We start from the raw sequence: 72,089 nt of genomic DNA on the forward strand, positions 1-72,089 counted from the left end.
GAAATAACATACTGTCATCATATGTTATCCTATACGTGGAATAAAAAATGATAGTACAGCACTTGAAAAACCCATATGGTTTAAAGCCCTTTGTACCATCGAAAGACCTGGCCTCAGTGTATGAAATAAAAATTCTAAGGAGACTACTGATTTTTATTTTCTTGACTTGCTTAAAAAGAATCAAAATATATTAAAGAGATAATTAGTTTAGCTAGGAGGATTATAGGATGAGTACCTGGTGAGCTACTACTGTAGCAGCTCTTGGGTAGAGACCTTGCTACATGAAGGCACTAAGCCACAGACACCAACCAATCCAAATGGATTCTAGATGTAAGTAAAATTACAGAAGTTCAGACCTTAGTAAGATAAAGTAAGTTTAAATTTTGAACTGTTCACATACTTCTTGGAAAAAAAATGAAGTATGTATGTTTGAAATTCCATGTAAGTAAGTTAAAAAATGACACCATGTAAAATATTTTGAAAATTCATCTGGTAAACTTTTGAATCTGTGTTAATATCTGTTAAAAATTCTTCTAAGTGAGATAGACATCAGAAATTTGGCAAAGTGATCTCAGTAGACATTTCAAGAACAGCAGAGGGAAACCCTGCTGTTAGGGAATGTAGGCACAATAATGAATTCTACTTAGTTTAATACATTGCAAATCTACTGGGAAAACCAATTTTAGATTTTTTTAAAAGAATGACCAAGCACAAAAGCTTCTGTATAATCAGTTAAAAATCATACAAGTAATATGCTTATTTTGAAGGGAGGAAAGGAAATATTTAGATAAATTAACCAAACTACTGTGTAGAAAACCAAACAAAAACTGAATAGATGCAAATCTCTAAAAATCTCTTCAATTTCCAAGAAACTGGCAACAGAGATAATGTCATAAATCATGGTGCTGAAACCAAACCAAAGGCTATATTTTCCTATAGCTGAGGAGTGGTCAGCTTTCACCAATTAACTAAGATTTGAGTACATCAGGTCATTATCTACTTTTTCTATTTGGTAGAAAGTAAATTTTGGGAAAATAGGAAAACATGCCCTACAATACAAAGTTGTAGTTCTCTATTGAGATATGGTGTAAAAACCATCCTCATTCTTCACAGGTTTCAAGGGAATCCACTTGCTTGGTCTGTTTATGGGGTGAGCCCTCGTGCTCATAAAATATTAGAGAGATTACATGAAATTCTTTTTGGATATGGTTTTCAGAAAGTAGATTATCCTGTCAATTTTGTGTACCTGAGTGACATTTTTTCAAAAGTGCTACAAAGGTCAAAATTGCCTTAGACAAGTATGAAAGTGCCTTTCTTCTTTGGAGTTTGGTAATCTTGCATTTGCAGGCTGTTCTTGTGATTAACCAATTGTAATACAAATGGAAGTTCTAGTCAAGGTGAGATTTGTAAAACGTGAAGTGACAACAGCATGGGAGGAGCATGCTGAATTAAAGAGTTCAACGAAGTGATTTGCTGAGAGGGACAAGCTTCCATTCCCGATGCCTGCTGAATCAAGACTATCTGGTAGGTCTTAGGCAAGATTTGGTTTCAACTAAAGGAAAGGCTCCAAGTCAATAAGATAAAATACATGTCATATTAAGCTGTTAGTACTGAGCTGTGTTTTCAAGGCCCAACCCTGTCAGTACCAGGACTGTTAGGCTACATGCATTATGCGCATCACACAACCATTTGGACTGTATCTGATGCACTTCCATAAAGCCTGCAGTTTATTCCACTGTAGCACACAATCATATTCCCATTCGGGGACCCTCATGCACTAGGTACTGCTCAAGACCTACAGCCTAGCTGCTTTTTGGTATTCAGGAGTGAGAGAGTAGCTGTGGCACTAGATACAACTGGGACGTGCATGGGATGGAATGCTGATGAGAAAGGAGCCTTTTAGGCAGTGTTTTTTGTAACAGAAATCCTACCAGACAAATTTGCCTCTTTGTGTTCCCCTGAACATATTTCTCTGGAAGAGCCTCCTGCACTGGTCACGAGAAAGGCAAGAGTTGCAGTCAGTGATTACAGCTGAAAATCAACTGCTATATCTTTTAAGTGGTGTTTTATTTTAACATGTTTCTTCCTGATTTGAGATGCTGACTTGATCTGGCAATTCATGGTGAGACCCATGAAAGCAAAAAGTAACATAGGATCCTTTATGCTGTGTGAAAGGGCAGTTGCTGAGACAATAACTTTGGGAAACCACTAGCTGGCCAAGAACATCTGCATTCAGCTTAATATGGTTTGTGTTAATACACAAGCTCTATAAAACAAAGGAAGCATTTTAATAAGTTGCATTTTTTACTTTGGACTTTGCTTTTACAGTTCATTTTGTTACTGTAATCCTGAATAAAAATGCTACCTTATATGGTATTGCTGGATTCCACTTACTGAAGAGGGAGTTACTTTGTTGACATTGGATTGAATTATGGGTATTTTCTAATTAAATTTCAAATCATAATGGTCTGAGACTTGACATTTGGAATTGTCATAATACTACTTAACAGATGCAGAAATATGCTCTTAAGATCACTTCAGCAAGATTCATTATTTTTAATGTACCACTATACACTGATTTACTATACCATTACATTTATTTTTCAATACTGGTATTGACAAGCTAGGAATGAAACAGCCCTCAATATGTCCATGCTGTTCTGTAATGCAGTAACATGTATATTTGAGAAACTGAGCACTCTGTTGCATCCTCCTGTAAGAGGAATGTAATCTTAGCCATGTGGAGCAAACTAATAACATATCCAAATCTTCCCTAACATCATCTGCAATCAGTGGAAAGACTCCTATTCATTTTCACATGCTTGTATTCCAAAGCCCCTGGGAACGCCTCTGTCCTTGATATTTCTTTGGCAGGTTTTGTTGAGGCTGAAAAATCAGGAGAGAGGAAATGTATCTATGACTTAATCTACCTCTTTTCATATCTTTGGGATGTTACTGCATGTATTCTCTCAGTTACTTCCCATTATGTGCTGTGTGTGCAGGATGTGCATGTAAACATGGTGTTTGTTTGCTGTAGTGGCACAAAAATTTGTAACTTTGTACTGCTCAAAAGATGAGAAACAATTTTAGTACAGATCTTCAAAGGATGCCTTATAATGGGGCTGCAAAGCAATGTGCTCATTTACATTTATATTAGGAAACTACTGGTTCGACTTTGCTTTCAGCATCAAAAGTCTGTTGAAGCAGATGAGACACACAACTTTATAAGGTTGTTTACTTTGTTTCAAATTCTTTCACAGTTTATTATTTCTTTGACTGGCTCTCCAGCTTCATGTTCCAGCCTAGCTGCATATTTAACATTCAGATCCTTCTGTTTGTGCTCAGGACAATATGTATCTTTAAATGGTTGCATCTGGATGTAGGAAAGGTTTCAGAACCATGGATTATTTTCCATCTTTTATTTGTGCCTCAGTACCAGAGCAATGCTGAGTAATACAAGACAGTGACTTTTACTCTCCCTCTGTGCTCTGCAGAAAAGGGCTGCCAGTGAACTCATGTAAATGGATTGGGAAGTTAAAAAAAAAAAAAGCTTATATCTGATTATTTCCTTCCTATGCAGTTGTGAGCAGCCATACCATCAGAGTGGTTCTAGAGGTCTCTAAAGCCTGTTGTGGCGCACATCTTGCAAATTTTAGAGGTAGAAAAGAAAGTCCTAGCTCTCATTTCAGAAATAGCCTCAGTTAAATTTGGTCCCTGCCAAGCTGGCTTGTGATAAACTGGAGCAGAACTTTGAAAGCAACTCAGTACCTTGTACACCATATGGCAAATAGCCACAAAAGTTATTGCTTTTGCAGGAAACGAATCTTCCACTGCTTTTGCAGAACAATGAGCAGGCATTTAAAAAAACAGTAGCAGCTAGAGTAGGCCGGTAGGTTGTAGGATGGGTGGGGTTTGAAAATGGGTCTCCTAGCCAAGATTCAAGAGCAATTCCCCTTAATTCTGATGGCTTTCAGTTGGAAATACTGATTTTGCCTCCTGTATTGTTTGTTGCAGCTGTTTCTGAAAAGATTGTGAAATAAAATTATGGGAGAAATAAACTGGGTTTGGGGGAGGTCTGAATTCTTCCTTCAAAAGATTTCCTAGGAAAAAGTAGATCTGTCCCAGGGGCTCAATTATCTGTGCACTTCACTGTTTTGTTGGTTTCTGTGAGTTCGTTTGCTTTGGTTTTGCACAGTAGTTCAGCGAGAAAGAAAACATCAGCTCCACGCTAATTGTACTTCCTTTGATACCAGCAATGTGAATTTTTTTTCCAGCATCTCCCTGGAATCTTATCAGGTCATGCCTGAATGAAATCAAATTAGTTGAATTCTTTTGCTATAGCTTTCTCTTTAGCTATATCACTGTTAAGATTCAAAGGCCCCACTTTTTATTTATTTCAAGGGCCATTTACACCTCTTTGGCAAAGAAATTGCAGTGTAATAAAAATGTCTCTTCCATCACAGTGTAAATGTGAATGGGAATCAGCCCCACAGAATCTTAATGAACTAATAAAATAAAATTTCAGATATAAAAAAACTTTCTGGACATAATACTACGGTATTTGTATATTTATGTAAATAACATTGCATAGTCTCTGAAGATTTCCACAATATAACACACTATAATACAAGATATCAACTTACAAACAACTCTTTTACTTTCTTGCAAAATATCCCAGTATTGCATGGGTTAAATTGCCTTCCTTTTGTTTATCTCAACAATTTGCTTATTGGCTTTCTGATTCCTTTTTTCTTTTTCAACTGGATTTAATTTAAGTGAAAAGATTAGTTAAAAAGTGAAAGGAATATTTTAGATCTAAGTGAAAAGATCAGTTAAAATAATTGTCCCTTATTAAATACATATTTATTCAGCAAAAAAACTTAAACAGAAGAACAGCTTCAGTGAAATCCAAATTCTTAAATTATGCTTAAAGCTAAACAGACTTGTGGCTTTTTTGCAGAACTGGTCTGAACACAAGTACATTTTAAAGCACTTTCGTGAATTACTGTCTTAAATACATGCCTAAATCCCATTTACTTCACTGAGATTCAGGCACGTTGCTTTCTGTGTGCACCTTACCAGAATTCTTCTCTGAAGTTTGACACCACTTAGGAAGGTGTCAGGAACTGGCATGATGAACATCCTATTTTATGACAGATTTATACAGAATTTGGCCTTAAGCATGGCCATCATCTAGTCCAGCAATAGTTCTTTTCTAGGGACAAAAGAAAATTCCCTCCTAAGCATCCCTCCTATTCAGTAGAACTGAAGAAAGAAATCCTTTTTATTTAAAAGCCTATTTTTTTTTAACATTCAATAAATGACAGTGATGGATAGATTCATGCTGACCTCAGTCATTACTAGCTTAATACCATAAGCCTACTGAAGAGTCAGTAGTCAAATATTCCCACATTTTTATATCCAGGAGCACCGACATGGGACTGCTAGTAACCTCTGGGTATTTTGGTCAATTAAATAGAATTTTCTGACCAATATAATATTGCAAAGATCAAAATTTGCATAGTTCTTGTTTCCTTGAAATACTACTGTCAAAAATTTTACAGATACGTTTGCTCGTATATGTGTGTGTGCAATAGAGAGATATGTTTATACAGGATACACAGACTTTCAGGTTCCATTTTTGTGTCACAGAATTATTTCTAAGCATCTTGGATGGATATAGTAGACCTCAAGGAATAGAAGGATTCAATATTTCAAGTTTTGTTCAAATGCTGCTTACAGGAAATCTGAATTGAAATACAGTTTTAAAATGTTCTTAATGCTAGACTCTTATAAGGACTTTTCTCAAGGCTCTGATGCTACATGTTCTGTATGAGTTTCTACCACAAAATAGCTAAATAGATAAAATGGTATATTGAGCTTCAGAATGTACCAGTCAAGATCAGAAAATGAACAAAATGGCACCTTAGTCTAATGTAATTGCTCCCTGTAAATATTCAGAGAGCAAAATCTGATTTAGTGGCAAGTAGCTTGAAGAAAGACTTTTATGGCTTGATATGCCAAACGCCAAGAGTTTAAGAGGTTAGAATAATAACTAATAATATTTGATACTAATGGAAATAGTAGTGTGTGTAAGCTCTGCAATTCTCCAGCCCGCGGTTGGGATCAAACTGTACAGCACAGAGGAATTTCCAGGCAGATGGATCTGCTACTTAGAGATCAGACAGAATCCTCAATGCACAACTTTTAACTAACTCTATTCTGCCAGTACCAGAGGCAGACCCTTTAGAGTTCTTCACTCATTTTCCATCATCCACAACAAAAAAGTAGTAATATTAATCTTTGTATATATGTTCATATGTTTTAAAGCATTTCTGCTCACTTGAAGATTCCCCTGGCAAGTTTAAAGTGAGCATATCATAGGCCATTCCATAACATGTCATACCTCACATTGCATCCTTGAATAAGGATCATAGCTTTAAGCTCGTGTGCTTCTGTTCCATTTTGTGCAGTCTAACTGGAATTTCCTTTCTAAGCAAACATTCCAAATCATATTTTATTACACTTCTGTTAAAACATTTCAAATTTAAATGACAAAAATAAGAAAACATTTATTGCTGTAATACATAATAAGTGGATATTTTTATTTTTAAGTATTTTAAAAACCCTAAGAACTAAAATAGTTTGATGATTACAGACTTTAGTAAGTGATTATACAGTGTTTTAATCTATATTAATTTTATACACAAAATAAAGTTCATGAAACAGTAAGCGGCAACTCTGCTATGCATGTTTATTAGCTACAATTAGCAGCCTGATCCAGAAAATGCTGAGCACCCTCATAATTTGACTCCAGTCAGTATGAGAAGATGGTCAGCAACTTCTAGGATGGGGCCCAAATGATGCACTGGGAGGAGTATGTGATAGCAATGACACAATTTTAATGGACATTTTCTTATGGAATCTCTAAGAAAATACATTTTAATAGTCATTGATAAGCACCAGCTCACAACACTGCATGTGACTGCATCACTTGCACATTACATTTCCTGACAAACTGCATATACGATACATCTAGAATTCTCAGTACAGAGAGAACTGAGTTATTACGGAGCACTAACAAATTACCACAGAGAAAATACAATTTATAGTAGCATTTCCAACTGTGAAGCTGCAACATTACTTTAGTGACTATGTTCCTTATGCAAAGGAAAAATAAAAAGTAGTCAGTGACATACTTCCTGAAATTTTAATACTGGCTTTCAGGTGTTAACAATCTAAAGTGCTTGCATGTTTCATATAGTTTTAAAAATTTTCAATTTATACAAAAAAAAATCCAAATATTTATAAATTTATTCTATACATTTCTGAATGTACAATTTAGTCTATTCCTGTTTCCTCACCCAAAAAATTGGCATTGCCATCTCCCAAATCTCTCTTTTGAAACCAAGTCTGTGAGTTTGTTCCTTGAATATAAGCATCCAGAAAATAGCAAATTCCAGGGATATCACTGGGAAAATTTGGTGGAAGCTCTTCTCTTGAGCGAGGTGTGAACACAAATCCTGGATATTCCTTTAACAACCTAGAGCAAAAATGAAACATCTTGATTAAAAATGAATCAGTCACTATTAAGTGCAGACATTAAATAATTCTTTATATATGGCAGGGCAGAATCCAAATTAATCTTTATATGTTATTTACTGAAAATATAAGAAGATACTGGTTTTTTGGTAACCTATTAACTTGTGCATCAGTGCAAGTAGAAGTATCACCTCTTTTTTTGTCTTGTCAATGTTTTGTATGTAGAAGTTATGTTTATCGTAAATATTTTCAAAGATGGCTTAGTGCTGAAAGCTAGCTCACATCTGCACATCAAATGCACCATAATTAATGTTTCAAAGAATGAAATACTGTAAAACTTAATAATTAAACTATTCAGATCCTTCTACTAATTCTAATATTTTTGCTTTTTCACAGGTTGAGACAGAGATTGCTAATCTGTAGGATAAATATTGATAACTGGTATCTGAGCTTTTAAAAAATTACTGCAATATACCGGAGTTGTTCAAGATGCCATAATGTTATCAATATGTGTTTAGAATTGGTGAATGAATCAAAAGAAAAAAACACCAAATAAAAAGAACATCTTCATCACTCAGGACAAAAAAGAAACACAACTATAATAACAACAGTTTACCTGTTAATCAAATTGCCTACTTTCTAGGCACTCAGAGATTTATATTTTTTTCAACAGTATACTAATTCCAAATATTCTCTGGAGATGAATACACAGGCATGCAGAAACCTACTTATACCACCAGTTATAGGCAAGTCTTGTGTGGACAAAGTGTCTAATGGTTTTAAAAAAAGACTGTAGTCAGTACTATTTAAAATGATTTTACATACAGAGATGGAAAAACAGTCACTGTGGGCCAGCACTGTTCTTCTGACATACATAAGCACTGGCAATGCTAATGCTATCTCTGTGTTTTTAGAGCGCATAATCAAAAAGGTTACTTTCTGTGTGCTCTAATACCTGTGTTACTTTTTCTAAATCACCTATACAAGATAATCTAAAGCTTGGCACCCTGTATGTCACACAGCACATGCTGCAGGGGATGTCAGGATCCTGTGCCAAATTCTCTGTCTGACGTTGGACACAGAATCTTGCCACAAGGCATTATCAGATACATGGCAGTGACTACAAGCTGTGTAGAAACAACAGATTACAGCCCAGGCTACACTGAGGGTAGCTGAGCTTCCTTAAAATGTAGAAAATAATTTATAATATTTCTGGTTACTTTACCCAGCCAGCCATATCACTTTGTGTTTGTAGATTCACTCTCTGCAATACATTCTTATAAAACTTTTGGCCACTCTGGAAGAAACAATAATCTCTGTCAGAGCAGTGGCATAAAATTCAGATCTGGATCTGGAGTTCAGATGTTGGCTGTTGTTACCATCACATTCAAAACAGTTTCCTATTGTCTTGCCTGGCATCTATAAGACATTATTATTTGACCATGAACATGTTGCAAGGTGATTTTGAAGTAGAATTAAACAGATAATACAAAGAGAGTGTTAGGTTTAAAGGACAAAGGAAAGATGCTGTATTTCCCATGGGAGAGTCTGCTAGCTGTCTGCATAACCACAGTTCACATTACTAAAAATATCTGAGTGGATAAATGGTACAGCCTTAAGTTCCATACTAAAGGTGTTAAACTGAATTAGTGATCAAGACCTTTATAAACTAAACACTGGCGTGGTTGACTCATTGCAACCTAATAATTCATCTTTCCTAACCAAAAGAGAATGACAATGTGTAGAGTGATGTTTAACAGTTCTTCAGTAAGGTTGTTACTTTCAAGGGCATCTGCAGCCAGTTTGGCATCCAGTTCACAGTGAAAGCTCAAAGAAGAGCAAACTATATGAGAGAAGAAGGAAAAAAAGCAACACATATACAGCTGCGGGGTAAAAAGCAAAATTGGTCCAGACAGTCCATTTATTTTAAATGTAACATCTGAAAAATAAGTATCAGCTGTTCTGTTTCACATTTTTTCTTGCTATTGCTGGTTGAATTCTGCCTACTAATAACCGCAGTGCATTCATGAGCAGTCAGATAAAAAGAGAAAAAGGAAAATAAATAGCAATGCTTCAGGGAAATAAAAAAGAAAAAGAAGATAACGGACTACTACAGCAACTAGGTGGACATTTTACATATATCAAGCACTGTACCTGTAAGTTGTTGGGCTGACATTTATTTTTCTAGGTATACTGCAAGATTCAAACTTATTGGCAAGGGTTACATTATTTCCAAAAAGGCAGTAACGAGGCATTTTTACCCCAACAACTCCAGCAAAGACAGATCCAGAATGAAGGCCAATACGCATCTTTAATAAAAGACAAAAAACAGCATTATTAGGTAAAACAGGATGGGTAAGATCAGTTTTATAAATTCTTCCTCTATTAAAAAAACAATATAATGAGCTACTAATATACATTGATTTAGCACAGTCTCCTTAAAATATCTGTATTCTGGTCATCACTGCTCATGGAGAGGGAACTAGCTGAAGTTTATCTTGCATTGCATTTTTAGTAAGTAATCCTTCCATATCAAAATATGACTGTGAACTGCTGGTCTCTGTGGCAGTAAATTGATCTAGAAGCATCAGCAGGATGGCACTTGGATACTTTCTGGGAGGAATTACATGACACAGTGTAAGACTGCTGACAGTTCATAAAGAGTACTTGCTTTGCTGTTCAGGTCAGAAGACAAGTCTTAGGGAATAGAAAGACAGTATATCCTGCAGTTCCAACTGAACTCTGTTGACAAGGTCACACATAGATTAAATCCCAGTCCCAGATTACTGAATTTTCATAATTCAGTTAAAGAATCATTTAGGTTAGAAAAGACCTCAAAGATCATAAAGTCCAACCAGTAACTGAGCACTGCCAAGTCCACTAAACCATGTCTCTAAGGACCACATCTACATATCCTTTAAATGTGTAGATGGCGACTCCAAGGATGGTGACTCCACCACTTCCCTGGGCAGTCTGTTCCAATGCAACCCTCTTCATTAAGAATGTTTTCCTAATATCCAATCTCAAAACATTCTCTGGCAAAACTTGAGGCCAATTCCTGTTGTTCTGTTACCTGGGAGAAGAGACTGACCCCCAACTCATTCCAGCCTCCTTTTGGGTAGTTGTGGAGAGCAATAAGGTCACCCCTGAGCCTCCTTTTCTCCAGGCTAAACACTCCCAGCTTCCTCAGCTGCTCCTCATAAGACTTGTGCTCCAGAACCTTCACCAGCTCCATTACCCTTCTCTGGACACGCTCCAGCACCTCAATGTCTTTCCTGCAGTGAGGGGCCCTAAACTGAACACAGGATTCAAGGTGCGGCCCAACCAGTGCTGAGTACAGGGGGACAATCACTGCCCTGGTCCTGCTGGCCACACTATTGCTGATACAGGCCAGGATGACATTGGCCTTCTTGGCCACGAGGGCACACTGCTGGCTCATGTTCACCTGCCTGTCAATCCAGCGATCAACACTCCTGCCCAACTTGGTGTTGCCTGTGAAGTGACTGAAGGATGCACTTGATCTCTTCATCCAGGTCACTGATAAAGATATTAAATAGAGCTGGCCCCAAAACAGTCCTGGGGAACCAACAGCAGCTGAAATAGTTTGATATCTCTTCTTTTTAACTCATACTCAGATTTTTGACTTTTACTTAGCTGGTGCTGCTTTCTATGAGGTTTTTGGTGGGTTTTTTTGGAGGTGTGTTCTTTTTCTCATGTGCATTATACATATGTAGACCTGTTTTCTTCACAATAGCATTCTGACACAATAATGGCATGATGTCAACAAGCTTGCATGTCTACTATGTGTGCTACTCTTTTCATATCAGGAGAATATCATATCATTATGAAGAAGTTGCAATTTCTAATTTTGAGTGTTAAAGCAGAAAAACCTGCAACAAAAGCAAAATCCACCCACAGAGCAAAGATGGCTGAATTCCTCATTGAAAGGAAGCCATAAATATAACTACCATTGAATCTAACAGTTCCTTTGACAGCATTAACACCATTATCTTATGGTAGTGGTTCAGTATCTGACTGTAAAACAAGAACAGCAATGGAATCATTTAAGATGTCTGGATTACTACAATCAGAACGTCTTTAGTCATTCATATTCATAGATGCTACGTCAAAAGACATAGATGTCTAATTTTGAGAAAGGATTAGTAATTTCTTTAGAAAACAGACTATTCCATGCCACTGACAAATTTATTGCTACTGAGACAAAAACTGTAGCATGTCAGATTGTACATACTGGCTTCACTGCATTAAAGTCTTTTGGGTTGATTTTCAGATCTCTATTTCACCTTTACCTCACCACAAAACTCTCATTCACAGAATTAAAAAAGTAATTTGATTCCCCAAATTGTCTGAGTTGATGCAATGACGTGAAATTTCCTTGAGTCAAAACCCCAAAAAGCAACTAAACAAACAAAAATGCCCACTTTAACCATATAAAATACAATAAAATATATGACCTTGATAGGCTCTCCGTGGGGAGACACCACCTCATCTGACAGTTCCATCATCTTCAGGGCCATCAGTGCTATTTGAACAGCATGTGTTTCACTTTCTTTGTGTAAGCCTCCAGCAACACAGTAGGCATCTCCAATAGTCTCAACCTAAAAGAGGCATATTTGTACCTTACTGTTAGACTGTGTGATACATATAAAAGAATAGTCTGACTTCAGTAAGAATTGTAGCTACGTATTGACCAAGTTTAATTTTCATGCAAACTTATCCTGGACAAATCCTTCAGTATCATGCAAAAGGAAAAACTGCACAACTTATATTTATTGCTGGGCATAATTCTGAAATATTTTTCCTTGTTCATCTACTGTCAGGCACCCATAGCTATATTAAACACCTATTTATTCCAGATTCACAGCAGTGTCATTGAAATTAAATTTTAAAATTAACTCTAAAGTTTTGATGGGTTTCTCTCTTGGCTGCATGAACAGCTGTTTATATTGATTTTTATTTTTTTTTGTGATTTATCTGTCATTTAAAAATGGTTTATGGCAAAATGATTATTGGACCTCTATTATCCTCTGTCCTACTTAGTCTTAATTTCCTTTCCTGCCCCAGAATCCCACAGAAAAGCAATGAATTGTGTACCTTGTAGACATCTAGCTCTCCACATTGGTAATCAAAGCGAGTATAAAGCTCATTAAGCATGGTGATAACCTGCATAGGTGAGCATTGGGAACAGATGGCAGTGAATCCAACTATGTCAGAAAAAAGCATTGTGACATTATTAAATTTCTTGGCTTGTACAACTTGTCCCTGCCACAGCTGCTGAGCAACCTCTCCAGGAAAAATTGAAAACAGAAGATCTACAGTCTTCTTCTTCTCTTCTTCAAGTGCTTGATGGGCCTGCTCAAGGGTTGCTTTTAGCTTTCCTAACCTCTTCTTCAGTCCATCCTGGGCTCTGGCCTGCTCTCCTATCAGAACGACATCTCTCAATGCATTGTGAATGGGAATATCTGAGAGGTACAATCCACGTCCTGTAAAATCTTCTAGTCTATCCACACAAGGAGATCCCAAGAATAGAATGGCACTGGATTCAAAAATATAGATCATTTGGCCTTTAAGATCCATTACCTGAAACAGTTAAAGAAACAAGAATTCATGCAAAACATGCATGGCAATGGTCTAGAAACAAGAAGTTTTAGAGGAAATACGTTTTGCTGAAATGTAAGAAAATCAAGACTGGTCCATAGTCCTTATATTTGCATGCATTTGCTTAAGAGAGAACATGGGGTGCTGAATCATAGAGCCATCACTTTTATTGAGTCTTCTGGTACAAAAGTTAGACCCCAACTTAAGGATAAACACCTAATTATGTTTGAGTATCAGTATCAGTTTTAGCTTAGGAGAAAAAGAAAAATGAAAATAATGAAATTTTGTGCATTTTCATCTTTTCATAAAATGTTACTGATTAGAGTGGCCTATGAATTTCTACTAATAACTCTAGTTCATGCACTTTCCTCTGTAAGATAAAGTGAGAAAATCTGCTTCAGTTTTATCATAGGATATTCAGTACTCAGTGCAATTCAAAATTAAAGTCAGAAATGGAAGAAATGTCCCATTTTAATGATCTAAAAAAGAAATATATTTTGTATAAAGTGGTTTTATGTTCCTTCGGTAACCAGTTGTGTAATATGCAAGGTGCTGCAGAGCTTAGCTTAACACTGCTTTGAAAGACCACTATTCTAGTAACACCTTTTCCTTGCTAATAGTCATTTGCATATGCAATTACATGCAAAAGCCAAGCTAAGTCTACTACCCCTTGAAATTTTCTAGTGCAGAAATGGATCTGAGATGAAGTAGATACATTTTTTAAAAGTAGCTACGTTAATAAATGAGTGAAACTTTTTTCTCTTCTTCCCTTAAAGTCGTGGAATGTTGAGTCCGAACTGGTAATTCATCTTGGAATGCCTCAGGTGTATATATACTGGAATTCAGCTGGGACCAGGAATGAATAAAAACAGTCATTGAATACTCAATGTTTTTTACTGTCCCAGGTCATTTGTCACAGACCCAACTTCAGCAAAGATAGCAAGTAATCCCATCAGCTCAAACTAAGGGGAACCTTTGGTGGTTGCGTCTGATGAATACGTCAGAATATAAAAGATATCAAAATGCCAAAGATACCAAAGGCTGAATGATCAAAGGAAACATCTACTTCTATTCCCCAAATCCTAGAGCTGTTGTTTCCAAATGATTCAGGGGCACTTTGTTAAAGCTTTCCCTGACACTCTCTTTGTATTGGAGATGCCCTTATTCTCAGAAGCATGGCATATCACTGGCTTTATCTCAATATTTCAAATTATTTCAAAAAATTCAAGTTAGCATTCAGATTTTACTTGGTAAAAGTCCTAAAGCAGAGTTTTGACTGAAGTTGGCTTCAGAATCTGAATAACATTTGAGTACCCTAAATAAATTATTATTATGCAGTTATATTAGATATTTGGAGGTAGAAAATGCAAAATGCACCATGTTTTTTGGATATTTTAAATCCATCTGAAGAAAACAAATTCCTCATAGAAGTAATAGCAGTAAAGAGCTCTTACCATGGATGGTTTCATATCAGTATTGTCCCATCTTCTAACTCGTACAGTAAACTGCATATTTAGCATTGTCATTATTCCACTAAAAGTGCAGCTTACTTTGGGGGTAAGAATTTCAAAATATTCTTCAAAATTGGGCTTAGCTTGAAATTCTCTCCTGGTCAAAAGTCTTCTTATCCCATTTCCAATTTGAAGAACTGACATATCCTTGTCAAACATAAAATGAAATGGGAAAGTCTTACAGAACACAGAGGCAGGAATCACAAGTGAAGACTGTGGTTTACAGGGAGATAAGGAAGGCTTTGCACTTTTGACTTGTATAGAGTACAGCAAATAAGGCTGATTAGCAAATTCAGTGCAGTCATTATGGAAACAAGGAGGCATGAGCATCACTTCCACCTCAGTTTCATACAAAATATGAGCTGCTGCTTTAATGATACCAGACAGAATAAGACTTGTGATTTTCTTAGGAAAGAAATAATACACATTTAAGAAGTCCTGATCTTTCTCCAGGCATAATATGGAGGCATCTTCAAGTTTGTCCTTTTTTCCTGCTTCTTGGCTGTGGCCACTCTGCTTCAGCAGGGTAGTGAAACTGTTCAAAAAGTCCTTAAGGGTCCCTCCAATAACCCCTAATATGTGTTCATCCTCTTCATAGCATATTTTAAATAGCTCTTCACCGAGAGATTCCCGTAGAGACTCCACAGAAACACCTGCATAGAACACATTTTAGTCAGAAATGCATTCATCATTCTGAATCAAAGGCTAACCTACACTTTTTTTTATCCTAGGCCAAAACAAATTAGCAATATGCTTCCCTGATCCATCATTGACACCTGAGGGGATTCTTATTTAGGAGTCCTGGAAACAGGGAGACAATTGGTTGTAGTTTAAAAACATCCAGGATCAGGTGTTCTTTGAAGAGATGTAGACAAAATGAATACATGCTTTGGCACAAGATTTAACTCAACACCCTTAGATTCATATAAAGGAGTAAAATAAGAATTTTAAAAATTAACACAAGAATAAAATAGGATATGCAGATATAAGTACTATGCCTAATACAGTACATTAAATGACTAGGAATATTCCAGAGCACTAAGGCCAATTGGCACAGAATGGCTCACATCTTTGCTAGTAAATTGTTTTTAACAGGATAACTGGATGCAAAGTGACTGTTGGGAATGTTCCAATTCCCCAGCTGTTACTGGGAATCATTTGGAAAAGTGTTGTCTGTCACAGAACAACTGTGTATGGAAGACCATATTTCAGTTCCTGGAAATGTTAATTTACTATTACAGATGTAGCCAGAGTTACGTATTTAAAATTACAGCAGTTCTCTTCTGACACACTACAGTCCTTCAGAAGATGAAAAGGATCAAACAGTTTTTCATTAGTATAAAACTGTAACTTCTTATTAATGCATAATTCCTTCCAGATGTTGGATCTTAGGGGTGGATGATTCTATGACAGCTCAGACTCAAGAAACTTGTCTTTTTAGCCCAAATTTTGATAGTAATTGCAGAGATCAGAGTTTCACACAGCTCACAGAGATCACAGATGCTGCCTCTGTTTTGGCAGCATCACCACAACCCTTACATGGAAGAAATTATTTCTTAGTAACAAGACTAATTTATATAGAATACATTATCTTATATATAGGGCATATATAATCTATTTCTCTGCTATTAAACAAGTTTACATTACCTGCTGCATTAGCATGATCACTGATGATTTTTTCAAAATCTTCACTATCCCCAGGTATTCTGTAAAGATCATAAAAATACAAATAAAATCCCTAAAAATGTAAGATTAGCATAGTAAAAATAGTAAGTGCAGAAGTTACCTACCTTGTGTTTAATGTGTACAGACCAAGTTTTGCTCATCAAATAGGAAGTTTTTAATTAATTAAAAATGGGGTCCTGATAGGATCTTAGATTATCCTTTGCATTTCTGGTGAATTAAAGTTTTGGTGGTCTGAGCTCAGATTATGGATTGAGGCCACATTCTCTTGCCTGTCATTGCAACAGTCCTGTTTTTTATTTGGTTTGTGTTTTTTCTTGAAGCTATAACTATATTTCATAATGTGTTGTATAATACAATTGGAATTTATATTCAAGCATTTTTTTTGAATTACATTGCATTACATTAAAAAGAGGTGAGAAAGTATTTCTGCTTTGAGAGGAAATGCTAATAACAACTATGAATTTCAAAATTATTTTTTCACCAATAGTAATCCAGATTTTTGACACAAAATTGCAGCCCTCTGAGTTCTCTGAGGATAATAAACGTCAACCTGTTTGTTGAATGTCTGACTCAAAATTATGAGAAGGACATGTAGCTTAGATTAACCTCCATATAACAATAAATTCCCGATACAAGCTTTCTGAATTTCTTCACTTGAAATACAATAGATATGCAAAAGCAATACAGACTTTTAGATTTGTTTTACATTTGCATTATTACTTCATTAAGAATATCAGTAATTTTTTGTTTTAAAGTAATACTTCAGGAAGAAACACATAATTAGAGATAGGGCAAACATTCTTAGCAATAAGCCAGTCAGCAATTGCAATGCACATCTGACCAGCTGTCTTTGGTTCAGTCAATGTATGTAAAGTGCTTTAAAAATATCAAGTATAATTTAAAAAAGATACATTGCAATTATCTATTCTTATCATGGTGAGCAACAGTGTAGTTTCCAACTTCAATTTTTTTCTTCACTTGGAAAGGAGATTTAACTGGAGGGGCTTATTTTTTCACATGCATTCAATAAATTGAATCCTCAGTGTATCATGAGATGCTAATAAATTCTCACTCCCTACAAGGCTCAAATGATTAATATTGGATTAGTACTAAGGAGTGCTTAAAATCAAACTGAGTTCCTCAGAAACAGAAACCAGAAGCCAAGTGAGCTTAGGAAAATGCATGTCAGTATCTGGAGCATATGATTGTTCACTGTATCAGAAGCCAAATCCTTTTGTATAATACTAATTGTTTGTATTTAAAACTCTTTCCTTGGGATCTTAGAAACACTGAGCTAGACCCATACACAACATATCTATCTTTCCATCTGTGCCCAAGCAGTGTCTGAATTCCTCCAAAACACTTGCTCATTTTAAACAAAGTCCTTGCCTGTTTCCCTGTACAAATGGCTAAACTTGCCCATTAAGTCAACTTTGTGAGTGATATAAATATTTATGAATATTTTAAAATAAAATAAATCATTACTAACTTACATTATATGAAATGTTACACAACAATTTGACAAGATAATTGAAAACAGATTCCAGAAGTCCTGATTCCCAGTCACCATGCCAGTCCTTATGAACTGTTTGAAAAATGTTTTTGCAGTGAAGTTAGTAACAAGCTCATCACACATACATACCTGGTGTCTTTTATTCTGTGTTTTGCAAGTGTTCTCTGAAGTGCAAGATTTAGCCTTTCAAACTGGGGAAAAAAATATGTACGTTGATTGAAATGTCATTGCTGAAAATTTAATCATAAGAATAACATCTTTATACAGAGAAGAATTACTTTGCTGTCCTTGGGACGAACATCTTTTTTTAAGATGGTATTGCTATTAGAAACAGCATGTCATTTCTGTGTTTGGGGTTTCCTTTATGTTGATGTCTTCAGCTCCAGCACCTCTATAATTAAGCCCCTAAACTCATGTGCACCAGTGGTTGTGTATTTAAATACAGTGATGTTCTTTACCTCCAGGTTTTCAGGTGGCAATAAAGACAGTGCTGCTAAGAAATAACTATACCTAACACAACTTTCTAATATTACACATCCCCCCAAAAAACCCCACAGTACCATGGATTCAAAATGTAGAAAACAAGCAAAAACCATTTATGGAAAACTGAGATTAGGAAGATGCTTAGGTCTTGACCCTAAATCAGCATGAGAGCAGACTACTATACTTGGACAAAGTTCCAATGAATATGACTTGATCATAGTATCTCTGACTTTGCCAAGCTTTTGTCACAGCTATGAATCAATCATGAACTAGCCTATCATGATTATATAATAGTCAGCTGCATACACTTATACCACTCTTTAAAGAGAAAAAATATCAGTTACTTCGTTAAAAATCCCACCAACTATATACTAGAAAAGCAAAACAGCTATCATGACACCACAGAAATGGTGCTTTGCCAGTTTATTCATTCTTGGATTAAAAGTATTCTCCTTTATAAATTTAAAGATCAGTTCACAGGTTGAAAGGGATGGACTTCAGCTGTGTAAATGCAGCAGAGATAAAAATGGATTTATCAAAAATTGATTATCTAGAGGCTTAGTGAATGGGTAATAGATAAAGAGCTGCATAACCAGATCTGCAAACAGACTTAAGAAAACTCCAGCACTTTAAATAAGGTACATTGAATGTCCATAACACAATTGTAATTAAATGAGTGTACAGAATTGTCCATTTGCCATTTGTAGTCCCAATATATATCAGTCAGTTCCTTCAAACCTTCCACAGAATTTGAGGCAAGGCCAAGTGTTGAATGTTATGGAGCTGCATTTTTCATGTTCTTTTTACAGAGATAAACCATGGTATTCATTTCCACTCAAGCAAGCCTGCACTGTACCTGTTTTCATTTAAGTTGAGCAGAGACATAAGAATATCTTTGTGGTAAACACAAATGATAATGTTTTTAAAAATAGTATGGCAGGAGGTTAGCATCATAGCAGATGGAAACAGCTATTTTAATTTTTTTTGTGATAATGACTAATGCACTTAGCAGTATGGATTCAGTTAGGTGAATTGATGACATGACCCCATAATTTACATAATTAGGTAACAAGACAGAGTTTCTATAATTGTATCTCTATGTAAAAAAAATGCTACAGATATAGACAGATTTAAAAGGAACAATTAAAAAGATTAGTGGAAGATTGCAAATATAAGGCAAAAATATAGAGAAATACAGTGGAAGGAATGGTGTGCACAAAAGAGATTGTGGCAAAATTATATCCAAAAGGAATGGAAGCAGATGAAATGAGGATTTAGACTGTGAAGAACTACATGAGAACACAAGCTTTGAAATGAAAACAACTTTCTAAAGGCTTACAGATAAAGGCAGGCATAGAATGCTTTTTTAACACTTATAATTAAATGCTATTAAAGTTTTATTATTATGCAGTATCTATTTACCTCAGGAAAGATTAGTTTGCAGATGCTTTCAGTTAGTGTGTGCAGGTACACTCTACTTCGGCTTGTTTTCCTTTGTGGAAGGTTTGCTTGACCATCTTTTTCATGGACTTCTTTGCAGATGGGCAGTGCTGCTCTAGAACTGTTTTCTGTGCAGTCCTTGTCATGTTCCTCAGTAATGTGACCTTGAGTCAGTAAGGAGAAAGGACATTCCCCTGTGATCTTCAAGTCTTTCAGTTTTGTACAGAACATACTGTACGAAGTCTCTCTCTTGAGATTAAGAGTACTTGGCTTTGCACTTAAATAGTTCTCTTTTGTTTACTAGCAAGACCAGAAGATGCCAGAACAGTAAGCTGATAAGGCAACCACTGTGGAAGGTTATTGGTAGCTATAAATCATCACAGGAAAAAATGTGTGCCCCTACAAAACAAAAAAAAAAGAAAAAAATTAAAAACATTTATTTTCTCTTCTAAATTCCCATGACATGCCAGTTTTATCGTAAGTACATTAAAATAATGGCTTTTTGAGGACCTTGTTCAGGAAAGCACTTAATCTCATGTGCCCTTTCAAGCATGTAACCCCTACTGACTTCAATGCTTCAGGTAACTAAAGTTGCGTGCACAGTTAAGTTCTTGGATGAATGGGGACTGGAGTGATTATGGCAGAGGACTTGTTTTATCTGATATATTTTTGGTCACAAAGATGGATGAGGTTTCTGAAAGAGCAGAATTCTAATGAGAAAATCTTTTTAATTCTTCATAGGCAGCTATTAAAAACTACCTGATACAGTGCAATGAAACTCATTTGTTATGGATACTTAAATCTCAATTTACTTGATGCTTGTAATCATTTTTGTCCTTTTTGTCCTTTGAGACACATATGACTAAAGTTAGTATGTGCACTTCAACAGTAAACCATCCAAAGCCAAAGGTTAGCATCTTGTGTAAGAACAACTGACTGGTGACAACTAACATCATGGGAATTTGACCGCATAACTGAAGTTCCTCAGAAACATCAAAGGATTTTTATGGTTTTTAAGGTGATAACTTTTGAACACCATATTTAAAAAAAAGGCTTCACTTTTCATTTTAATAATGAAAAGTGTTTGTTACAAGGCCAAAGCCCAGCTGGAACTTACTCTGGGTACTGCTGTAAAAGACAATAAAAATATTTTTACAAATATATCAGCAACAAAAGGAGGGCTAAGGAGAATCTCCATCCTTTATTGGATGCAGGAGGAAACATAGTGACAAAGGATGAGAAAAAGGCTGAGGTATTTAGTGCTTTCTTTGCTTCAGTCTTTAATAGCAAGAGCAGTTGTCCTCAGGGTACCAAGGCCCCGTGGTGGAAGACAGAGACAGAGAGCAGAATGATGCCCCCATAATCCAGGAGAAAATGATCAGTGACCTGCTACATGACTTAGACACACACAAGTCCATGGGGCCTGATGGGATGCACCCAAGGGTACTAAGAGAACCGGCAGAAGAGCTCACCGAGCCATTTTCCATCATTTACCAGCAGCCAGGCTAACTTTACCGGGCTAACTGGGGAGGTCCCAGTTGACGGGACATTAGCTAAGGTAATGTCCATCCACGAGAAGAGTCAGGAGGAGGATGCGGCCTGTCAGCCTGACCTCAGTGCCAGGGAAGGTCATGGAGAAGGTCATCCTGAGTGCCATCACACAGCACATGCAGGACAAACAGGGGAGCAGGCCAGCGTGGGTTTATGAAAGGCAAGACCTGCCTGAAAAACCTGATCTCATTCTATGACAAGGTGACCCACTTGATGCATGAGGGAAAGGATGAAGTCTACCCTACTCAAATAAAGACTTTGACACCATTTCCCACAACATTCTCCTGGAGAAACTGGCTGCTCATGGCTTGGGCAAGCACACTCTTTCCCAGGCAAAAAACTGGTTGGATGTCTGGGCCCAGAGTGGTGGTGAATGGAGTTAAATCCAGTTGGCAGGTCAGTAGTGGGGTTCCCCAGGGCTCAGGATTGAGGACAGTCCTGTTTAATGTCTTTATCAATGTCCTGGATGAGGGGATTGACTGCACCCTCAGTCAGTTTGTAGGCAGCATCAAGTTGGGCAGGAGTGTTGATGTGCTGGAGGACAGGAAGGCTCTGCAGGGGGATTTGGACAGGCTGGATCTGTGTGATGAGGGCAGTGGTATGAGGTTCAACAAAGCCAAGTGCTGGGTCCTGCCCTTGGGTCACAACAGCCCCATGCAGCACTACAGGCTGGGGGCAGAGTAGCTGGAAAATTGCACAGTGGAAAATGACCTGGGGGTGCTGGTTGACATCAGCTGAACATGAGCCAGCAGCGTGCCCAGGTGGCGTGAAGGCCAATGGATCCTGGCCTGTATCAGCAGCAGTGTGGCCAGCAGGACCAGGGCAGTGATTGTTCCCCTGCACTCAGCTCAAGTCCTGTGTCCAATTTTGAGCCCTTTAGTTCAAGAAAGACATTGAGGTGCTGGAGTGTGTCCAGAGAAGGGCAATGGAGATGGTGAAGGGTCTGGAGCACAAGTCTTAGGAGGAACAGCTTGAAGAAGCTGGGGGTGTTTAGCCTGGAGAAAAGTAGACTCAGAGGTGACCTTACTGCTCTCTACAATGACCTGAAAGGAAGTGTAGCGAGGTGAGGGTTACCAAGTGACAGGACAAGAAGAACTGGCCTCAAGTTTTGCCAAGGGAGGTTCAGATTGGATATTAAGAAACATTTCTTCATGGAAAGAGCATTCAGAATTGGAATAGGCTGCCCAGGGAAATGGCAGAATCATCATCCTTGGAGGTATTTAAAAGATGTGTAGATGTGGTGCTAAGAGGCATGGTTTAATGGTAAAGATGGAAGTGCTGGGTTAATGGTTTTAATGGTTAGACTCAATGATCTCAGAGTTCTTTCCAACCTAAACAAGTCTATGATTTATTTCAGTTAGAGAATCTGAAAAAGGCTCTTTCATTCACTTTCTATTGACTGTATCTTATTGAATCAGATCCTTTCATCCTCATATGATACTACTCTATAAAGATAATCCTCAAGAGCTTTTGGTGATCTGGAAGCAGTTAAGTACTACATTTTTCTCTCTGGAGATATAGGACAATAACTATGTCTTTCAAAGGCGCTACAGCTTTAATAAGCATGTGCACCAAACCGCTTGTTTCTGCCCCTGAGACACCCAAAGGGCTTTTAGGGTCACACAGCAACTGCATCAGGGTTAAAAATAACTAATTCCCCGATACAGGTTATCAGCAGAACAGCTGGAATGAATGGCACAGCAGAGGAGTGCTGCACACCCAACACAAGTGGCGTGGATAAAAGGAGAAACAGGCAGAAACTACTTTGATTGGATCTGCTGCAAAAAAAAAAATATTTGGCAGAAAAGGCCCTTTTAAAGTATGCTGTAATACTAATGTTGTCAGGCCAGCTTCTAGGGGACATCTATCAAAATTAAAGTATTATTTTAAGAATCAATGAACACAATGCTAAGAACAAGAGACTGAAGAATGTTTATATAACATTCTATATTTCTGATTTCAGTTTTTACTTAGAAACTCATTTGTTTCTGCTGCATGGACATCAGTAATGCTTCATTTTTTATTGCTGAATACTATGTAGCAAAAAAGGCAGTGAAAAATTCAAAGCAAGAACCAGACTCCAAATACATAACTATCCATAATACTTTATACTGTAAGCATTGTTTTATATACATATATTTATGTAAGAGCATTTTTATTCAGAAGGCACTATATACCCCTATTCCTATATACACATATTACTCTACTACGAAAGAAAAGCAAAAAAGAACCATCTTTTCTGTCGTTGGACTGATCTGCATACTGAAATAAACATAAATATATACATGCATCATTGTCAAAGGCTAAAAAAACTTATGGCTTTGATGGATCTTACTTACATGTTTTGCTGGATTTGGGCTGTAAATTTCTAGATAAATCTTGAATTTAAAAAATAACTGCTAAAACATTTTAAGTCTTTGATAACAGAGATCTCAGTTCAAAACCATTATCAATTTAATAGTATAACAATTTTCAAGCAGTGATCAATTCAAACCTCTTCCTGATCTCTGCAACAACAAAATCCCCTAAATCACATCTTTAAATAAACAAAGTGGAAAACCTAATTACATGACACTTCAGAGGATTCAAATACTAAAAAAACTCTACGCATAGTCTAGGTCTTTCTTTATTAAAACATCAAGTTTGCATCTAGTATGCTAAGTGCATCTTGCACTTATGTAACTGATATTCAGAAAAAAATATATTTTGCTATATGAAAATCTGTCTCAGACGGTAATTAGAGAGTGGTGTTAAAGGTCTGATAGGAGAAGATAATGAATCCCCAGTGTAGAGATTATAGGAGGAATTTCAGTATAATGGACTATAAAAAGGTATGAGAAAGATGATAGCACACATCACAGGTTAAGTCAAACATCTGCAGATGTGTTTCAGGAATGAGGAACACCAGCCCTCACGTTTATTCTGATGTTTAAAGGCATTTTTTGACCATAACAAAAAAAAAAAAAAGAGAAAATTTTCTGGTTTTAATTTCACTCCAAACATGCTTTGAGAGAGCTCATCCCAGGAGAGCAGCAGTGTTTAATGTGAATTCTCCATCTCTGCCATATTAATTGATGTCAGTTACCTTGGGAAACAAATTGAAAATTAAAATTAAATAATCTGCTCTGAGATCAAACTACAAGCAACAAATTTATTCAATCTCTGACTGAATACAACATGGCACTGAGCCACTCAGAAAAATGAAGATGACTTCACATAGCATAGTCATAGCTGCAGAATAACTTAACAGTGTTCAAAATGCTTTGTGCAAACAGTTCATCGTATATTTACATCTATACTTGTCTTACAGTCAAAATGCCTTCCTGTATGTTTATTTGTACTAGTTGCTTCTGAATATTTCCTCTGTTAAAACCTTTCTTGAGAATGTCACGAAATACAGTTCAATTAATCAATCATACATAAAATCCCCTAACAGTAACATAGCCATTTATCATAATTAAGCAATACCACTTCTCAACAGTAGCTAAAAGTGGTTTATACTCTTAGTTTATGGACATGGCTCAAAAATTAGAAGCAACATTAAATACTGTTCTCTTATGACAAGCAGAGTATGGTATAATGATATAATGTCACTTTTTTATTTTCAATCATATATCAGTTAGGTGAACATGTTGAGCAATTAAAAAAAGATTAGTTTGTTTTGCAGCACTCAGAAGACACAGTTGACTGAATCTAACTTTCTCCAGTGTGAGAGTGATTGCAGCACTTGCAGATGCTCACTGAGGTGTGGAAGCCATTGCCACCACAGAAGCAGCTGTTAACTTGTCTTTCCTTTACATAAGGCAGAGGCTTGCTATTCCCATTCAGCTCTAATCTGTGAATCAGCTCTAAATTCTGAATCAGGGATTCAGAAATCACTGCTTTTTGACCCTTGCCGGCCAGTGTGCCTCTGCAGAGAGCAAGACAGGTTAGGACCCATCACCCACTCTATCAGTAGCAGGTCATTGCAGCTTCAGCTGTTGTGCCTATCAGCAAACACAGGAAAAATATCTAAATCTTATAATTTTGTTTGATTAATCTGAAGTGCTGTGTGTAGCAACAGAATCAAAGCCCTAGTGATTGGTCTGTTTCCAAGGACTTAAAGGAGGCTTCTAAAATACTCAGAGAAAATTGTTCAAATCCACATCAGTATATAAGTTAATATTTTAAGAATTCAAAGTAAGTATTTAATAATCTTATTAAATTCTGCACAAATAAGTAAGCTTTCTTTGGCTGCTTCCTTTATTGTTAACTTGACCACGTTCAGGGTGCACACACCTTCAAAGCATTACTTTATTTGGGTATTGCTCCTTAGCACAAGATGTAAGTAACTGAAGGAGGTAGGCAAATCTTACAAATTTTTAAGTGGTAGTGAGTCATACCTAATAGAAAACTGCCAATTAAGGTCATCGTGAGACACACATTTCTGCTGCTTTAAAATATTAGCATTTGTGTAATAACACAAAACACTGTACCTTAATATTGAAACCAGTGTTCTTGAAGACAGGGCAAAACCCTAGTTTTAAAGTATCACTGAATTTTTATACTGATTTTGTGACTGACTCATTTCCCTGTAATGGTCTGAACAAATCCTTAGATCCAACTATACCCCTGGGAGAAGCCCAGACTCCAGATGTGAAAGCTATATTGCAGCCACATTTCTGGTTTCAATTAAAAGCACAGGAGGAACCTTAATTACTACACCCATGTTTTGGCATGTAGCTAAAGGAAGGACTGATTCCCAAATGTTGCTGATAAAATACATATTTGCCATTTTAAGTATCACATTAAGTACTTTGGTAGGGTAAATATTTTCCTATGCTGGAACCAAATAACAGGGAGGCATGCTGAGAAGACAGCGTGGGAAAAATATTCTCTTCCTGTGAGTCAAAACCTATCTGTGAAAACACTCCATAGCAAGCGCAGCAGGAGCCTCACAGCACCTGATCCTCTGCTTCCCCTGTCACACTCTTAGGCAGAAGTAGCAGCCCTTGGCTGTGGCACATCTGTGCACCATCACCCCTGGTCCAAAGCATGGCTTGTACCATCAGCTATGGAGCTTCCTTAGATGGAGATACTACCCCTGAAAACCCAGAACTCCTCATGCCACAGGAGCTGTTGAGCCTGACTGCTTGTGGCCATTTTTCTTGAGGCAGAGCTAAAGATACCTCACAAACACTAGAAACAACCTGCTGTATGTAACCACAACACACTATTTAATTTTTGTGTTTGGTTTTGGATTTTTTTTGAGAAATCCTGATATTGAACTGACATAACTGATGAGACCTCGAGTGATCCAGGTGCCCAGGTAAGGAAGAAAAGGAAGGTAATTGAAATAGAGGAAGTGCTGCAGTGAGGACAAGCAAAACCAAACCCAATCTAAAGCATCTGGAAATTACTCTCATACTTTAAAGGAATATATTTCTAAATATAGGATTAATCTGCATTTTCAGTCTCTGAAAGTAAAATACTTCCACAAAAATTGTAAGAGAAAAGCTAAGAAAAAGAAGTTTATGTCTTCAAAACTTTTTCTTTCCAAGAATTAAAACTTGTCCTGAGGACATGCAGTGTTCTTGACAGGCAGCAGGAGTTAAATGTAAAGATCAAAGTCTTGCCGATAGCCAGTGGAATCTAAATTAGAATCTACAAAAGGAGAAGCACTGTGGGCCTAGAATATGAAGTAATGGTTAGTAGTTGTGCTTACTGATTCCTTCCAACTACCTACTCTTACAGCTTGATTTCTCAAACTTAAAAATGCATAGAATTTTACTCATTTAACTGGACCTTTACCTTCAAATGTCTGCAAAATCTGATTTTTATTTATTTCATAGATCAAAAAATGCTTTTTAGGAGCAAATAAAATACAAAATAATTGTAATTATTTTGTGATAAAGTAACTGAGCTCCTGCAAGTGCTGCAAAAAGATAACTTTTTATCTCATACCATTAGTGCAATCTTAAGCTAGTATTCATGCATCTTCTATAATAAATTAAACAATAAACTGCTTAAAAATTCCAAATTTCTAATGCATGAAGTAACTTCTCACTTGAGAATCATGGTCTGGATTAACTGTGAAGCATCTTCAGAGATGATAAAAATTCTCCTACTTCTTCAAAGATGCTTATGCACGTACTGATCTAACTGACGTTGATGTGGGTAACTTTACACAACTGACACTTAGGTTTGTGGAAACACCATTATTGTTATTATTTTCCCAAATATATTGAAGCATTGTAGAGCAATATAAAACAGTGATTGTAGTGTCTAATGACAGTGCATATGGTTAAATATTCCCTTTGTGTTCACAGCTTTAAATTATAATGAACAGCAAGTTTTATAAATAAAAGTACTAGTAGTATTATAAATAAAAGTACTGAAAGTTTCCCTGAACTCTACAGATCTTAGAGAACTGTCTGAAAACTAGGTCTGTAGAAAGTAAAGTGTTTCATTAGCAGAATTCAATTGCAGAGTTTTCTGACTGGGTGTTTGCCACCTGTCACTTCTGTTTACAATGTCTACAAAATCATTTTCCCACTGAAAATCACTGACAACTACCTTTCATATTTATTCATAGTTCGGCACTCATGCCAACTCCCATTGAAGTCAACAGCATGTTTCTGGATATAGCAGGAATAGGATTAAAACTAACAGGTCTGTGACTGCTGTCACTGAAATACTGATTTGCATGTTTTCTTATTTTTGAACCAAAATATGACCATGGCTTTTTTGATTTGGGGTTTTTGCAGCTAGGTGTGCAGATGCGATGGCAATCACAGAACTGAGGTCATTTGAGATTCTAGAAAGGTTAAAAACTATACATGGGAAGGTAATAATAGGAACTTGTAATTAGTGAAAATGGTTCATTTTCCTGCAGCAGTGAGGTCGTGTCCTCGTAACTTTTCTGAAAAATATATTGATTGAAGATCTGTATTCAACCAGAATAGATGGCTGAAAGGAGTGTTTTCACAGCCATCATGCAGCTACTGATTCTGCTTTAGATAGATCCCATGGCAAAAAAAAAAGAAAAAGCAGCTCTGAAGAAGTAGAGAAATCAGCTACTTTCCCAATTGTTCTCTTCCATGGTATTTGCAGAGCAGGACTAGAAGGTGCCTTCCTTTTTGATTAAATGCCTACAGATGGTTTCTGCTACAAAACAGATTTAAAATTAATTGAAATTGCTGATTTAGCCATGTGCACTGTAAATTAGTACCTTCCTTTTTTATTTTACTGATTGGCCTGTCATTTTCCACACAATGGTACAGGCAGATATAGTTATTCATAGCCCACCTCTTTAAAAATCTGCTCTTCTAAAAAAGATATTTCCAGTAGAAGTAACTACAGCAGCACATAACTCAGGTATCATTTTCACACTGAGGTCTCTACCAGCATAATTAACATGCATTCTTTTACTGTCTCACTGTATTATATCTCTTACCAGTATTTTCCAGTAAAAGTTAACGGCAGTAGCTTAACGGTTGCACATACCAAACCCCATCCCATATCAATCCCTCAAAATTCTGTTAGCTGTTTAGTCTTCCTTTCAAGGTGGAATTGCAGAAAACACCTTAACATCTGCACCAGAAGATGTAAACATGGGCAAAAGTGACCTTCAAGCCCAGAACTTTGGAGGGCCTCCAAGGAGTCAACATGATGAGAGGAGGATGAAGATGATGAAAGAGGGGTCCCAAACTCCCCCAGACTCAATTCCCAAAGGCGTGTGCTGAAGGGCGGAATGGGGCAGAACCAGGGGGTGGTCGAACGGGGATTGGATGGACGGGGATTGGATGGACATCATTATAAAATCGTAGCACCTGTGGTTTGTATTCCTGTGGCCTGGAGGCTTATTAAAGCTTCTGCTCCCTCATCTCTTCCTAAATTGGCCTGGAGTCTTTTTTTATCCTCGGTCTTTTAGGCAACAGTTTGTTGCCTAAAGATTTGAGTGCACAAAAGCAGTGGATCTTACCTTTGAAAAGCACAGTTTCAAAGGTTATCAGCACATCCTGTGAGATTGAATGCTCTAGAAATACATTACAATACCAATTTGAGTATATTGTTTAGTTGCCTCCTAATTCTCTTCTGGAAAATATAGCAGATACGCATTTAAAGCAGAGAAAACTAAGTGAATATGTGAATTTATACTGACTTTAAAAACGCAGGCTTCTTTTTTCACTAAAATGATGAAGCAAAGTAAAGATGCGCTTACACATGTGGTATTAAGACAAATTAATCTTGTTAATTAATCACAACAAATACACACTTAATAACTAACATTAGCCCACTGTTGGTGTATACCACTTGTGTAACAAAACTAAAAATTAAATAAATCAAGAGGCAGATTTTGGCTTCCTGTCATATGTTCAATCTGTGATGCTTGTTATTGTCTCCAGTGCAATTGCTGAAGTTATCACAGCTACTGATCTTTCAAATCCTTCCGTTCCATTCATTCTACTCTTCTTTTAAGCATTTGAAAGAAATCAAATTGCACAGAGTGTTTCTCGGATTACTTTTGCAGAGGAAAAGTCAGGACATGCAAATGACAGCAGGAGGGAGAAGGAATGCAAAATTAACTCAGAGGTAACTGCCATGTTCACCACTTATTCTGTAATAACTTCCCCTTAGCCTTGGTGGCAGTTTGATGTAAAAGAGCGAGGTGAAAATGTGGCCCTGTGGAAAAGTAAGCTGAAAATATTTATGGGAGATTCGGCTTTGACATATCTATTTAAACCCAAAAGGAATGTATTGGACAGACTATAGCAGGTTATTCAGATCTAGAAATGTGAGATCCTTTATAAAGAAACTTCTTAAGTCATTATTGAAATGTAGCTTCTTGTTTTAATAACATATGCAGCGAAAATCAGAGGATCTTTGAGGTATCGATCATGACACAAAGGAAAATAAATGGCATATAATGCTACTTTGCCAAACCTTCAGTAGTGCTAAACAACAAAGAAAAGATACATCCTTATAGCTCAAATAGTCGAAACCTTGGTCAGTGCTGCTCCCCCAGTTACAACAGATTCATTTAGAAAGATTTAGGATGTTTCAAACCATACATTATACTGGTTCAAGTGCATTAGCTGTTGAATTGCAGTTTCTTGTAACAATATCAAAGCTGAGTATTCAAATCCCACAAAAATGAAAATAATGTCATCCAGCTTCTTTGAAACTCTAGTGTCTGTTTCAGTTCTGGATATTTTTGTGCCAGAGTGCTAGGCACAGACTGCCACAGAAACAGATGCTTGGCTTGAAATTCTTGTAAATTCCACTGGAATTCACTGATTTCTGTGGCAGGTGTTTCAGATAAACAGAAATTAAACAGATTAAGAGATATGGAGGAAGGGAAATCGAAGAACATGTTAACAAAGAATAGTGCAAAAACTGATCAGATATACCAATCAGTAGCCACTAATCTGAGGTACAAATTCAGGGTTTAAATATTGAGGTAAATTAAATGTATTTTAACCATAAGCATTCTTCTGCTACTCGTCTCACAAATTCACTTTTGTGACTTTTTGCACAAGGCCCTTGGGTCTTTCTCTCATTGGGTAAATACAGATAATTTTTCCATAAAATAAGTTAGATGATTTTGCCAGAGGACTTGGTTTTTTCAAAAGACTAGAATCATACTAAAAACTGTTACAAAAAAATATGCTTGTGATTTGAACTAACATGCTTCTGTGCTACCGAACCTGAACTTTGTGCATTGTTTGAACCATGGGGTAATCTTCCTGCAGTTATTCTAGGCAGGGTACCTAGAATTATCCGTGATTCTTCATCTTAAAACCTGTATAACTGCATTGGCTGCAACGATATTATCACAGGATTCTTACCAAAGTCTGAAAGATCAAAGCTTTGCTCCATTTCTCAGATGGCATAGATTTTCTATTTTTTTTCTAATTTAATTTGCAATATCTGTTGTTCTTTATTATGTGAGAGATAAAAAGGAGAGAAGGGAGATACAGACAGGATAAAGGAGCAAGGAGGAAAAAACAACAAAGTAGAGAAGGAAGCCTATAGAAAGTCATGAGGATTAAAAAATACATAAGAAATAAGGAAATTGTGGGCAATAGAACAAAACTACTTGTAATGGGCAGTTCCTTACTGATAAATTTCTTTTCCTCTACTACAAATCCACTGAAGATTGGTAGGTGCTTATGCAAATAATTTTTCTGTAATCGTTATTATAGCCTATAGAACATGCTTAAATGATAATTTCAAGGAGCTTTCCAGCCTTATGTTAGATTTTAGGGGAGTTTTTTTTGTGGCTGTGGTTTTTGAGTTTCAACCAACTCTGTTGATTATATATTACTCTTTAAGAAAGGATACATGTTTATCACCCTGATTTGGTTGTCAAGATCCAATTTCTAGTTTCAGTGGTTTGCCTCACTAGCATCTCTTAGGAGGCTGGGAATGACATATCTTGTTTTGTTTCATTGTGTTAATAAAGAAGTAAAAACTTCCCAAACATGGATATTTCCTATATTATTTTCTAGAATTTTGTTTGAAGTGGTGTCAATTTGTAACTTAAAGGCCAGATGCCCATTGCTCCTGATTTAAGATTTCAAAGTTTTACATCTTCTTTTTAAAATATATTTCACTTTTCTTTTATAATATGTCTATAAGGAAAGTCTCTTCTCTCTCCAACAGGCCTTCTAAAACACCAGTCAGTGCTGCACATGTATCTGAGATCCCAGGATGGAAGAACAAGTTACCTGGCTTCCTTGAAGGCCCTGACCTGCACTCCAGTGAGGCAGCATGGAAGTGCACTAGTGTCAGCAATCACCATTAACCACAAGCCAGACCTTCCTCCCCCTGTGCCACCACAGATATAAGGAACTGTAAGGGCACACAGTTCTTAGTTCAAGGTGTGGCAATTTATGCTTCAGTGCTGGGAGGCTTTGGGCTTCAGTCCTCAGGCAAAATGAGCAGAGAACACAGCTTGAGTCTCGCTCTGGAGGACAGAGCTCCAAATGGGAATGACAGCTAAACAGAAGTAGCAATGGGGTCATCTGGGGTCATCTGGGGTCATTTACTTTGTTGAGAATCCAAACTAAAGTCAAATGTATTTGATAAACTTCTTTGTCTCAACACTTCAGCCACCCAGATACCATAATACTCACTTTTAGTGTAGAGGCTGTCCCACACCAAAGATCCTTCAAGTGCTATTTCCCACCAAAGAAAACCACTCTGCATGTGCTGTTTTCTAAATCTGTGAAATGGAAATCCACCACTGAACACCTGTTTTTTTCATTATATTAAGGAACCACGATCATTTCAAAAATGGAGCAGATAGCAGGATGTCTCCAACTTTCTGTGTTGCATACTGGTGCCTCTATACTCAGGGAGTACTTCAAATAGGTTTTGAATGTTATTTGAATATTACCCCAAAAAGACATGCTCCTTTGACTAGAAAGATTTTTTGTTGTCTGGGCCCTTGAAAAAAGAAATCATGTAACAATAGGTTCCACATCTGTGCTTGTTTATGTGCACAGAAAGAGAATCTATATAGCAAGTTCCCCCTTCTTCTAGGGGATAAAAGATGAGAAACCACATGTATAGCTGGGGCAGAGAGAAGGAATGAGATGCATGAGTTCCTAGAGGATATAAACCAGAGACCTAAGTTTAAGGATAACAAAAGGTAGTATCTCCTTCATGAAGAATTTCCTGCCAAGATGAAGACAATATTTTTAAGCATTTTGGCATTCTAGAGCATTCATAAGCACCATGAATCTTGCAGAGTGTGCACTCTCAGCAGGTAAAAACAAACGGAGGAAAATGTCTGCTGCACTGTGTATGTCTTCCTTTACATGGGGTCAGAAACATTTGACATTTCTGCTTACAGTCTAGATGCTGTGGAAAATACAAAACATTTGTTTTAAGTACTTGTACCTGGCAAGTTCTAACAAGACACAAGCACTCATTTACAAGTATCTTATGACAATGGAGAAATTAAGTTATCACAGTATCACAAGTGTCTTTGCAGCATAGTCATGTTGTAAACCTTTGCTCTAGGTTTTCAAGTCTGTTTATAACGGGCTTCTAAATCCCATGTAAAACATATAACTGCCTTTTTTTGGCATATTTATTCCAGCATTAGATAGATCAGCCATTTATAATACAGTAAATTACAGCAGTGGCAATAGAATCTAACTATTTTTTTAAATACATCATCCCCATTAGATGCTTTTCTGCCACTACTACTCTCATTGCAGTTTCTTATCTTATTTTTAACCTATTCCAATTTAGTGCTAACAAAATTCTGCCCACAATATGGGCAGGGATAGATGTTCTGTTTTAGCTTTTGCTATGGGTAAATCACAATTCCATATTCCATCAGTATTCCTTGTTCTTCACTGCTTCAAAGCCTATTTGAAAAGATACCTTTACCTTTTAATTCCCCTCTATTTATCATTTAAACCCATTTTTGCTTAGAACTTAGTAGTACTTTTCAAAGAGAAACTCGAAGGAAAATATAATGAAATGACATTTCCTATATTAAGCAACTGTTAAAAACACTTTTTATTGGTATTTGCTAGTGCACCTCTCTAATCTAAGAGAATAGTCACTGTCATGATGTCCACCTCTATCTCATGCATGGTATAGCTGCACACTTTGAACTTTGACTGGCCATGCCTCTGTGGGTTCTAAAATTTACTACTGTTCTGGTCAATTACTTTTTCCACAGATTATAGTTATCGTGCTGTATCTCCCACAGATCTGGAGCATGTGACATGCAGAGTAAGTGTGGAGCTGATCGAAGTTGATACCAGTTTTCAGATCAGCTGCAGATTTTCAGTGTCATACTACAAACGCTGTGAGCCTATTAAAATGTTTTGCACACCATGCCTAACTCGCCATTGGAAGACTGGTCTCCTCTATGGTGTTTCGTTGACACAACACAACCAAATGTTTTTGTCTGCAGAAGGAAATATTTCATTACCTTTTAACATTCACGAAGGTCACCATTCAATCAGTGGGATCAATACTTGGTCAACAAGTGAAAATCCCTACAGAAGCGTTGCTTACACTGATATTTAACCTTTTGTCTGGTGAGTTCATCCCTGGGCAGGTTGCTTGGCAGAGAAATTGTGCCACTGTTATCTTGCATTCTGCTCTTTCTCTGTTGCTGTTATTAGGTCTGTTACTTGCTTATTTTAACCCAGAAGGCTCAAATTAAGATCAGGGCCATACAGGAATATACACCAAAAGATGATGTCTGACCTGAAGGGTTTGCCCTCTGACTGGCTAAGACAGAAAAAGTGAGATATGAAAGGAGGCATAATGATGTCTCTTTTATAGGTGGGGAAATAAGGCATCTGAAGATCACAAAAGAAGGACTGCAGCTGAGCTAAGAAGTGCATCCAGACCTCATAACACAAGTTATGAGATTGCACAAGTTTTTTGGCCAATTAGTAGATCTGAGTGATTTACAAAAATCAGGTCAAGCCTTATAAAAATTTGCAGCCAGATTTCAAGACTAAAGATGGGATCAAAACACTTGCACACAAGTAAAATTCAAATAGATTTTACAGATAGAATTCATAAAAGGGTGCAGGTGCGATATATAAAAGCAGAACAAGGAAGGTGTCCTCACCCTAAATCTTCGTGACTAACACACAGCAGGTTTAATGTCATTCTCTCATTTCTGAAGGCTTCATAATTGTTCAAAGTTCAAAGGAAAGGCATTTCCCCTTGGCTGGTTTTATTAATATCATGCAACCTGTTTGGGAACCTTCAACTGCATCAAAATAAGCATTTAATTCCATCTAATTGTAATTATTTCTGTCAAGATTTCCAGAAGTTTTTGAGAAAAAAAATCAGTTCCCCATTGACCAAAAGCCTTGCTAAGTTACTTAAGCCACAAGACTATTCTTCCCTTCATACCATTCCTCCCATGTAAAAATTCTAAAATCCTACCTCTAGATATGCCTTGTGATTTCTGTGGACTAATGGCTCTATTTTCACCAAAATTTCAACAGTTTATCAGTCCACCAAATATTTTTCTCATCATAAAGGCAAGTGGTTTTGCGTTCTCAGCTTGCAAAGAGACAACTATGAAGACAATTTTGGCAAAAAAGAAAAAAAATTGAATTTAAAGTTAGATGGATGCATGCTTTCTCCAAAGACATGGAAATTTTGCCATTTTTAGCAGTTCTATTTAAAACAGGAACTGCAATGAGTATTTTAGGCTCCAGGGTGCCTGCAGTCAAGGCTAGGGAGGGACACAGCTATTAATGTAGCAGATGCCCCTCCCTATTAACCAGAAGACACCACCTGAGTATATTGTCTTGCATTTTCAAAATATAAATAATTATGAGCGAATGCAAAATCCTAATTTTTCCAAGTAACAAACTAGAAATTTTGCTGAGGTGTTCCTCTGTTGTATTCAGGCTTTTACTAGTGCTCTTTCATGTGTGAAGAGTTTCTGTATTTGCCGAGGAGGGAAATTGGCTTTCCCTGAAAAACTTTTGTCAGTCTCCATCTGTATCAAGTGCCAAGTGAAATGCAAGGTTAAAATGAAACTAAACACACATTTACCTTGGTCAGCATTAGAAAGGCAGTCATCACTACACAACAATATACTTTAGAGAAACCTTTTTCTGGGGTTTCAAAAATAGTTGCGCTATTATTCATTAAAAGTAGAGAGTTTAGCAGCAACTACTGTATGTGGCATCACAGAAACCATAAGTGTTACTGCACTCTCTGGAATCAATAACATTCTAGAATTACACCAGGAGGATCCTAACAAAATATATTTTCCCCAAAAGCATGAAACAATTTTTGTTCTGAATACCTCAGAATGGGGCTAAGGGAAAGATTCACTTCATAAATGTATGTTTCTTTCAATTTCCATTTGTGGAGGGGAAAATGATCAACGAATTTCAGCACATTGCCTTCTAGCAAGAAATTTTTACTTTATTCACACTGAAGCAATTGGATAACTTGCATGGGATACTCCCTGCAACTCTCTAACACAAATAGCTTTCTAAGGGCTAGATTCCACAATGCTTGATAACATTTTTGGAAGTGGTTCCAGTCTCCTCCATGATGATGCACGCCATCCTGTTTCTAGATTGCAACCACACAATTAAAGCTCTCTTCCTGAGCCACTGCATGACTGACCTATTTTCTATATGGACTTAGCTGAAACAATCAATGGGCATAGCCATGCGTAAAGTGCAAGGCATAGCCAAACTGTCCCAAGGGGGGGGTTTAGACAGCTCTATGCAAGTCTCCAGGCATTCTTCCTCTTTCCTTAGAGCAGAGAAAAAGCAGCCTTGTCACTCAAGCAGGGACAGCACAGCATTCTGTTCACATTCAGGCAGATACATATGCATAGGAGGTACAGACAGGGGGTCTCATGAAAGAAATACTCTCCCAGAAATAACACATAAGGTCATAGCTTGGTTGTCATCTAGGCTTAGTGTTCTGCCTGTAAGAAATTAGCCTACTGCTGCTGACTTGCATGAGAAGGGGGCTCGTTTGAGTCCTTCTACTAGCAGGGCACTATTCTCTTGGAACAGCTGCTTCTAGTGTGAATATGCAAGAAGAAAATCAATTCACAAATTGACTTTAAGTAATACAAAGGAACTAATTTAAAGAGTCAGAGCAGTAAAATCAAGAATAATGGCTACCACAATACTGCCAAGTTCAAGCAGCAGTGAGGGTCTGAACCGTGGCAGTGGGCATTTGAACCAAATGAGAATGTCAGTTAAAATACATCACAATTAAATCTGAAAGCTGTAATACTCTTAGCAAGGGCATGATTCCACTTAACAAAACTATCATGTATTAGGAAATATGAATGAAAAATAAGTGGAAGTGAATATCCCAAAATACTGTGCTCTGGTAGGGTGAGATTTGCTTTAAGACTGTGGAAGCCCTAAAGCTCATATATGTGCTTGGGTTCTGAATCAATGAACAGGACGTGATGAGGACTCTCTATGGTGACGTAAAATTAATTCCTAGAGAACATATTTGCTCTGACTTAGGTCATGAAGCAGCAGAACAACTGAGAGCAGAGAAACCTGCATTCCTCTGAAAAGGGAGTGAATGTCAGCTTGCTCCAGACTCCAGATCTCCAAAAATAAGTAATTATCCAGTGTGGTAAGCTACAAGCTATAAATGAGGAGCCAAAATGACATGGAAACACTAGCACTGACCTACGACTGGTATCACCTGAGTAGGACAACCAAAAAGTGGAAGAACAGCATATCACCAAAGGAGCAGCAATCAATAACTATGTTACAAAAGGCTTCATTAGAGACATTTATATGGTCTTTTCAATTGTATTATAGCAGGTGAATCTATAAGCAAAAACCTTATAAATTTGCTGTTTCTAGCAGATTTTGCTGCCTTTATTACAAAAAGTGTATTTGTTGTTTATGCCATAGCTAGAAGCCCTAGTCAATTGAAGCATGTGCTTAAATCCTATTGTAATTTAAATATTAAGTAGATACTAACATTCTGCCCTGAGCAGTAGTGCTTTCTTGAAAAAAGACCTATGCCCTGAACTGACGTAAAAAAAACCCAGCTGTTTAGTGATAAACTTGAATCTCTACTCCTCGTACAACTATTCATGCGAGACATGCTGAATATACATCATATATATTACAAGATGCTGAAAATGTGTTAAAAAGAATACTCAAAGTAATGTCAAATGTGAGATTTGGCCTAATTTACATTTCAAATGCTAAAAATTTTAATTGCAATGCTAACCATCTACATAAATGCAGTAAATTTTAATAAACACATAGACAGTAAAGATCTTCAGAAAGTAAATAATAAAAAATGTTCAAGGAATTCCAACAAAGAAACCCTAATGGCAGCTCTCCAATGGCTCAAATTTCATATGCTAATAAAATGTGCAAACTGAGACGTAATGATTTCTAAACATTACAATAAAATTCCTTAAAGCATGTCCTGTAGTTTCCAATAAATATTTTAAAAGATTTCTTTTTACCTATACTGAACTTTTCTTAAATGAGTAAGTTTTATGAAAAAAAAATGAAACTTCTTCCTTGTCTACAAAGTAGATACAGAATACAGCCAATACCTTCTAATACATATTTCCTTGTGGATAATTTAGAATGTTGCATCTGCTTCCTTAGTTAACTGAGGTGCTTGATTTTGAGTTTCTGGGTTTTTTTAAGTAAGATGCAATTTATAACATCTTTTTTTGAACAACTCAGTTAAAAGGAAAATAACTGTATTTGCTAAAAACTCTACCTTGGCTTTTTGGATTTCTTATTTTGAGTCAGTATTTTCTTTTGAGAATTTCAAACAGAATTCATATTCATAGTAGCTGTGATACTTTATCTTTTATGGCATGACACAACGAGGTTTTGACTGCTACTGATATTTGGCATATTAGATTTTATTATCGACTTGTGGGATCTGTTTTGAAACAGACTGTCACAGAAGGCTAAAGACAGATTTTTTAAAGAAAGTACTAATCAGAATAAGAGAAATATATACTACTTTAGTACTTACTTTTATGGACACTAACTTTGACTTCTCATTTTGAATGGTTCATTAAAAACTTGAATAATTTAAGTGAGTACTCAGCAAGTGAACGAGTGAGAGGAGGGATGGTGAGACATTTTATTGATGTCAGAAAAGGGTAAAAAAACCCCACTGTAGAACTAACTTCCTTACCTTCTCCTCTGATGTTCACCTCATGGTCTTGCACTTCATGACTCAAAATAGCTGCACACTACATAATTCCACAGGAAAAAAAAATGCAATCAAGAAATCTCTATGTGCTTCCCTTCTTTCTCCCTCCATACTTTTCCTCCCTGCTTTAGAGCAGCATGATTTCAGCAAATGCATTTCTCTTTTGAGAATGGGGAGCATAAAGTTTTTGTATCACGGCTACAGTATTCCTCATGCTTCCTTACAATCATCTAATTCATTTAAGGTTCTTGCTACTGGCAAAGCAAACAGAACAGTCATCAGAGCTGCAGAATGTATGGCCATATGTAGCACCCCAGAGCAACACAGGTTCAAGCAAGAAACTTCTCTACAATTAAGAGAACATTTGTAACACATTCACACACATTCTCCAGTCATTTAACTTGCTTATTTTCTCGGATTAATTGTGTAAAATAGTCTGTTACTGGAATCTCTTCCCAGCACAGGCTGTCACCACCTTTTGTTCCTGACCCTAGAAAAGCAGTAGACCCATTTATATGATTTAAAGTGTATGATTTCTTGCGACTACTTTCTGTAGTTTGGAAACAAATCATCTTAATTCTAACTATAAGAAAAGGGAGTGGCACCATTGGGAGTTTTGTCTTAGAAAAAAACCTAAGATTAGACCATTTCCAAATAAGTATAACACTTCATTCTATTCATAGAAATATAATTAAACTCTTACACTTGTTATGAAAAATTCCTCTGTTACATTTTTCTGTAGCTCTGTATTCCGAGACTTCACAATGGAAAATCTGAGTGAATAAAATTTCCTTTTTCCTACTAGTATTCCAACTAGCAAATGTCTTACCATTTCTTTTTAGGCCAACCCACATGCAGCACAGTGTAACCTGTAGTCCGGTAAAAGTGAGTAGCCCAAATACAGCATTACAGATACACTGCATCCTTGCTTAGGACTTTTCCCTGTTAATTCATCCTTCAAATTTAGAAAGCCATCTTACTACAACCACAGAATAAGTGGCCAGCTCTGAAAACAGAGCCATTTTAGAAGCAGCATTAGATCAAGCTTGAGAGAGGACATAAGATGTATAAAAGCACTCCTTTACACATGAAAGAAAAACTTTTCAAGTGTCTAATGATTATAGATAGTAATGATTTTATAAAGGGACTACTAGGCCTAGGCTAGTAATGGTCGCTGAACTTTAGACACAGAAACAACCCTACTCACTAAGAAAAAGAATTACGAGCCAAAAATTTGGAAAAATAGAAATAATAGGGGAGCTAAGAGACTTGAGTGAAAAACTGTTAATCATAATGAATGCAACACAGTTTGGGGGTTCATTTATTCTTCCTGGGCAAAAAAATTGGAATATCAAATGCAAAAATGAAGTTATTGTTAGAACATCAGGTATGTGATGAAATACCAGGTTTGTGTCTAATTCGTGAGCTCCAATCATATGAATTACTCTGAAAACCAGACAAGAAACCTTACCTAAGCATAACGCAGTAACACCAGCCTGAATGGGTTCAATTAGCTTGACGGGCATCAGTAGTTCGCGAATTCTTAGAAAGCCTCACAAAGCACAAAGGCCGCCGGGGTACCCCTCGTGGCCAGAGCCTTCAGCGAGCTCCTCGGGCGCTTCCAGCCCCTAATCCACGCAGATTTCGCCTACAACCATATTTGGCTGGGGGCACGGTGCAAGAGGGGCTCGGGATGCAGAGGGGAGAGGGGCTTCCCGCCAGCCCCCGCCCGATCCCGGGGCTCAGACCCGACCACGGCCGGGGGAGAGACCCAGACCCAGAGCCAGACCCAGATCCAGTCCCAGACCCAGATCCAGTCCCAGACCCGGCCCCGAGAGCCCCGCGGGCACGGGGGGCGCCCCGTCCCAGCGCTGTCCAGGGTCCCCGCCGCCCCGCTCCGCCGCGCTCCGCGCCCCGGGCGAGGCTCCCTCACTCGCTCCCTCACTCACTCACTCACTCACTCACCATGTCGCGGGGGTGCCGCGGCCGCGCAGCCCCACCGAGGGGCTCTGGGCAGGCGCCGCTGCCGCTCCCCGGCGCCGCCAAGGTGTATTTGGGGAGCGGGCGCGGCGGCGGAGGGAGCCGGCGGGAGGGGCCTCCCCGCGGGCCCAATCAGGGCGGCGGCGGGGCGGGGGCGGCGGCCGGGGGGCGGTGCGATGGCCCCGGGCCGGGTTGGGCAGGGCCGGGCGGAGCCGCGCTCGCCCCGCCGAGCGCCGCCGCGGCGCTGCCCGGAGGTGCGGGGCTCCCGCGGGGCTGCGGACACGGCACCGACACCCCCGGGGTGTCCCGGGAGTGCCTCGCCGTCGTGCGGCACCGCGCGGGTTTAGATGTCGAGAAATGTCATTTTGCGCAGAGCCGGGAGCTTTAGTCAGCGGCTTCCGCACGAGTAGGAACCAGTGTCACCAGGGTGGCAAGGCGCTGTGGTTACTGATGTCTTTTCCACTCCACATACTCTTCAGTCTGAGGACTGTGTGCTGCCATATTTGTTTTATTTGCACTCTCTCTGCCACGGCTTTGATTTACTTGTTGCCAATGATATTCTGTGCAATCTCACAGAATATATATATTTTTACTGTAGCCTTGGGGTGCAACTGTTAAAACCAATGGCTAAACAGTGACAGAAGGGAATCAACGCCTTTCCAGATGAGCACAGAAAACAAGAATCATTTAAACAACTTCGGCATGTCAGGTAACCAAGTTCAATTTAGAATACGAATTCATGAAACACTTTTTATAGAGTTGCCCAGGTCTGAAATCAGACTCTTAATTCTTGTGTGACACCATTGAAGCAGAATGATAACTCCACAATCATTGCCAAAGCAATTTATGGTATTTTTACTGTGAAAACAATGGGTGGTTTTTGGAAACCAAGGCTCAGAAATAATTTTGTTAGACTTGAACAATTAACAGTGACTGAGCTGCCTTATCAAGTCACATGGAAGCAAACAGAATATTTCACCAGGAAGAACAGCTGTTGTAAACTGAGGGAGAAGCACCATACCTACACAGGAAGAGAAGAAGGGGTATCATTTCTTGTGGCTCACTCACTGTTGTGCCTTAACAGGCTTGTGCAGAAGTGAGAGTCAAAATCAACCAAAAAAAAGTAGCACATTTCCAAGTGGTTTTGAACAGACTAGCTTTAGAGAAGAGAGGGTATCAAATCCAAGGTGTGAATGTTTTGTTGCCTTCTTGACTGTCAGAACTGGAAGATATATCTGTTTCACACCATGCTTCCCTCCCTGCTGTGTTAAAAGAAATCTGTCAGCTATAGAACTGATTAATTCCTTCAACCACTGGTTAGTCAGCTGAAAATAATCTGCAAGAGCCTATTTTGTTGCCATTTCTGAAGTTATTGACAAGCAATATTGAGCTTAATGAGTGATAAAACATTCAGGACATTATGTAGCTCATAAAATTACTGTATTAATAGATAATGTATTGGTGCGAAACAAAGATTAGTCTCAAGGCAAGGTATGATTTTCCTAATGTTTGCCCTCATCTGCGAACTACCTTAACTCTTGCTTTTCATTCTCACTTTTCTTGCCTCAGGAAACCAGACATTTCTGTAGAAAAAAAAAAAAAAAGAAGTTAGAAACAGCTTCTGAGCAACTGATATAAATGAATTCCATGATCAAGTTTCTGTACCAAAAGGAGTAGGGGCTTCTGTTGCACAGAGAATGCCTATTCCACGATGTGCTGTGCAAATTTAGATATGGTGATCACTGCAGTGTAAACCTGCTGTGCCCAGCATGACAAATGAATGCTGGACAAGAACCGTGAATTTGAACATTTGATGAGGAACTGGATCAGCAGCACCCAAAGGTCTCCCACAGTTCTTGGAAAGCCACTGTTAATCTCTTATCATATCAATTGTTATGTGTGTCCTAGTAAAGACTTGCAAACTTGCACCCAATAAAAACAAAGAACATGCTTATGAATAAGACCTTTGCAGTGAGTATTTGGAAGAAGAAAATAGTATTTAAAGTTATATTAATTAAAGTATTAATATAAGACAGTATTTATTTTACTTAGCCATTGAAAAGTTAGTTCTCCAAACAAAATTAAATAAATTTCTTACATAAGGTCCTACAAATACCAAAAAAGATTCCATGTTTTCATTAAGAAGCACTTATGTCACACTTAAAATTTTCTTCAGTTTCTTCTTTAAAATAAGGCTCTCTTTTTGACAAATGGGATGGAAAGTTTATATTATATGTAATGATGCTAAGATATATGTATAATCAAATATAAAGGCATCATAAATCAGAGCATAATTAACACTCCTAAACTGTCATTTACTGGCATCTGCTGTATTTAATTCAAGTTCTCAAATAAGATGTCTTCAAAGAAGAACCTCTCAAATTTATCATCTCCCCCATGACAACTGAAATTTCTGAAAATATAAAAACCTGCAGCCCAGAGCTGTGGTGCTGAGTAGTTGATTGCTCAGCCTAGATGGCTTCAGACATCAGCCCTGTGGGACTGGAGATGCTGGCAGACAACAGAATGACAGAAAGACTGAGGTTGAAAGGCATCTCTGGACTTGAGCTAGTCCAACCCTGCTGCTCAAAGCAAGGTCAAAGCACATTGTTCAGAATGATGTCTAGTCAGGTTTCCAGGATCTTGAAGGGTGAAGACTCTACAGTATCTCTAAACATCATGGTGCAGTGTTTGACAACCCTCACAGAAAAAAAAAAATTTTCCTATGCTTAAATGGAATTTCCTGTATTTCAGTTTGTGAAATATACATCCTCCTGTCTTTTCACAGGATGCCACCGAGAAAAGTCCAGCTTGCTAATCTTTTCTCTCCCATCAGGTATTTTTACATGCGCATAAGACCTTTGGGAGCATCCTCCTCTTCAGGCTGAACAGTTACAACTGTGTCCACCTCTCTTCATATGTCAGATGCTGCTGTCCCTTAATCATTTTAGCAGCCCTTTGCTGTACTCGCTGCAGTAAGTCCATGTCTTCCTCTTGTACTAAGGAGCCAGACTTGGGCCCAGAACTTCAGACGTGCTTCACCAGTGCTGAGTAAAAGGGAAGCATCGCCTCCCTCTGTCTACTGGTTGTGCTGTTCCTAATGCAGGCTGTGTAATGTTTATTGTAGCCTAAATGATACTATTTACATTTATCACTGACACTAGAAAAAGCATTTCTGAACTGTGTAGCGCTCCAGTTAGTCCATTTGGCTGTAGTGCTGTGTCCATGTAGGTTTTCGCTTCTGAATTCTAATCTAGTCAACCAGAGTCCTCATGGATTCCCTGGCTCAGTTCACCTCTAATTGGTGGGTTATTGAACCCGGGAGTGATGTGGCTATGCTGCGCATCTATTTTCAAGGCATGGGAAAACTTAATTTTTGCCTTAACTATAATGCTTGGCTTTGTAGCTTTCATTTTTTTTTTTTTTGCATCACGTTTCTTGTTTGTAATTGTAGTTTCTACTCCACTCCATAGTTTCACATTTTCAGTATTGTGGTGCAATGACATTTCTTGGAGTCTTGCATTAGAAACACATTACCTTTCCATTCCAGTGCAGAGCAGGGGCATATAACACAGAAAGGTGACAGTCATCTGATCCATGACACTAGTAATGAAGTTGGGTTTTACAGAACAAGAAATGACAGTAATTCCTGGATGCGAATGAAAATTTGAAAACCTAAAAATAAACTGTTTCATATATTGCATCTTTTAAAGAGCCTTCTAAGATCAGTCTAAGTGCCAAAAGGTGTGATAGCAACTGAAGAGTTACTTTTGTCTGAACTGAGATTAATTGTGGATTTTGGAAACCTCTACCGAGTGGTTAGTATTCTTTTATTGATTCACTTGTTCTTGCTATAGGATGTTGAAAACACTGGAAAATATACTATCACTGATGTGTTTAAAGGCATCTAATGGACTTCCTACTAAATTACATCAAATTCAGAGGAGGTTTCAGTGATCTATCCACATGTACCTCAATTTGTCCCTTTCTGGACAATGTTAAATCATCTCAGTTAGAAATCCCATATCCTTAAGGCTCATAAATACCTTCCTCAGGAACGTGTCTTATGCTGTTTGGAAATATATCACATTTCAAAAGGGTACCAATATTAAATGTTTTACCTTCACTCTTTTCCACTGAAAGACTCCTTCTCAAATGGTACATGTCCTATTGTCACTATTACTCAGCCATGGTCAGTCAGATCTGAGTATTTATCAGGAGTAATGTCTACTTTATCAAAGAAAGTTTTGTGCAGAGTTTCAAGTCTGCCATAAAGAAGGGTTTTGTTTCAATGAATGAATAAAAAGCATAGGTTCCCTATTCTTTCATACATCTCTTACACCTCCAAGCAAGCTGTCCTGGAACACAACCTTTCAAAGGATCAAAAGGATTTTTGTTGCTTTTGCAAGTTTTCTTGTTAAACTGCTGTTTCCTGGAGGGCAGACTGTGCTCTGACAGTATGTCTGCATCTTCTAGAGAAATACAATTTTGTGAAGATCTCATGGTGAATTACCATGGATAGTCACAGAAATGTTAGAAAAGTTCTAACAATAGTGACAGATAAATAAGATTCTCAGCTTTCATCTTCATTGGAAGTTACAGACAGTCAGACTTCCTGTGGAAACATCTTCCTGCCAGTTGGAAGGAAACATCTTCCTACCATATGCTTTTTTGCCCAATATTTCAACAGTTGAAAGATGGTTGTAATGCTTGTTTTTACTGATCAACTATTAATACCTCTTTTTAGACAAGGAAGCAGTGATACTTGGCCAGAGGTTAAATTTATTTCATTTATTCATATTTCATATTGAGGAAACTCTCAACTTTAAATACAAATTCCAGCTTGGGTAGTTCAAAACTCTTTGCATCCTCCTCTAATTTAAATTGTTATCGCATCCTTCCTGTCCTGGGTGAGTTGTTATGAAATCTTTGTCCTGTGTTGTACTAAACATTGGCTATGCCTATAATGTGTGATCTGGAATAAATTTTCAGCTCCATGCTGCAGGTGTGTTCTCTGACAACACCCTGACTTTGTCATGGATGAGCTCTGCAAATGCATTCTTTCCCATTGTGCCTTGATTTTCATTAAAGGAAGCCTAGGCAGGCAGGCTGACTGGCTGCAGGAAAGCAGCTGCAGAGTGCTTTGAAAGGGAGCTCGGGGAATTAGGAGAGCAGGGAACAGACATCACAAACTGCACATATGCTGCAACAAGTTTTAGCCTTTTTCACATTTCATGATCAGATTAGTGAATTGATTCCTGTCAGCACAGGAATTCAAGTCAAGCAAAAGTTTTGGTATTTCTTGATAGATAAGCAACTTGATATATAATGAGATTATTCATCTATTAAATGAATTTCTTACAGCTAGGAAAGAAACAGTTGTATTACAGTGGTGGAAAACTTGTGCTGAGAAAATGTAGGCATTCCAAACTGATCTCCCTCCTATTTATCAGCCTTTCACTGATACTGTAAGCCAGTCATTATACGGAAGAAAGTATGTATTTCTAAAAGGCTGAGTTTAGAAAAGGTTTTGATTTATATATTGCAGTCCACTGCTGTAATGACACCCTTTCTCCATAGTTTCTGAATATCAGCTTAATTCAGCTGTTAAAATGATGTAAGAAGAAAAAAACCTGTGCACAGGTTGGCAATCACGTTTGAGATGTTCAAATTATCTGCTGTCTTAGCAATATTGAAAATAAGATCAGGTATTAATCTCATGCATAAAAGTAGTTCTTATTCAATATTTCAATCTCTGATCTTCTAAATTAGGTAAAATTTCATAATTACATAATTATAAAAATTGCTTCTTTGCTTTTTGTTAAGAAGATTCTGTTTGCGTTGTGTCAAGTACAATGTATTCCAGCCATTTTTTTACATTTGGATGCTATGAGAGTAAAATATATGCTAAGATCCAACTTCCTATACTCTCTTAATTTTCTATAGAAATAATTGCTCATGAAGATATTCTTGAGCAAATTCATGAAGCTTCTATTTAGATACTGTTTTGCAAACATCTGGATCCACCCTCGATTTTGAGGGAAACTATCATGAGCAGTTAGAGGGAAATTATTCCAGAAATCCTTTTGCATCAAAAGAAAATGGAACACAGCACTGATTTATCATCACTGAGAAAGCAAGAATAAAATTTGCAAATAAAATCAGTTTGACCTCAGTTTTGCAAATGTTGGTTTGTATATATAAATATTTCTCTTTTATTCTACTTACATGGAATGGCAAATGCTTAGTGACTGTACTGTAAACAAGGTAGTGTTTTTTCTTTTCAGTGTTCAGTCCCAGATCATTTTAGTTTGAAACCTCTTAGCACAGTTCACACAGAGTTAAAATAAATGCGCTACTTACAGAGCAAAGGTATTATCATCAGCAGAATCAGCAGCTATTACTGAATTCTGGAAATTTTGAATAGGCTCATCATACTGCAAAGAACTGATTGAAGTTGGCTTTCTAATTCATCATAAAAATTCTCCCCCCACACCCTACCCCATTAAACTGTGTTGTTTAATTTTAGTAAATGGAAATAAATACTGATCTAGAATGATTTCATTAACCTCAACTCACGTAGTCGGAGAAATCATAGCTAAATAATGGAAACCTAGCTCAAAATTCATATGGAGAAAAAATATAATTCAGTCTTTTTCAGGTTATTCTTTTTGAGAAAAAAATTTAAAAATGCCAAAGAATGAACCTCTTTTTCACAGGATTTCTTGTGTGGACTACACACATGCAGGCAGTCCTATTTTCTTCTCTGGGAGCACTCAAACAAATGGAAACTGCACTCTCAAGGAGTTTCCTGTAGTTTTCTTCATACTGTCTGTCAGATCTTTTTTCCCCCCCTTTTACTTCCCTGCTCCTCACCCCCCTGCAATTCATCCATTCCTCTTTTTTTCTCTTGTACTTCCCAGCAATAGTGCAGGGTACTGTCAGATAATTTTCTTCTTCTTTCATTGCTTCTTAATTTCCATTTAACTTTTCTGGTAAGGAATAACAAATTTATTGTGGTGAGATAGGAATGAACTGGCTTACAGACAGCTAACAAAGGAACTGACTCCTGCCTCTCTCTGCAGCAGAAGCAGAGCATTTCCTATGATGTTACACCAGGAAAAAGGTATTCCAATAATCTTTGTGAAGCCCAATGCATTGCGTCAGCTGAGCACTGATGGAGAAAGAACAACCACAAATTGATTAAGTCAAGACTGACTGTAGATGAAAATGTATTATCACCTGAATTTGACATATTAAGCACATTAAGCTTTGATTTCCTACAAAATAAAATGTTGATTTCTCTCTGCTTCCCCCCCCCCCAAATATATGTGTGCCTTTCCCTCTTTCTAAAACTTCCTAAAGTCATTTTTAATATCTCCCACATCTTGGCAGAAACATTCTGTTTAATGTTAGACATGAACATTTGTCATTATCCCTTCACCTCACACTTGCATTAATCACAAAGAATTAATTCCTTGCAAAGCTTATTGTCCTATAATGAGCCTGACATTCCTTTTGTTCTGTAGACCTTTCCATGAAATAAGTCTATGAGCAGATTCTTTGAATAAAATCAGAACAAAGTGGCACTCTCTCAGTTTTGAATAACTAAATATGATAATAAGACAACAAAAGAATGAAATCTGAAATTGACTTAATACAATGACTAGAACCAGAATAAGAAAAAGAGAAAAGAAGCCAGTTCTAAAAAGCCAGGGAAAAAAGGTAGCTGGTAAAATATAAAAATACAGGTAAGAATAAAAAAAAATGTGAGCTCTAACAAAAGAACAGCACCACTGAGTGATTTTATCCTTTTGCTCCTGAATTTCCAATTCCATACATATTAGGTGTTTTATGAAAATTTCCACTGCCTAGATTACACCAAGTGCCACTGCACTTGCTGCAAGATAGTAATTTGTAAATATGTGCCTGCACTGCCCACGCTCGTACTGTCCAAACTACTACTCACAAAGTTAATGGGGAGAAATTATAAAGCTTCTAAAGTGTGTTTCAATATTGCCAGTCCTGTAATAACTAGTTTATGGAAAATGTCCTGAAAGTTAGAGCACTGTGTTAGAGGAGTTTTGCACGGCAGGATTATGCATCCTTAAAACTGAAGTAAAAAAATCTTTTTTTTAATCATAACAATCATAACTGTTGTTAGTCTCATCACTTCCCCTAGTACTCATTTGGTATCACTAGGTTTAACATGATTTTCTTGAGGTAGCTCCTTAGGTGAAAATTATTAAGAAGGCAAGGTGTCCAGTACATTTAATATGTTTTTAAGATTTTCAAATTATGAAGTCTACATTAGCAACCAAAAAGTTACTGAGCACATACGTGGTTTCGCAGACACATGCACCAATGTTTACTTTCCTCCTACATGCTCAAATGCTGCCCCCAGGATCACCTGTGACATTTCTTGTACAGAACCACAGCTCCTTTACCACAAATCTGAATTTAAAAAAACCCCCAAATCTTTACTTTAAAACGTGGTTTTTAAGTGAAAATGTGGACAATGGAAAGGCCTTCTCTTGGGTATTCAGGAAGGGTTTGTTCTGTTTCCGGTTGGTTTAGGTGTCTGGACAGGTAAACGAGGCTGGAAAGTTGGCTGATTTCTAAGGAAATGAGCCCACTGCATAGCTGTCATAGGCAGCATCACTATGGAATAAGTTATTTACAAAGTTATGGATTTTTCAGTTAGAAAGCCACTATATAAATATAATTGTAGCTTAATTAGTATCATTTGTAGGTGGTTAAAAGCTTGTCTCTTATAAAAGCTTTCCTAACCTCAGAAGTGTATTTCATTATTTTTCCTGATTAGGAAAAGCACAAATACACCCCAAAAAACAAATAATCCAAAGCCAAGGCACCCCCCCAGCCCCCCCAAAACACTAACAGCAACAAAAACACAGGCAAACAAAAACAATCAAACAGACAAAAAAGGTAAAGATAGTTTTATGGTCCTAGTCTCCTTCAGTTTCATTTTTTAGTGAAAGACTAACATAGACTTTCTTAACAGACCTTTCCAGGTTGTATCCAAATAAGGAAAAATGTTTCAGGACCAGGGAGAAAAGACTGAAAACGATTGTTTACCTGCCATCCTTTCTAAAAAAATGCTTAATTTTAGTAAGCTTTAGAATGAAGAATCACTTCAGAGGTTCTGGAGGTGGTGGTACATCTGTTTGAATAGCTGCAGATAGGAACAGCAACATGACCTTGTCAGTGATTTGATTTTTAATTGTTCAGTTTTTAATATGAAATTTCACTTCAAATTGAGTTAAACCGTATAAGTTTCATTTTATTAAAATCTACAAATGCATATATTTTGAATGCCATTTCCCTAAAAAAGAAAAAAACCCTGCACTTTCTAAAAGTTGTACTTTTGATAAAGAGTGGGCTGCTGAAAGCATATAAGAGATATGGGCAGGCAGCATACAACAACCTGGATGCTAACCTCTCCAAGTGGGAAGCCAGCAGCTTTACAAATCTACTGGTTTTCACTCCTCCTGATATCTCAGCCACAAGCAATTAATTTCTTGATGAATAAAAATTCTTGTAACACAGAGCAATAGTAACTTAAAAAGTACAAAGCCCTGTCAGTTCCTGAAAGTCAACATGTAGAGCCTAAAGGCTGCTTTAAGTAATACTCAATATTAACTACCCTACTAAAAAATTACAGGAATCAGGGTTTAGTGGAAGTTTCAAAATTGCCATATTGAAATTATTTTTTACAGTTGGTCAATACTGACTTTGAGCAAAAAATTTGCCCATATTGGTATACAGAATGGCCACACCTTATGCTCAGATCTGATCTATTTGGAGCTGGTGCTGTTGGAAAAAAGATTTTTGCATTGAGTTGTTTAGATTGTATAATAAAATAGCTGAAACCAAAAATGCTCTAGAATAGTTCAAGAATTTTTGTCTGCTTCTTTTTTCCCCCAGGTATTCTATGCTTGATTTGTATAGTTTGGTTGAATTTTTAAGTTCTTTCTAACTGCTTTATGAGTTTTCTAGTCGACATCAGACTAAACTAGGCAAACTTACAAGCCAGCCTACTTGTGTGTAATGGAAACATCTACAACTGGATTATAATTTAAATAGTATATTCCCAATACTTTTCTACACTCAGGAAAAAATCTCACAAAATTTGCTCTTCCTCTTCATGTAGCATACACTTCCAGTAGCCACAGTTTTGTTCCTTTATTCACCTGTACAGGTAGACAATCCAGTTTCTGACCAAGTCCATAGTTAGTGTATTATTTTTAACTGCTTGTAAATGTTCATGGTCAAAAAAATTATCTACTTGCTGCATCTGAAAATTTGAAAATTTACAGCAATCATCTTTTTTTTCTAGCAACCACAGTTTTAGAAGTGCCAAAACTGAGATGTTATTGCATTGCTTCCTTTCTTTTAATCCTAATATTATCAAAGAGCTCACAATAACACAAAGATCTCAAGGTTAAACAACGCATATGAAATTCTAAGCATGGATCAACTTTCTTCCATCTGCTTTAATTTTAATTCAGTTTATGAATCACTTCAATGCATAAATTGCTGCTGTCCTGCAGGTGGTTTTGTCATTTGTGATGTAAAACAGCTTCTTGTTAATATCTAACTGTTCTAGAATAACAGGTGTTGGTGTCCTATAGAAATATGTGGGAAACTCCTGAAATAGATTACTAGACTAGACTGTGGTGTGCAGTTTTGTACCAGCCTCTCTTTTCGCTGTAAAGCAAGAGCTGAAATGACTCATTGATCTCAGGAGGGATCTCAAAGCATCTAATCCTCTCCTGGGTCCAAGCATGACACTGATTTATTCATGCTTAGAGGGGCAGAAGTAATAAAAGGGCTTGACAGTCAGGAAACAATACTTAAAAATCTTACCAAGAGTTCCTCCCAGGTCTATTCACAAACATGGAGTTTAATGTAGTATTTCAAGAGTTTGTCAGTGAAGGAGATCAACACGAGTCTCTTTCACCAAGCCAGATTGCTGCAAAGTTAAAATTTTGGCTCTTCATTGAAGCTTCTATATAATTAGAAGAGCTAATTGTTATAACCATCAAATGTGTTATCTTTTAGTATCTCATGCATTAGTACAAGAGCTTTGAATTTCAAATAATTATTATATTAGCTCAACAAGAAAATTATTTTAGATAGCATGTTACATTTTCTGAAATTATTCATATTGCCTTCTTTGCGGGCAATTCATCTTGCCCATATTGCAGGCTAAAAGACAAACAATCAAATAACAAAACACTGTGAAATTGTAACAATAAATGTTGTTTAGAGAGCAGATGCCTACTAATCTCTGAAATATAAAAACTTTACATCTTACCTATGAGAGAATACTAGGTTTTATGGAAATTACTGATTATGAAGTATATGAGTCATAGCTTATGTTTCTGTTAAGTAACAGAAATTTTTATCTGGTGGAATCTTTATTATCAATGGTATACCAGAACAAATAAAGTACAATTGTCAGAGCTTTGGTTGAATTTATAAGGACACAGATTTACTACAAGCAGAAAGAGCAGAAATTAAACAGAACTGTCAGAAAATGGGATGTGTGAACAGGAGGGAGGAGAAGAAATAATTCTGAATATTTTTAGTTCTGCTCTTTGATCTCCTCTATTGACTCTGTCAAATATCACCAGCAGAAAAATGATGTATAAAATTTCACAGAAAGAAGAAAGCAAACGGGTTAAATATAAATACAATGTGAAGAGAGTATTTACCGTATTATTTACTTCCTGCTGTAGTTAAACACATAGATAGATATATTTTGAAATGTTTTTGAAAAATGGCTGCTTAATACAGTTTTATGGTCACTGAACTTGCTTATTAAAAAAGATCCATCTCTAACCTCCCGAGGGAATAGCACATAGGAAAACTACTTTTTAAACATGATTTGGGAAATACACTCAATTGTGTCATAAAAGTACAGAAACGCAGCTGTGTATCTGGGGCAAATCCTAGTTTTTTACAATGCAGCAGATTGGTTTGATCATCTGACAGTGACTGCTTCATTCCTGGCTGCTCTCTTCCTCTCCTGCCCTCCCTTGCCTTGGACAACTCAATGCTTCTATGCATAGGAGGAAAAGTCACCAGATGTACTTCTTCATTGGCCTGTCAGATCTTACTTGTTAAATTGCATGTTCTGCTCTTCCAATCCACATCTGCACATCTTTCTTCTCATCTGCAGCTGCTTCAGGTTCTTGCAACAACGGCAGTTGTTTCCATTGCAGACTAGCTTCAGGAAAGCATTCTTTGTATTTCCAGACATCTTGTAATGCAACTCAGCTGCAAGAAAGTAGAAGTGGGCAACATCAAGTTAGCTGAATTTCTGCAAAGCACCAACCAGCACCCTGTAAAGCCCCAGTGGTTCCTAGGCTATAGTTTGTGAAATTATGGTCTTCCAAAAATATTGTGGTCTGCCTGCACAGTTTGGCAATATTTGTTTGCATTCAATTAGAAGTCTGCCTTTGGTTTGGGAGAGGATATGCCTTACTGTGATGACTAGAGGAATCCTTGCTGAAGGTTGTGCCAAGTGTAAACTCTAGACACTGACTAGTCCTGCCAAGACATTTCCTGCTGTGATCACTTAATTGTTTTTTTGGGTGAAAGACTATTGCTCTTCTCCATTGTTTCCTCTAAAGAAGTAGGATACAACATGACAACACTATATTGTATTGCAACATCATATGCAATATTGTATCTCAGGTTCCAAGTAAAACAATTATTTCCATATGAATTCTGTTTTGCAAAAGGTGATTCACTGTGTCCTAGTCTCATATGCACAGACTTGGAGCAATGTTTACATTTCTTTTATGCATGAGAATGAATATGCACATTGTAATGCACTTTTTTCTATGTAAATGCATACTTCACAGGATTTAATTTAGCTTAATTTATACAAGGGGCTGACAGGCACTGACTAAAGCAATTTAACTTTCCTGTCCCTAGATGATATCAGAACAATTAATTTATTTGTTATCGCAAAGGAAATATTTTTACTTCTGCAGTCCTTAATGTAGATAAACCCTTGAGTTTGTCATGTGAATGGTAATTACTTGAAACAAATTTGAAGTACGTATGCTCATATTGCTCAGTATTTTGTTAAATGTATTGTCTACATGAAGTGCTTTGATAATATTCCTGATGTGATGTGTAGGAGTGGGTATTTACAGCTATAGCACAGAATGAGTCATGTCTCAACTAAATGCTAACCTTGGCTGGTCAGTCCTAGATCATGGAAGATTATAGAGCTCCAATTCAGATATGTTCACCTGCTTTCCCACCACTTCTCTTCACAGGGAGGACGTCTGAGCACTATTCATCAGTCAGCATAAACTGTATTGCCATACTTGTCTCATAGGCCTCATCTGTAATCACTGCCTCATACTCTGAAAGCCAGATACTCTTAAGAAAGACATTTATTTAGTTTGTCTTGTGATATACTGCTTTGGTCTGGATTAAACTTTTTTTTTTCAAAGTTTTTCTCATGCTTTTTTTGCTAAGAAACAGACCCAGCACAACAAAAATAGTTGTTCCTTTTCCACAGTTTCACATCTTCACTTATGAACTTCGAATCTGTTTTTCTGGCCTCAGTTGAGGTAATTAGACTACATCCTGAAAGTAACAAAGACTGTTTGACACCATTCCTTTGGGTTGACTTCTCTCAGGCAGCTGTTCTGGGCATTACAGGCTTTTTGGAAAAAAACAAAACTTCTGGTACCTAAAAAAGATATGGACTTATGCTTATGGACTAGTTCCACACTCAGCTATCATTATCAATGTATCCAAAAGAAACTAGTGTAAGAAACTGAGGTGCGAAACTCTCTTCACAGTACTGATGCAGAGCTCTAGATCTTCCATATAAATATCTTTCCGTATAAATAAGGATTAAGTAATTATATTAAGGCTTGTATTAAAAAAAAGAAAAAAAAAAGGAAAAACACAGAAGTATAGACATCCTATGATGCAACTGCCAGAGAAAAACCTTCAGGATCTAAAACTTGACTTCTTGACCTGTTTTGTAACAGTAGGGTACATCTGCCAGCACAAGGTGTTAATGTAACTCTGTTAGCCACTCGATGACACTGAGATTGCTGGTTTCAGTTCTGTACAAAGTTGCAGTCAGATTGAGTTTATTCATTTGCCATGTTTGAATAGGTTCAAGGTTGTAACCCCAGCCCGGCTGAAGCTGATGTTAGTGAGACCAGAATCAAACCGCTGTATACTAGATAGACTTGGACAACAAAGGTAAAAGATGGAGAAAAAGAAAGCAGGAAACTTATTTTCCCTTTATATGATAGCTCAGTCAAATCTGATTAGTTTAATCATTATTTAGCAAAATGCCACCAATTTTAATGAGCTGCTTTGGCATCCGTGCAGGTGCTATATGTGTTTCCAAGACCTATCAATTCTAATTGCCCTTGCATAGTGGACCTGACATAAGTTGTTTCCAGCTTCAAATCAGTCTTGGCAGCTGGGGCACACACACCAAATTTCTATTTTTTCTGGGGGACAAGGCAAGCTATGAGCCCCTAATTGCTGCTCTGAGAGATATCCCAGCCCTGCCAACAGGGAAAGCTGAACACTTGCTTCAGCCAAAATCTTGTCATTGTCAGCTAGCTGTCTTCACAAGCTTATCTTCATATATTGCTGTGCTAGCTAAAATTCGTAACACTATGTTACATAAGTGTCCACTTTACTCAAACTACGAAACCTGAAGATAAAGTATTTGTTCATGAGTTTTCAAAATTGCTATCTAGAAAGTGATAAATTGCCCTTGTCTCCCAAATAGGTTGTTTTGGCTACCCAAAAATGGCAGATGAACCCAGTGCACGGTAAACAGAAGGAGATGGTCAGTCTGAACTGCTGTGTCCAAAGAACTAGGCTGGCTTGATAGTCTGTGTTACTCTCCACTTCCTCATTAGGTTGTGTTTCTCTCTCTTTCCCCAGCAGAGGAAATAAGTTAGGGGGAGGAGTGGATGTCTTGTGTGGGAACATAATGAAAAGTAAGAATAGAGTATCACATAAAAATTCCAAAGACTAAGTTGCCACCATTGTTATATTCTCCTCCTCTTTTGAGCATTGGAAAGTATTAGCTAGAGAGCACTTATAAAAGATACCTCAATTATTTCTAAGAAATAAGGAAAAGGACAAAAGATATGAAATACTGTATTAGTATCTATGTCTGTTATGCATTCTGTAAGGCTTCAAGGAGGTCGAGTTAAAAATGGAGGCTTTTATTTCCTTTCCTCAGAACAATGGAAAAATCTTTTGCCATTCTGGTAAACCTGGATGAGATAAAAGCAGAAAAGAATTCCACTGCCTTGAGTACTCAGATCCATTTGGGGACTCTAGTTTTTTCTTATATAGAAGAGAGAAAAAAATATATTTATGTATAACATAATAGAAATATTTTAGTTCATGCTGTTCTTTTTTTCCCCCCATGAATAACATGCATGCTGTAAGGCAAAGTAAAGAGTGGAAGGCAATAATTCATATTTCCTTCTATGCTCCAGCAACATACTGAAGTAAAACTTAGCGTTTATCCTTCTTACATCCTCCTGAAACAAATCTTTATTAATTCTCTGTTTAAAATAGAACACATTTTGTGTCCTCATAATGGGCCATATCCTGCTATCAATATTTAAACAGATCCCCCATGGACTGTAATGTGGAGTCTGCTAAAAAATTGATGGCACCATTATGCTCAACTGCAAGTATATTTATAATTAAATTATTTTTTCTTTGTATTCATTCAAATTTCTGTTCGTGAGAAATTAAGGTGTCCTGGTTAAACTAATTAATTGTGAACACATTGTGTTTTGCTTATTTTGATAATGTTTGTTTCAGTTTGAAAACCTGTCAAAAATGTTCATGCTTTCTTGCTATGGATTAACACACAAAAGTTCAGCAGCTTAGTACAGATTCAGAAGACAGTGCAAAAGTAATTTGCCATAATTATAGGAAGCAATTATTGTAAGCAAGTATAACATATGTACAAGTAGAGCCTTGTTGAATTAGGCTGCATAATGGAAGAAAGGCTAGAAATTGCAGACAAGTAAAGCTATGATAAAAACTGAAATAGAAGGATTTATGAAAAAATCCTATTTTTGGCCTTCTGACTTTCATCAGGGTTCACCAAGCTAGAGAAAAAAGTCCATGAAATTTCAGCAAATACTATGGAGTCTCAACTCAAGAAGTATCCACTTTAGAAAAAAAAATCTCCATGCCATTTAAAATTTAAGCACACAAATTTACTGCAAAAAGTACCCTGCAATTTATTTAAGAGGGGAGACTTTCCAAAGTAAGAGAGAGATTAGGGTAAATTTCTGGGTTGTATTACATTGGAGTAAGCCTTTTAGCTACTGTTTTCCTTTATTGACCATCTTAAGTTCTTATTTCTGAGTATTTCCTGCCACTGACATATGGATTTAGTGTATTCCTAGCTGGATTTGAGCCTGTTCTGTCTTTCTCTTGGGTCTCTGTTTCTCTTGATACCTTTTTGAGCTTTTCTTTCCTTCCCTGTCTTTAGTGGTCTGCAATTTCTTTAACCCTCTTTGAGCATTTCAAAATCTTTTCAGTTACTAATTGCAGAAACCACCTGGAAGAAAAGTTATGTCTGGGTAACTATCAATGCACAAGATGATCAAAAGTTTTGTGAACATAATATAATGTAATTTTTTTTCCATCATGATGCTAGATATAATTTAGGTTTTTAGATTTTCACACTCTAGAAATACATATGTAATTCAGTTACCAATTTTTTTTCAAGTGTTCAGAAACAATATATATTATAATAGGTGCATATACCCATATATAGGCTTTATATATACTTTTTTAAAGAACCTAATTTTAAATGGCTAGATTTTATGTTTCTCTCCGAAAGTTTTTTCAGCCCATAAGAGAAAGCAGGATAAGCCAACTGGGCAAAGCTGAAGAACAGAAAGAACATTTTGCTTCACCTTTCTGCAATCTTTTCGAGAATAAGAGAAGCTTTGGGCTAGGCTCACTGAAATGCTAAGTACCTCTCACACAAACATTAGAGAGAGTGGAGGGCTCTGAACATCCTGATCTTAAACAGAAAATCTCTTCTTTCCAGCAAAGATTCTGACAGGAAAGAAAAATGGCAGGATTACAACACTTATTGTAATGAGAATGAAAAACTGCTCCATCAAAGCTTCCTGTCTTCACCATATTAAAGCTGGGCCTTGGTATCCCTTCTTCGGTGCAGCAGGAGAACACATATAGTGTTCCTCTTTATGCTGCAGTGCATTCAAATCATTATTCAGTAAATATCACTTGAAGGATTGGTTGTAGTGACAGCATACAGCTTTACTATTGATCACCCATAGTGTGACTCAGTCTATGTACACAAATCCATTTGGCATGTGTTTTGCTAAGGTGCTTCCAAAATCAGACTTTACTTTTATATGTCAACTAACTTAGCAATTTATGAGAGAATAGGAGGCAAGCAAAATTTTTCCCATTTTTACTTCTCGGCAGTAAATCAAAATAATTATACAAGTTTAGGAATTGTTTCCCTTGTTTTTTTGGAGCACTGTAGGATCAATATCGTCACAGTTAGTTGCTTCATGAATTCTTGGATCTTGCAAACCAGAGAAGACACACAGAAGCTTAAAAAGTTTTTGTATTTATGTATAGAGTTTATAATATGTGTACATTTGTTTATGTATAGAAAACTACCTAGCCCATTTATCCCAAGTTATAAATTAACCCTGCTGCAACAAATTAAAGAATCCAGTACCCCGTAGTAGAGGAAAGCTCTCTCTCTTTACAGTTGCACAAATGTCAGTTGCTCAAAATGGGCAGAAGATAATTCTTCTCTGTTCCACACCCTGCTGCATGAGAAGTGCTGCAATGTGGGTGATGTAGTCTTGCCATTTATTTTTGGGCCACCAGTATGAGACATACCACTTGGAAAGTTACAAAAATGTTTGCAGCCATGTCTTTTTATGGAATCTTTATCTTTATATAGCTCTTTAGTCTGTTGGTGTAAATTTTTGATATGAGAAAATACCTTGAAAAATCTAAAAAAAATCCCATATAAAAATTTTTATTTATACAACACAGTGAGGGTAGATATACCCAGTCTTGTTTGTTTATAGTTACTTTCAGCAGATCTGCTAGAACTGCTATATGCTGATACATCTCATTGATAAGAGAAAGGACAGTAATAATGAGAATATGCAGGGGTTTTTATAAAAGACTTGAACTTAGAATTGTCCTGTTTGCATTTACAACTTATAGATTAACTTGGTGTTTATGCTGTGACGCAATATTAAGTAAATAGATCAAAAAGCTTAATTGTAGTTTCAAGGCTGATGCACCACTATCTGTAATTGTTGAGATACAGATTATTTACATGTGTAAATTTTGCACTAAAATTATAAAATCTATTGGGGATGATCTTTAATACTATTTAGGAACATTGTACATTTCACATAAGCTATTAGATTTCCTAACTTTAGTAAAGACACTACATTTCTGTAATAAAGTTGATCCTATTAGCTACATGATGATGAGTCTTGCTTCAGTATCGTTTAAATGAACCACAATTGTAGTTAAAGCTGAATCCCAACACCTGCCTTAGCTGATTACAGTACAGAATCAACAAATAAGCATAGCTTCAAAGAAATAAAATTAAACCTACCAAATCCCTATGACTACTCCAGCAAAGCTGTGGGAAAAGGATTATAAAATAGCTCAGTAAGATATGTTGTGAGGCAGAAAATGTAATATTTCTTTTGTATTACATGGTAGAGCACAGAAACTTTAAAACTCATAACTGACAGTTCAGCTAGTGTTGAACTGCCCTTGTCTGGAATAAAGCCAAGAAAACAGATTTTGCATCTTTCTTTGTCCTTTATCCTAAACAAGTACAGGTAGCCATATCCTACACTCTTCTGACGCCATCATGTAGAGGTCACATGAAGTTAGAAGAGGGCACAATTAAAAGCTTCCGAGTTTCGTGTATTTCCTTCCTCACTTGTGGTAGAGGTCCAGAGATTGAATTTTTGTTCATTTGCAACAAAATTACATGCTTCAGATGTGAGTGAAGTAGAAAATTCTAATAACCAGTCTTGAAATTGTTAAAAGAAAGCTAACACTAGTGTTATCTAGCACATAATGTTAACTTACTGGCAGCAGTATATATTTATCCTTTTAATGCACCACTCTAGGAAATACTGTGGATTTTAACAGGACAGGACTTTGTTTTTTAAGACTCTGATGCAGATTTTGTATATCAATCATGTCTTAAATTGTCAACTCTTACTCTAAACTTAACATTCAAGCAACACAGCAAAACCACCTTTGTTCTGAACTCAGTGGGATGTGAAATGTCAGTATAGCAAGAAAATACCATTACTTCATGTTGAAACAGACCATCAAAGATGTCAAGATTAATTATAAAGTGGGCTGTCAAAAGTACTATCTGCACTGAAAAAAAGATAACAAACAGATTTCAAAATAGAAGTAACTTTTTTTTTGTTTTTTCTTTTTTTTTCATATTAAAGGCTAGCTATAAGTTAATTTCTGTGTCAGGAGTCAAACCCATGTCATCTGGTAGGACAAGGAAGCTTTTCAGGCTTTACTCACAGTGAATACAGTCGGTTCTATTGAAGACTGTCTATATTGCACATCGCAGTACAATGTAGAATTGCCAGAGTTATGTATAAAAGGAAGAACTTGAATACTGAGAGGAATAAAACCACATTAGTGAAGATTGCTGGTTGGATTCATGCATACTGCTTTCCATTATAGGGTTTGTTCATTAAAATGCCAATTGGATTAGCTTCAGTGGAAATGTTGCTATAGTGCTTTTAATATCCAGTGTAGTGCCAGCATGACTCTACGCAACACTGCTGGGATATCCTGAACCAGATTTTGTCGGCAAAATTAATACAGATCATTATCTTGAGTATGTGCTACTTCATTTATATGAGTAAATTTACCTATACACCAGGTATAGGTATGCTTGTCACAGACTGAGGATGTTGCAGAGAAATTGCCAAGGCACTATCTCATGGGAACCATTGCTGCTCACAAAAAAGTGTGGAAAGCACACTCAGGAAATTACAAAATGGCACTAAGCTGGAGCATACCTGTCCACTTTTGTGCTTCCAAAGGTAATGACAAACTGAAGTTGAATGCCAAACACCACAGTGTTTGGCAGGCGGGAGCACAGAGTATGAGAAGCTGAAAAACCTAGATTTGTTCAGTCTGGAGAAGTGGAGGCTCAGGAGGGTCTCACTGGTGTCTTTACTATATCATGGAAGTCTATAAAGAGGATCGAACCAGAACCTTCACAATGTGCACTGCAAAAAGTGGCATGATACCAGACAGAAACTGTATCAAGGGCAAGGCTGACTAGTGAAAGGAAAAAAGTCTTCACAGCGAGGGGGGCCAAACACTGCAGCAGGTGATTCAGAGATGCTGCAGAGTCTCCATCTTTGGAGATATTGAAAACCCAAGTGAACAGGGCTTCAGCAATGATCTACTGAAGTAAGCCCTACTGTGAGTGAGGAGCTGGACCAGATAACCACCAGGAGTCCATTCAAACTAAAATTATTCTGTGTTTCTGTGATTTTTAATGGACTATGAAATTTCCCCTGGCCCTGATGCATATATACTCATGCATCTAAACTCTCTTACCCTCAGAAGGTGATCACATGCACACTGATCACTGAACCGGTTCCTGGTTCATGCTGTCAACTGAACTATTTGGGAAGAGGTTGGCTGGAGATGGTCCAAAGTATACCAGGGAATTTAGTAACATTTAAAACTGTGGAAGTTCGTCAGAGACTGGTCAACCCTGTGGTCTGATTTCCCTCTTTAGTTATTAGCTTGTGCATAATCATACTAATGAGGGTATATAATATAGTTTATAATAAGAAGTGATTACCTGAGTTCATCCCATCTGTATATGTTTTATATTTAAACCATTTGAGCAGTTGTCATAGAGCTAACTAAATTCTGCTTTCAGAGTGAAGCAAGTTGCTACACTGGAGTCAGCAGATATGAAGTCATTGCAAGCTGTAGGTAAACTTATAATGTTACAATCAGTTCAAACTTTTTAGTACTTCTGCCTAGTATTTTTCAACAATTTATTAAATAATGTCATTGCAAAGCTTTATTCTAAATGCTTTTTGATACATTTTGTGCAGCTGACTGATATTGAGCATGTAACAGTAATGAGTGGATGACCTTGCAGTATGATCAGTAATCATTGTTTTTGGAGATGAAAGGCCCCTTGGGTTCAGACTTGCAAAGTCCATAGTATTGTGGTTTCAGTTCTGCCAACTTGGTCAACATATACTTGATATTAAACATCTGAGTCAGCTCACAAAAATAATGAGGTTGTGCTTGTATTCAAAGATAAACACACAACAAAATGTTTCTCGGGGTATAGCACATATTTTTCCACAGGACTCGCTTTCTATCTTATATGCTTATGCATGAGCATCAACTTGTCAGCTACTCTAGTTTTACTCTTATCAGAATGGCTGACAGCAGCTTGGGAAATATGAGTTATAAGACCAGTCAAGAATTTATATTACTGTTTGCTAAGTAAATTAAAAAGATCTTAGCCACAATTGATACTGATGTGCAGGCATAATCAATTGTCTGTATTGTAGATTCACACAGCACTGATCAAGTCAGAGGGCATTTCCTGTAGGTTAATAGCTAGCCGATACTCCAAGCCCATTTACAGCCATAATGAGAAAGACAAAGTAAGTTTGATTTTAATAGTGCTTCAGCTACGGTGCTAGAAGTACATAATATCCAAAGCAATGCTTGAAATTAGAAACTGTGTGGTTGAATTCTCTCTCACAGTTGGAGTGAAGACTGCTGTTCAGTGAAGATGCAGTCAGATCCTTCTTTCCTGGGGTATATATACAGACCATATTTTTGGAGCTTTTCCAGAGCTACCAGTTGTCTTTCCTCAGTTTTGCTTTTTATTTGGAGATGCACGACTTTTAAGCTAAAGGAACATGAGGTTTTTCACTCTGTCTTATTACTTGCTGCTCTTATTGCAAGCTTTAAACATGAACCATATCATTATTTTTCATCAGTTTATTTATAAACCAACCCCATCTTCATATACAATGACATGAAAAAGCACTGCCTGCTTTTTCATCAGGTGTTTTTCTAACTGGCAGTGAGAAGATTTAGGACATTTTACTGGTTTGTTTTGAAATCCCTATGCGTCACTGCAGTACAGGTTGCCTTTTTGTCCTATCCTGCAAGGGCTGGCTGGATGTCCTACAGTAAGGGTTAGGGTTGCTGTGCGTACTCCTTCTTCAACACATGGCTAGCAGATTGGCCAAGGCACATTTCCTGAAGGTACATTATAAATGCCTTTTCAAATTTGAAGAGCATAGTGACGAATTAGCATATATACTACAGAAGAGCAAGTCACAGACCTTTACTGTTAACTCCATCATCCATTAAGAAAGTGCTTGCTCTCTCTCTCTCTCTCTCTGACATTTCAGAGTACACTGTGGGAAAGAGAAGTTCCAATTGAAATTCAAGCCAAGTAAAACAGAAGAGAAAAATGTTTTCTGTGAACTGAAAAACTGAGTTACAAGTTTGCATAGATGGAAGGGGCTACAAAGGGTCAAACTTTTGAAATCCTTCACTGTTTGACAAACATCTAAAAATAGCAGTGAACTTAAAACTTCCATATTTTTTTTCAACTTTGGCAGTTCTACTGCAGTTTAGGATATTTGCCACTGTTTAAAACAAATAACTTGTCCATAATAGGATTTTTAAAAAAACAAACAAACAAACAAAAAACCAACAAAAAAACCCCCAACAGCCTACCTTAAGTCACTTAAGTATTGCCCAGTTTAGCTAGAATGCACACACTAAGGGGTCTGAGACAAGCTATCATACTTAATAAACCTGTAGAAAATTTTATTGAGATTACTAAAAATCTTCTAGAGAAGCACTGTAGCACATTAGTGGTAATGTGACATATTGAATTACGTAAACTCACATTTTTCCTGTGATTTGTAGCTTTTATTTACATTGACTAATTGCATAGCAAGCCTCAGTAGTAGAAAAATAAAAAAAAATATTAGCAGATCCTCTGGTAATATAGCTAATGGACAACATGCATAAGCGTTAAGAAATGGGACTACAATGATTAATGTAATCAGCTTATATACTAAATATGAACAGGAGAATGTCACTGGGCAAGGAATTCAGAATCTGCTAGTATCTATTTAAGGTTGCAAGGCCAAGGGCAGTACTTGGGTCTTATTCTTACTTTGCCAAGAAAGGTTGGACAAGACGATCCTTGAGGTGTCTTCCAACCTGGTATTCTATGTTTCTATCACATGATTATCTATCTGTATATGGCTCATGTCAGAATACTCCTGGCCTAGTAACTCACTGATCTTTATTTACATTGACAGCTATGGCTGACCTTAAGATCTTCCTCAAATCCATACTCATTGATCATTAATGTTGTAACAACTCCTCCCCAGTGCCCCTGGAAAACCACCTGGTATCAGGTAAATAACATTCCTTTTTGTCAAGTTTTTAGAATTCATGTCTAAGAGTTTACTTAAGTGCAGGAGGTTTTTAAGTATTAACATAAAGATTCAATCCTCCTGGCTTGCAACACTTCTCTTCCCTGCTCCTTCTCTTGACTGTTGTAAGTAGACACAGCTTGGAAAGGAAGAGGAGTCTTACCATCTTACAAAGATGATTAGGGGACTGAAGCACGTCCCTTACAAGGAAAGGCTGAGGGAGATGGGCCTGTTTAGCTGGAAAAAACACATTTGAAGAAGTGTACAAATACCTTAAGAGTGGGTGTCCAGAGGATGGGGCCAGATTCTTTTCAGTGGTGCCCAGTGACAGGATAAGGGGCAACGGGCACAAACTGAAACACAGGAAGTTCCATCTGCATTTGAGGAAAAACTTCTTTCCTTTGAGGGTGACAGAGCACTGGAAGATGCTGCCCAGAGAGGTTTTGGAGTCTCCTTCCCTGGAGATACTCAGAACCTACCTGGATGCAGTCCTGTGCAACCTGCTCCAGGTGACTGTACTTTAGCAGGGGGGTTGGACTAGATGACCTTTTCAATGCCAACCGTTCTATGATTCGCTGATAAGGGACAAATGCAAAATAAAGTGCATAAGGGTGAAATGCAAAAAACATTTGTCTAAGTATGTTTACATACATTTCTATTCAGTTCGTTACATAAACAATGCAACTTAAAATAAAATAGTGTTGAGCAGTTAAAAGTAATTCTTCTTAAGGAAACCCAGAGAGCACAACATGGAAATTGTGCTCAGAAAGACTGCTTTTTCTGTCTTTCTTCATTTTGCATCAGGAATATCAAAACATTGTATTTCTTTTCACGTTGTTTGACATGAATTGGTATACTGTATTTCATTTGACTGTCTCCAAACATTTAACTTTGTGTCACTTCAGTACTTTAGGGGTGAGGGGGAGGTCTGCAATGGTGCCAATTGTACTGTAGTATGTAAGGCAATGTCTAATTTTTTCCTCTATACTGGCATTCCTGATTGTACTATTGTTTTCAATAAATCTAAGGCAGATTACTTTCTGCGTGAGCATCAGACTACACAGGAAAGTCAGCACAGCTGACTCTGAAGCCTGGAAGAAGACAACACTTTTAGCACACTTTGGCTGCTCAGGGGGCTGTAACTGAGTCAGTACTAACCTAGCCATCTTTGGTACTGACAAAACATGTCTGTGGCACCAAGTAACTTGGTGTATGTTGACATCACCTGACAAATTCAGTAAATACCTGGGAGGCGAGTACACAGAGAGTTCTCTGTTACCATGGCTACATGCACTGCCATCTTCTAAAAACCAGTGTCATTATTTTGGTCTTTTGTTAATGTCTGCAATGGAATAAAACTTAAAATAATTCTTAAAAAAGTAAGTTTCATTTCCCATACTACTTGTACTCTGGATTATGAGAAGTTGTGAAAGTACAATTTGTCTTAATAAAGAAAAATCACCATGCAAGGCACTAAAATGCCAGAGCTGATTTTCACTTTTGTTTAAATAGTATAAATGGTTTAATCAAGATTTGCAAACATTGTTTCTTGAGTACAACTGGATTTTTCACTTGCAGCTATTCAAACATGACATGATTATATATAATATGAGCAGTGTTTGACCCACATAAAAATAATCATAATCTGACAAAGTGCTTAATAAACTTTATTAGTCCTTTTGACAGACCAAATGAGACTATCCAGAAACTTTCTTAAGATATTGGGTAGTACAACATAGCAAAGAAAGAATTTACTGAAGGTTTTGTGGTAATATGTAGCCAGAGAGGGACATAAGGCCTTATTGGTGACATAAGGTGAGAAAATATATAAAAATATGCAATTGATTATAAAAGTGTGATAGAGAAACTGCTTTTTTAGGTTGTTTCTGAAGTGTCAGGCTTAAACAGTTCTTAGAGACATGCCAGGAAAGTAACTATGGAAATATAAAATCTTATTAATTCTACTGAAATGCTGTCATCACTGACCTGCACATTTTGTAGCTAATTGATTATTATATCCCAAAACCTGAGGATTAACTAAAGCAGCAAGAATCTATGACCTGGACACAGAGACAAGGGCCCAATGTGACAGTCCTGGAAGCACTGTGAAGCTGGGACAATCTTTCTTCTACAGGAACAGTGTACTGCAACATAGAGAATACATTGTTACCCAGTTTTATCTTTTTTGATATTAGCAATAATCTGATACATTTAATTTTAATCATTCAGAAGGAAAACCAGAAAATTTTTAAAGTAAAAAAAGCTCAAAACTTCTCCTGGAGCTGATCTGTAGCATACTTCTTCTGATGCTTTTTGACTGTTCATCTCTCAAATAAAGCATCAAGACTCAATTATATTGAATTCTATTGAGTAAACTCCTGGTAAACTGTATTTTTAGAGGACGATCAGCCTATGTGCAAGAGCTCAGGATAAAAAAATGTACCAGCCATGTAATTGACTCGTTGGGCTATTTAGGGAAATCCAGATATATCATATCACCAGAGAATCCTGGTGGTCACACTGGAGAATATCAGATAATTAAATAACTCTAACTCTTCACAATCTTTACAGAAAATCCAATGGAAAGTTTTCTGAAATTTTCTCCTGATTCTTGCTGAAACTTGTATTTTTTCAAGAAAATCTTCTATTTCCTAGGGCTACTGTCCCTCAGTAGAAATCAAAAAAAACTAACTAGTAACCAGCTGAGTAGTTCCACAACTCTGCTGGTATATGAAGTCAGTGATGCTAATATGCAAGAACACACTAAGAGCAATTAGATATTTACTCGTTAAGACAAGTGCACTTTTTCTACTGATTTCACATCTATGTCTAGCACTAAAACTTGAATTTTCTACCCTATCTATAGTATAAAGTATGTCAATACAATCGGTTTCAGAAAAAAAAATTGACTCACAGAGTCAGGTTTTGCTGTGCCTCTGATAGAGTTGTGCAGTGGATATGTCACTGTAAAACTTGTCTCAAGAAAGTTCCAAGTATGATTTAGGGAATTTAAAATAACTGTAGTTGAATCAGAAAAGACCTTTGATGGCAGCTATTATTACAAGTTATTTAAGTGAAAAAATTATTGATGAGAACTGAGGAAAGGTTTTCACAATAATTAGATGTAATAATAGAAGTAGATGGCAGGGCAACATAGCATTTTAATTTCCCTATGGTTATTTTTGGACTTAACTGCTCCCAACCCAGCAGATAATGGTCAGACCCAAAAGCAAAGAGTATGCCTCTTCAAAGGCATTTTGTGAGTCTGCTTCATTCCCGGAGCACTGTTTGAAGTACAGTACAAGGCACTGGGTCAGAGATAGTAGAGACTAAATCCAGCCCCCAAGCAAGGGCTGTCAACTGTGTCATGTAAAACTGACATTGACTGCTCCTCTGTAAATAAGCTTCCTGTGAACAAGGATCAAATATGAGAGACCTACTTTATGTTTCCAGTTATTATTCAAATAGTTAAAATGTAACTTCTTCAATCTAGCAAAACTGTTATTCAGAGACTGCAAATTCAAATGTATAAATACATAAATGTATAAATGTAATGTATAAATTAAAGGTATTGGCTGGAGCTCCATTCAAAAACACAAATCCTGGCAGCAAAGGATACTGATGCACACAGGCATACAAGCCACAAGTAAGTAAAAGTTCTCAGCGAGATAGGAAAGAGGCATGTAGTAAGTTGGAATGGCTAAGAACATAAAATATTAGCAGTCTGTGTGGAAACAAATTAAGCAGATTTATCCCATACTACCATTTGTTTCCCTTTGGCTCACACAAGATATATGATTTTTATTTACAGAAATGAAGTTGAGGTTAGATCTACAAAGAAACTTAATGAAATACATTTAGTAGCTTTGGAGAGATGAGGCTCATTAGTGATTGTTTGGTACAGGATGAAACATGCCTGGGTACTGGCAGAATTACAGTGCAAACATCCTTATTGAAGCTTATAACAGAATGTGTATAAAATAACTTTGATGATGAGCCTATATATATGTATCTGATATTTCTCTGTTAGAGGATCAAATTGTTATATTCAACAAAATTGTGGAGGTATATATTTTCATACCTATATTTAAGAATATGTAGCAATGCATGCCAAGATTTCTCAGTTTTCATTTATTGTTTTGACATCAGAGAGAAAAAGTGGGTGTTTTACACCACTAGATGACAAAGAAAAGGTGATATTGCATGGTCACTGTGGAAGCTGCATTTCTGAAAAAGAGGTGCACATTTGTACTTTGATGCCAGATTGCCACAGTTACAACTAATAGCTGGGATTCTTTCTTTTTTTTTTTTTTTGGCTGAAGTAATTAACATCACTCAAAGTTTAAAATCTGTTATATTCTATGCGGAAGAAAGAGACATTCTAGCAAGAAGGTGGCAGCTCACTGATCTTGATAAAAGTCCGTTAAAGACAACAGAAAACATTCACTGGTTTTAATGGGAAGTCATCCTATAAGGAAGTAGATTCAAAAATATACATGGTTTCCTTTATTCTGAGTTTACTAGGTATTGATTCATTGTCAGTGTTCAGAGAGGGCTACAACTGTATAAAAGACTGATAGTGTAGTTACAGAGTAGGTTGCCCACCGTACAGCAAAATTCAGTAGCATTATAATAAATGCATGAAACTCAAGTAGAAAATATTCTCTGATGGGAAATACAGACTCCACACTGGCCAAGGAAGTGTTAATAGGCTGTTGTAGATTAAAATAACCCTGTCTAATTTACTTTTGAAAATTAGTGCCAAGGAGAAGTGTCAGTTCACTCAATAGAGGCTGGAAGAAAGTCTGGCTCTCCTTAGCTAATGCCTTTGTGGAAGTCTGGGGTGGATGAGCATGATCAGGTTTTCTTGATCAGTTGCTGCCAGTTATGGTTGAATAGGTGTAGGGTGTTCCTGCTGCTGTGTGAAACTGGACTTTTTGTTGCAGAGTTGTGGTGATTCAGTTATGCAGGTCCACTTCAAAGAACTGAAAAAGTAGATATAAATTATACACTCGAAAGAGGTTGTCTGTGGAGAAGTGTGCAATTACATTTTTACTAAGGGATGTGACCATCTTCACTGGGGTGATATGCTTTATTTTTCCCCTTTTGGTGAGTCTTTGTTACCACATTCAGTCAAATAAAACCAAAGCCCTGCTGGATGGAAGCTGCATCTGTGCTACTGAATGTGATGCTGAGCCAGTAGTCCTGGAAGGAAGAGTGTGATATCAGTAGGATGTGCCATTTGGGCTGGGTATTCCTCTGAGAAGCAGGATCAATTGTTCTGGGCACAGAGGTGTGGTAATGCATGCCTCTAGGATCTGTAATAACAGCTTCCTACAGTGATGCAGGGTCACATATATATGCATTAGGAATTTTTAAAGGCAAAGCATGAAGCTCTGTAATTCAATTTGGTGCTTGTTCGTTACAAGAGGAAGAATATTCTTGTTTAAGTACTGAGACTTCTTTTATAGAATTGCTGGGGGCTCCTCAAACAAAACCAAACAAGACAAAACAAACACACAAACAAATCAAAACACCAAAACAAAAAAAAAGAAATAGAAAGAAAGAGCCAACTCTAACCTTCCCAGCTGGAGATACTAGTGATCGTATTGGGGTTTAAGTATCTAAAACATTTTTCATGTTTGTGTTGTTCAGTGTTCAGCTGCTGCCAATCCTCTGAGAAATCTGTGCATTCTGAGACCTGAATTCTTTGATATTAAATTTCTTGGGCTAATCTTGTGTTGTAATAGGGCCAGTTGTTATATTTTTTTTTTTTCCAATAAGCCTTTGTTTTGAAAAAAATTATTTGAATTTCTGGACAGCCAGAAATAGACTCAATGATCTGCTGAAACATCTTCCTGCTATTAAAGGAAATAAAACTGAGTTGTAAAAAAATACGAATATATGAAATGAGCCTTCCATTTTCTAATTCTACAAGGTTTTTCCCCACTGTAAAAATTAACTAATAATTAAATTATCAGTTAATTATTTAAATCAGTAAATTACTTAAATTATTACCAAAAATTCTTTATTAATAGAGATTTCTGCCCCATTAACCTGAACAGGAATAACGATTCTCTTCTGTGGAAGGGTTCAGCTATAAATAAAAATTACTGAGTGCTAAAGAGTGGGTGAGTGTCTTCCACAACATGTCTTGGAGACAAATCTCCTGTACAGAAAATAGTGAAGCTGGACTTGTCCAGTCCTTGAATTCAGACCTTATTTGTTTTAATCTACACTGGTAATATTCCGATTCTTTGCGGTAACAACAATGAAGCCATAGAACAGAGATGCGGAAGGTACAAAGTGTCATCTCTGCATGTGAAGAGCATTTCCAGAGAAGAACTAAACACAGTTCCTTTGGCCGGCAAATAAAGATTTGAACTGGCCTGCATATACATTCCAGTTTCCTTATTGTCGTGGTTTAACCCCAGCCATCAACCAAACCCCAAGCAGCTGCTTGCTCACTCCCTCACCAGCAGGACTGGGGAGAGAATCAGACGGGTAAAAGCTAGAGAACACGTGAGTGGAGATAAAGACAGTTTGATAGGGAAAGCAAAATCTGCACACACAAGCAAAGCAAAATAAGGAATTAATTCACAGCTTCCCATGGGCAGGCAGGTGTTCAGCCGTCTCCAGGAGAGCAGGGCCCCATTATGCATAATGGTTACTTGGGAAGACAAGCAGCATCACTCCAAATGTCCCCCCTAGCTCCTTCTTCCCCCCACTTCATATACTGAGCATGATGTCATATGGTATGGAATATCTCCTTGGTCAGTTTGGGTCCCATCCTCCTATGCACCCCCAATTTCCTTGCCAGCATGTCCATATGAAAAGCAGAAAAGGCCTTGGGCCTGTGTAAACACAGCTCAGCAACAACAAAAACATCTCTATATTATCAGTCCTGTGTTCAGCAGAAATCCAAAACACAGCGCCATACCAGCCACTGTGAAGAAAATTAACTCTACCCCAGCCAAAACCAGCATACTTTTGTTCTACAGATACCTATCTGGTGTGTACCCAAGTATTTTGCATATCATTTGAACAAAACAGCCTGCTGGCAGTACACCTGGCCTCCTATGCAAAGACCTAAATGAAGAAAAGATTTGCATACAAGCTGTCAGTTTGAGTCCAAAATCTTAATGCTTGAAAGTCTCAGGCACTTAGAAAAAACAGTTCTTCCAGCAAGAATTTCAGTAACCTCAAACTTCGTTCAAAAGGATCAGGAAGGAGTTCATGGTAGTACTGACCTCTTGCAGATAGTACCCTATGCTGACTTTTAGTAGGAAGGATTCTTCAGATTATGTTATGAACTTGCTATAAATTCTTTGGATTGATTTGATAGCAGCACTGTTCTCCAGTCATCCACAGCATCTCCAGAAAATGAGTCTGTGTGAAAAGTGGCATGACAAGGTTTCAGGCAGGTATTAGCACTGTAGACGGGGGGTTTTATTGTTGGATCACTACAAATATATATGGTTTTGAAAAAAAAAATAAAGCATTTGGTAATGC

At 37.1% G+C, this 72,089-nt stretch overlaps 1 protein-coding gene across 1 annotated transcript; it reads right to left on the minus strand.

Annotated features, from left to right (window-relative positions):
• Nucleotides 1-6,493: 6,493 nt before the first annotated feature.
• On the minus strand, nt 6,494-41,082 carry GUCY1A1 (guanylate cyclase 1 soluble subunit alpha 1). Its single transcript, XM_027676867.1, has 9 exons — nt 40,987-41,082; nt 19,777-20,193; nt 18,001-18,062; nt 16,320-16,378; nt 14,616-15,325; nt 12,658-13,143; nt 12,018-12,161; nt 9,697-9,851; nt 6,494-7,543 (listed from the first exon to the last, which is right to left on the minus strand). The coding sequence occupies exons 2-9, from the start codon at nt 20,023-20,025 to the stop codon at nt 7,342-7,344; spliced, it is 2,067 nt and encodes a 688-aa protein (XP_027532668.1). The 5' UTR covers nt 20,026-20,193; nt 40,987-41,082; the 3' UTR covers nt 6,494-7,341.
• Between the last annotated feature and the right edge of the window lie 31,007 nt (nt 41,083-72,089).

Source organism: Neopelma chrysocephalum, unplaced genomic scaffold, assembly GCF_003984885.1.
Source record: "Neopelma chrysocephalum unplaced genomic scaffold, ASM398488v2 Primary Assembly neopelma1_42b, whole genome shotgun sequence".
In the NCBI taxonomy this organism is placed as follows: domain Eukaryota; kingdom Metazoa; phylum Chordata; class Aves; order Passeriformes; family Pipridae; genus Neopelma; species Neopelma chrysocephalum.

Excerpts from the sequence above, each read along its gene's own strand:
- GUCY1A1 (XM_027676867.1), bottom strand. The coding sequence starts at position 20,025 with ATGTTCTGTACAAAACTGAAAGACTTGAAGATCACAGGGGAATGTCCT. Across the intron at positions 16,379-18,000 it reads CACAGAATAAAAGACACCAG|AATACCTGGGGATAGTGAAG; the intron begins GTATGTATGTGT and ends TGATCTTTACAG. Across the intron at positions 15,326-16,319 it reads TGATCATGCTAATGCAGCAG|GTGTTTCTGTGGAGTCTCTA; the intron begins GTAATGTAAACT and ends TGTTCTATGCAG.